The 72,089-nt window shown below is 40.1% G+C and overlaps 1 protein-coding gene across 2 annotated transcripts; it reads left to right on the top strand.

The window, feature by feature from the left end:
* Nucleotides 1-29,027: 29,027 nt before the first annotated feature.
* On the top strand, nucleotides 29,028-62,283 carry PCDH10 (protocadherin 10). 2 transcript variants are annotated; one of them, XM_035550601.1, is made up of 5 exons: nucleotides 29,028-31,631; nucleotides 32,864-32,922; nucleotides 33,497-33,603; nucleotides 42,072-42,377; nucleotides 62,033-62,283. In XM_035550601.1, exons 1-5 carry the CDS (start codon nucleotides 29,028-29,030, stop codon nucleotides 62,134-62,136), a joined length of 3,180 nt encoding a protein of 1,059 aa, XP_035406494.1. In that variant the 3' UTR covers nucleotides 62,137-62,283. The 2 variants fall into 2 exon arrangements, with proteins under 2 accessions (XP_035406494.1, XP_035406503.1); XM_035550610.2 differs by lacking the exon at nucleotides 62,033-62,283 and adding an exon at nucleotides 59,049-59,657.
* The last annotated feature ends 9,806 nt before the right edge of the window (nucleotides 62,284-72,089 follow it).

Here is a 72,089-nt window from a genome sequence, read left to right as displayed (position 1 = left end):
TTTTAGACTTAAACAAAAAATATATAACTTACAGTCTATAAGTTCTCAGAACCCCATGAAAGTGAGAGAAATAAAAGTTTGCGTGAGTAAGAGTTGTAAGATATATAGAAATCCAAGGACTACTACGGTACATGCAAGAGAGAATTTTCCTCATATAAGGAAATTTTGCTTAAGACTTCAGATCAGAACAGTTTCGCCATTACTATGGCATGCTCAAAGCTATCCAGACAGGAAAACAGAATACTCTAAGATTCCTGATACTGATAACACAGCACATCTTAAAAGGAAGGCGTGAAAAACTGGGAAAAAAAAAGTGTTGGCTTAATTCAAGAAAAAAGTCTGAACGGTCTTTCTCCAAATCACCTACAGCCCATCTTCTGAGGCAATACCAGGCCTGCTTCAAGTCTTCTCTTATAAGTAGCCAAATAAACATGGCAGGTAACTTACAATCCACTGTCGTTACTACACGACTTAATGTACAGAACAAAGCTGATGAAAATAACACATTTTCTATTGCTCATGATGTGGTTGGAACTTCAGTAGTTTTAGCATAAAGCAAACTAATAGGATTTTGTGTGTTTAGGTGATTTTTCTAATAGTATAAAAATTAACGCAAGGACCTTTAACAGAAACTATGTACGTAACCTCTGTAAAGGTTGTTTGGTTTTTTTTTTCCCCTGTGTATTAGCAGCATTGTTTGTTCTAGAACATCTCTAGACCAACCAGCTGGTTCTCTTACATAACAAACAATTAGAGTTTAAAGGCTATTTGGGACCTACAGATCCCATTTCTCTCAGGAGGAGCTACAATCAGTTCCAGCAGGAAAAAAAAAAGGAAAAATCTGTGATCTAACTTCAGATTTTTTTTACCCCACAAACACTGCTGAAATCAGCAATGTTAAAACTTATTTCTACGGAAGAGAAAACTTCATTGTTTTACTGTATAAAAAGACTTCTAAGCACAGAAAGAATACACGTAGAAAAAAGCACAGAAAGATACATGTATCTTTATGTTAAATCGGAGACCTAATCCTAGGAAATCATCATAATGTGAAATTCTACCTTAATAGTGAATATTGAAAGCATTCAGCAAGTTCCAGTGTTTGACTTGCTATTTTTAACCAGGAAAAATGTGTGATCAAGCACAGCACCACTTGCCTTTTTTGAAAATTGATTGCTCTGTCTTTTCACTAGTAAAAAATATGCCATCCTAACTCATTTACATAAAAATCTGGAACCAAGACAGCATAAAACTCAGATGCAGAACAGCAAATCTGTGTTTGAGTGACCTTTATGTCTAATGTGCCCACAAAAAACTACTAACAAATAAAAGCTTTTTCAGGGCTGTCAGGTTTCACTGACAAGTTTAGAAAGAATAAATCAAGATGCAACAGAAAGAGGTAGTATTTTGATAGGAAAATATAAAACAAAGAGCACTCCTCAGAATGCAGGTTAGAGAGAATCCAGCCTTACGCCAGCTCTGATCTGCTTGGTTTAGTATCCAAGTAGCTGAGACACTAATCATTTACATTTCAAATAAAAACTGAAGCTTGCTGATGATCTTCCACAGAGCGTGGGTGAGAGCGCCTAATTCTGTGTGACCCATACCCATGGAAGCAAGGAAGCACCTTCAGAGCCCACCCTCCTTGGCATCATTCATGCTACTTGAGCACTGCCTTTCCTCACCTGAAGTAGTCACATTTACCAAGAGAAAACCAACTCAAACAGAGTAAAAAAACTGCTTCACAAGGTCACTGGTACATCACTTCCCAGCAATATCAATACATCAAATGGAACTGAGTCTAGAAAACTTGTACAAACTACAGCAGGTTTCTCACCTGCATAAGAAGAAATGTAGAGGAAGAGTGGAGCATTTCCAGCTGGCGTGCATCTCTGCTTCACTGATTATTTCTGGAAGTGCTATCAGTGGAACCAAACCAACAAACGAATGGTCAAACTGTTGAGGTTTGTCTGTTCTTTTCAATTTGTAACTTCACCTAGCAATTCATTTCTCAAAGGAAGAACCAAGTGCCTAACTCTCAAGTTTCACTAACTTTACCTTAACACTTTTGAAAAAAAAAGCACAGTTTAAGAACAGAAAACTTGTCAAGTGGGCCCAAATTGTCAATCCATTTTTCTTAAGACAACATTTCTAAAAACAGCATTTGGTCATGCTTTTTGTTGAACTTTAAATTGGCATCCAGTTTAGCACACATCTGAGAAAGGTCTGCTTTGGTTCAGTTTCTTGGCAGGTTTCTCCGTTGCTTGATGCTTAAAAGCAGATCACATGAAATTAGATCTCAGAGGCTTTCTAGGAGAATGAAACTATGTCCGAGTTGTTCTCTTTAGAAGCAGGGTTCTTTGTCAGACAGTGCAACATCGTATCTCCATATGGGGATAAAGAAGGCCACTCATTTTCCCTATTGCTCTAAAAGTATTAATTTATTATTCAGAATTCTTAGCTGGAAAGCTTCTTTTCCTGTACACCAAGAAACTACATATAAATTGATATAAACAGATTAAAGTAGACCAACAGAAGAACACAACCTTTATTTCCTCCTTGGTTTCTTAATAGCTTCCAAAGAAAGCCTTTATTTGAGCCTATTCCTGCCACTGACAGCATAAGGCTGGACTTCTGAAACTTCAGAGTCCTATTAAAGTAAATTGGGACAACAGCTGTACCTATTTTCTCCACTGCAATTTTAAGTTCCAGTCCTAAAATAGAGTGCAAGTATGGTGCCTTATCTTCCCCAACTCAAGAAGCCCCTCAGTCAAAAATAGCCTTAGTGGACTCCATATCCACTTGAAGGATGAGTGTTAATATTTGTTTTATCCAATCTGCCTTCCTCTAACTTCACTGCATTTAAAGACTACATCTGTCTAAGTAATCATTTAAATGTATTTTTAAATAAAAGAGGCTTTTTTTTTTTTTTAAAAAGGTGAACTTCTAAACTTTGTTCTGACTCCATGGAAGCAACCAAAACAACATTCATTTTTCCTCTCCTTCACATCTCCTTTTCTTTCACAAGAGTATCCCTTTTGGTTCCCAAAGTACTGTTCATATTCTGAACATGACCTTTTATTTCAACAGGTCTATTGGCTCCACTACTTTCAGAAACTAAGGTTTTCTCCGTGGCTCAACAGTGACTATTTTAATATTCTCTTCAGACTCTCTTCATTGCAATACTAATAAATGCATTCAGGTTTACGATGAAGAGAGATTGTACCAGACAAATGGCAGCAAGGTTACAAGCTCAGGCTTGTGACCTTCTGAAAGCTTGTTTTTCAGAGCTGCCTGATGGGGTGAACATTCCAGTGATGTTATTCATTGAAACAGGAACTCCAAATATTATCCTCGTCTAAACAATGTCATTTTACCTTGACAACATATCATCATCCGCTTTCTTCTGTTCATCTCATAGGTCAGGAAAGAAGGCTGAACAATCTATCAGTCACAAATCCCCAATTTTAATGCCGATATTAATTGATATTCAATTTCTATTAATATATATTTTTAATATTATACACACATACATATGCAGTGGCATTGAGGCACAAAGGCTAAATATATCTGTCAGATGTAGACCTGAACTGGGATGTAGATATAACATTTTCAACTACAGTATGAAACACTAGTGAATTATACTTCGCTAATTCTTGATTTTTCTAAAGCCTTTAAGCCATTTAACTATTACAAAGTAAACAGCTTAATAGAATTTCCAGTTTTATAGTTCATTTGACTTCAGTTTGCAAGAGTTAAAAAAAAAAGTATTATGTCATATAGGTTCATTTACCCTGAATACTGCAGACCCATAATGATTTGCATGCTTTCTTTTCAGAAGGGCTATCTTCAATTTGGATTATACCCCACAGAGCTATACAAGGTGTCCTTCCATGTGCTAATCTCCCTCTCTGTCAGACATTTTTACCTCCAAGATATTCCCTGGATGGCAGAAAGGGCACACTGTCATTTTGTCCCCCACTGAGAAAGCTGATGCTGATACACTTTAGATGCATGCATGTTTCTTATTTGGGTATTGATGCCATCCAAACAGCAAAGCTGCCTAGTAGAACTTCAGGTATTCCACTTTTCTCTCTGAAAAGCAGACATATTCAGTCCTTACACCTTACATGTTAAAGTGCCACCTTTGACTTCCCAGAAAAGATTTTGAAATTCAGCTTGCTTCAGCAAAGAGCATTACAGGGTACGTCTCCAAACAAATTAATAACAAATCAGGACTAGGAAAATAAGGTCACAATGTCTTCAGATTTGAATAGGATGCTTACAGCTTAGATTCTTGTGTTAATATTTTCTTTGAAGGCATGCTTTTAATTAACTATGGTAGAAAGAAGCGGATGCACCAGGTATGGACAACAAGTTTCATGTTCCCCTATGCGCTGTATATTAGAGAAGTGAACAAAGTGAACAGAACAAGTGAAGAGTGTGGCTTTATGGCATCCTTTTTAGCTAATGCCTCTCCAGACCACTGAAGGAAGCTCACGCTAGGATACAGAGTGGATTACGGACGTGGTATCTCCATCCATTGAAGTGTCCCAGCTCTCTATAGCTCTCCACTAAATCCACCAGGTATCACCAAGGAAAGTTGCCAAGCTTGTCCTACAAAACAGGGGACCACAAAAAGAGCAGAACACTTATCTACTTCATCTTCCTCTAGATTAACACAAGTTTTACAATATAGCTCCACGTTAACTTAGGTATGCATTTATATCACTCCTAGTAGACAGGCATATATTTTCTAGTATGTTCAGGTAAGTGGCTGCGTGAACTGTTAAGTGATGCTCTACAATACAATCACGTTATTAGTATATTTCTTAAGGAGGACTTTTTCCCCCCTTTCAATGTTAACATAATCTTTTGTTGTAGTTTTTTAAAGTAACCAGCTGCTTCCTAACAGGATCTAGTTTATAACTCAACTGGTATGCCATAAAGGTATTTCTTTAAAACATTAAAATTCAGTGAAGCTTTACCTGTGGACACTTATCTTTTAAAACTACTTTTTATCTGTCTGCATCAACCCTACGCCTGTATGGCCTTGAACTGATGTAGTTAGGCAGTATCTCTGCTCGCAGTTATATCCCATACAAAGGAGCCTGTAACTGAGCAATGGGAATAAATGATATCTGGGACATTCCAACAATGCAGAGAGACTCTAAAGATCAGGAGGTAATAAGCATCAGCAAGTTCACTGTCTGTGTCTCAGTGTAAAACAGCAAAGAAAGCCAGTGAAAAAATCCTACAAAATAAGCAGCAGGGCATATACGCAGAGATGTCCCCCAAGTAAATGGGGTTAGGCAGCTCCGTTTGGGATCTGAGCTCTTCCCATCCAAATATCACATTCTCCAAGTCTGTCATTTAAAGACAATTGGAATGTTAAATCTGATCTGCTAATAAGGCATTTTCTTGTTCTACCAGAGGAAGATCGTTTTGTTGTCCAAAATTGCACAATTTAGAGCCTTATGGCTAAGAACAACCCTTCATAAAACAATCCTTTAAAGTGAAATTAGAAGTATTTAGTACCGTTTAAGCAAGCAACTCTTGCCAAGTGGCTGACAGATCAGAATGTTGTGCAGTACACTTGACAGAAAAGCTAGCATACCAACAAGAAACCAACCCAAGATTTAGTACTGAAGCAATTCAAACACTGCCAAAAAGGATTGCACAAAAAGTGCACATTTTAACAGGGCTTTTAGGATTTTCATTCATGCATACCTAGAATCCCACAGTTAAGGTCAAGCACCCTACTGTTTCATGAGCTCCTCAAATTTAGCCTTAAGACACATAATTACGCTATCTTTAGCTATAACAAAAAAATCCATATTTTAAAAAAGTAGGAAGATAACTAAAAATAAGGAAGAACAGACCCATCACCCCCAAATGCTTGGGAACAATAAGAGCGTAGTATGACTACCATGCTTTTAAAGAGCTACTCTAATCTGAACAATTAGAATGTTTTTCCATAACCAAGTAGTTTTTTTTCTGTTTATAATTCAAGGGCTCACTGCACTTACTCCACTTCCCGTTCCCACTCAGCCCTCTCCTTCCCCAGTTGTGAACCAAAAATACAGGCACATCATATTGTTCTGAAACCAGTTAGATTACCACGATTAGTCATTCAGATGTATATTGTTTTGCAGTGTCTGTATTAGGCAAATGCACTGATCCTGCACTGAAGTATTTATATAAATGCAAATGTCTTCGTTGGGACATGGTATAAACTGAAGAGGAAAATATAAACATTTTGATGATTACAACAACGAAACATATAAACATGAGGTACTGAATACAAGAGCAACAGAGACGGAAATCAAATTAGCTTAAGGGCTTAACTACACCCTTGGAATGAAATAGTATGCATTGTGGCAGACACAAAGCAGACTCTGACAAGTCTAATTAATGAATAGAATTCTTGCGTCTTTTACAACGGACCTTTAAACTGATCCTGCTCAGCAGGCTCAAAATGATTTCACTGGGGGGTACAGGGACTAGTGAGCTGGAATAGCAGCTGTTTTGCCTAGCTCACCTCCCAGCATACCAGAATTCCAAGGAGTTTTGTACCACCTGCTAGCATCCCTCTCACCCCTCCCCTTAAAAAAAAAAAAAAATCAATCATAATATCCAAATGCAAATCCAGAAAACAGTTCACATCTCTATGCATGCTGTCTAACAAGCTTTCAGAGATACTAACGTGGGTTTCATGGGTCTACTTTTCCCTCCCTGATCTCGCCCAGGCACACATCAGGGAAGTAAAACCTTCACATGTTCACAAATCCCCATATTGATAACTATCTAAATGCAGGTCTGTGAGGAAGAATTTCATGCTTAAGTCTCCATTCACCTATCAAACATTTCCTGAACCCCAAAAAAACTGCTAAAGTGAGACAGGTCATCTCAAGTTTATTAAAGCATCTGTGTGTTCCAGCATGGAGTTCAGGAATCTTGAATGCAACATTATTCAGCCAATTTAACAAGATTAGCCAGCCTGCTTTTTCCACTTTCTGTCATTTCTTCCATAACAAGCTAGCTTGTAGCTAAGGGAAGCCAAGCTCTTTTAAAGCTTTATTCTTTCACAGCCAGTAAAGTACAGCATTTACAATTGGGAGCTATCATGTCAGAAGCACAGTAGTTTCTCACGGGTCATTCAAAGTGTGCTACACAAACCAAAAACAAGAAAATAGAAAGGAAACCAGAAAGAAAGGAGACTAATTAACAGTTCTAAATTTTAGTTAAACTCTGTTCAACCTTCTGCTTCTCAGATCCAGCTAGACAGCTAATAAGCCTTGTGGAATTCTGCCTCTTAATTAACACACAATTATTTCTCCAGAAGGATTAGAAGTTGCACCAAATGTTCAAGAAGTCAGTTTCCACAGCTCAAATTAGATTACTGCCTACATTTGGGAGCAAAGGTTACTGCTCCATATTCTATTTGTAACAGACTTGTTTAAAAAAAAAAGTGAACACATCCTTACAGAAGAAGGGTGCCTGCATTTTCATTGCGCAAAGCCTCCCTCTGTGTAAACATGTAATATTCCCAGGCAATAATTCAGTTGTTTGACAGAATGATAACAGCAATTAATGTATATCTTGGATGCTTACATTAACTGTTTGAAAGCAGAACAATCTGTGAGCAGCCGCCTTTCTGAAGGCCAATCCAACATCTTTGCAGGCCAAGGCCCCAGACTCCCAGCTCCCTCGCAGGGGGCTGATCAGCACAAACAAAAAAATCTAAGCAAAGCCAAACCAGCTGCTCCAGCAGATTACCCCACTAACTTCCAGTGGGGACCACATATTGTAATGCAACTATGAGCTATGTAAATGGCACCTCTCCCATGGCAGTCCACCTTCTTTGTTGGCTATTAGTCATTCCTTGACTTTTGGCCAAACACAAAGGCTGTTTCTAAGTCCTGCCTCAGTTTTATGAGCCTTTTGCACAGCAGAAGGTGCAAGTTTTTCCAAAGGCAACATAGAAGCACTTGTCATTAATGCAACAGTCTAAACAGAGTCCTTTCTCTTGCTACTTTTTTCCCCCATCTACAGCTGTCCTCAAGCCAACACCAACTATTCTAGTCTTATGACCTTCCAAATTTCTTCCTCAGTAAAAGAGCAGAAGCACCTTCTTTCCTCTAAGGAGGCTTCCTTCTGCTCCTTTTGGCTGCAACTCTGCCATCCAGGGCTGATTTTTCGTGACAATTTAATCCATATTATCTCAATGCATCACTTACAGTGCACCAAACTGGGAACGCTTAACAAAACTAACAGATTAGGCCAGCTTTAAACTTAAAAAGCTTTACTAAACTCATTCAATTGGCAACAGTGTGCTAATAATTAGTCCTTTTTCTTGTTAAAGATTTTTAGTCCAATTCAGAGCTGTCTGCCTTTCACACCTCTATCCTAAATGAGCTGCAAGTTAGCTCCGTGGTATGCATGCTGATGGTGGTTCTTGGTTGCAGGGAAGGTGACCAGGTCTGACCAACAGCAAGAAGAGTGAGAAAAATAAGAATTTGTTTAGGATTGCCTTCTCTTCTCTGCTTTTTAATTTCATCTTTGATGCTTCTATCTGACTTGCTCATTACACTCAGGCCCCTCCAAAAGACCTTACGTGCCTCCAACACTGCCTAATTTTGTTTTGCCAGTCACCCTTGTGCATTTGGTCATTTTATTTTTCAACTCTTTGGTATTTGGATGTTTCCTACATGTAAGTATACTATCTTCGTCGCCCCACTGCTGGTCACGTTGCTCACATACATATATATTGTATAGCTATGCTATCAGAGCTACAAAACACTCAAACTGGTTTTGGCTATACCATTTTAGCATGTACCCATCTGTGTTCAAGGCAACCTAACATTAATCATATTCCAATTAATGCACTTATAATTCAGAGGTGTCAGGGCTTTGCTTTAGCTACACCTACACACGCAACTCCAGGACTACATGGTATTCTACATGTGGTAGAAAAGGGTTTATTCTACATCATGCACTGTACGTAGATTACCATCATATAGGCAAAGAATGTTTCACGTGATACGGATAAAAAGCCAAAAAAGAACCAGGGTAAAAAGGATTTTTTTTTTAAGACGATTCAAAGAAAAATAACCTTTAGATGACAGTTTTGAACGCAATATGTTATTTCTGATGATACATTCTAGACGGAATTGAGGACTGCTACCATATTTACATTACTAACACTCAAGAGTTCTCCCTGCGTAACCCTGATATGGTCTGCTGTTTTTCAGTATTAGCACCCTCACACCTTATTACAACCACAGACTCATTCTTGATACCCACAGAACAGTAATAATGCTTGGTATATCTTGTATATCTTGTCTATGACCAACCTGTGTGATAAGTCACGGTAATGCTAAGCAAGCAAAAAATGCTCTTTTATACTATTTCTATTTTGGCATTGGTTGCTTTATTTCTTTGTAATGTCCCACATATATATGCATTTTGCAAACAGCTGCTATTGAAGAAAAAAAGTCCTAGGCCCACATTTTGCTGGCTGTTATGTAACTAGTCAAAAATGTTTGAGATACTAAAACACTGTTTGTTCCTCCCCCTAGAACATAGGCATGGCATTCAGATAACTTTGAACGTTCAAAACAGAATAAAGCAAAAACTGGTTCTTGGCAAAGAAGTGAAACAATATACACTTATTATTTTGATTAAATTAAATGCATACTTTCCATATAATGCTACTATGGTTGATTTTTACACATCTTTGTTTCTACTTCAACAGCATTATTGTGGCCTGCCAATAAAGCTTAAGCTTAAAGTCCTGAACCTTGATTAGTTTATCTAGAAAGATACCCAGAGTTACTTTGAAGCCTCTCTGTACACGTGTTCACAGCTAGTATATGAGAATGCCCTCTGAAAGATGCTGTATACTTTGACCAACTACTTATCAGTAACATCCTGAAGGCCATAACAGGTGTTATCATCACAAACGTCTCCCTTTAAGGATTGCCAATCCTTATTTCTGACTACTTTCTGCTATCTTATTTGTTCAGATGAACTTGCTCTTCTCTCCATTTCTGTCTGTGCATGGCAAACCCACTGCTGTCACATTTGGCCTGGCCCATTAGACCACGAACATCAAATGCCCCACCTCAGAGGGAAAGAATTCATTCATATAAAGTATCAACTCCACACGTATGCATACGTAACTAGAGCTATCACTTCTCCAGATGATGAGGCAAGAAATAAAGGTGATGTTTCCATGCACTGAGAAGTCAAGTACGAAACATTTCCCCCTGCCTTACACGACAGGGGCTTTAGACAGGGAGAAGCTCCTGAAAGCAGATATAGAAATAATCATATTAAATAGCTCCAAAATTTAATGGAAACACAAAGCAGGCCCCGTAGAACAGAGAATCATCCTCTATCTGAGCCCACATCTACCTCCAGCTGTGGAGATTCAAGCAAAAAAAAAAAAGTAACTAAAATAGCTGTTTGGATGTCAACTTTCAAAATAACCAGAGATACACACTTAAAATGCCCAAGTAAAACCCAGGACTCACTCACTCACTCCAAGCAAAACCCAACACCTACTCCACTAAGCCACTAGACCAAAAGTATTGCCCATGCAATTAAAAAAGCCACACACACAACCAATAAATCACCTAAGCCTGCCATAAAAACAGAGTGTAACTTACATTCCCTAACCCTGTCCCTAGCTCCCCTTCCTGCCTCTGTCCTTGACCCTGCTAAGGCCACCAGAGCCTGCTGACTACAGGCCAGCCACTGTGAGTATACATCCATCCTGCTGTAAAGCTACAAAATTACACTTTGGGAGCCCTGGAGATGCACCCAGCAAGGTTTTCAAGGTTCAGTGCCTAGAGAGGCCTTACAGCACAACAGAGGCGTCCCTGCTGGAGCTGTCGGCAGAGTTTCCAGCCCCTAGGCTGACCTCCCCATGGCACCACACTCACCCAGGCACTCCTGGCAGCCAAGCCCCACATCCCCTTCCGCTGCCACAAGTACCTGTGTGCCAATTCTGCCACAGTTTCTGATACTTGGTCACCTGCCACAAACGCAAGAGAGGTGGATCAAGCCAAACAATTGACTAGAGAAGGGGAAAAAAAAAAGCATGGATGGAAGTCATCCCTGGGGCTCACCCCTTGAGAGGTATATTTTCTCTTCAACACACACAGCCAGCAGCAAGGACCATTTTTGGCTGAGAGAAAGCAAACTCTGAGCCAAATATACTGGGCTGAGAGAGGCTGCACATCTCCCAGGGTTTATAATCTTCCAGGTGATATAAACCCCAGGCCACACACTGGGGAGACAGGACACTTTTGAGCAGCTGGCTACTGGGGACAGGCACTGCCACCTGCACTGGGTCTTGCTGCATCTCTCCTGGTTGCTGTTATCGAACATCTCCCCAGGGTGCCCCTGCCTCTAAGCCAGTCACCTAAATAGACAACACCAACATGGAAAAATACACAATCCAAAAATAAATACATAAATCTTTTAAAATTATTTTTTAAAGGGAAAAAGAATCATAGCTGGAAATCTAGCTAGGCCAGCAAGACCTACCAGGTAGGGTTACTAGAGCTGAAAGAGATTGTAAAAGATGGCAACACCAAAAAGCAGCCTCATGGAACCAGAGAGATGAGGCCTTTCCTCCCACCTGATACCTACCTAAAAACCAAAACCTTCCTTCCCCCACCCCAGGTGCCTCATCAAGGTTAGCTCGCTAGTAGCTTATTAAATCCCATCTACATTTCATGTGTGTTGATGAATAAATAATTACTTTATACTTTCCAGCTGTGTGTATTCCACATGCAGAATGTCTTTGTATCCGGCTACGGGCACCCAAAATACCCCAGAAGTGGAGCAATAACCACCTAACCTGCTGTCTGATGGTGGGGGGGTGGGAAAGTCCCTTTCCCTGATACAGAAACTGTGCTTGGCCAGGAGCTTGTCAGCGCCTCCATTAAATGTACCTACACCCTTCACATACATGAGAAACAGCTGAAACCATGGTGGGCCATCATGGCCTCAGCCATGAGCCAGGCCCCAGCAGTGTTTGTCCTAGCGTTGCTTCCCGTGCAAAAGTGGGGTGCCAGGCTCCTCTGTGCCTTGGATGTCTGCCCAAGCACTGATTTTACTTCAGCCCCACACTGCAGCATAAATAAATGAAAAACCTGGGGGAGGGAGGCACGCATAAGTAACAGGTGTGAAGGAAATTTGGTGTAATAGGTGTGAAGGAGCATGGATATGGTGGCTTTGGTAACCATATAGAATAGAAATAACTACTGTGAACTGATGGCTGCTCTAGAGGTTTTTAGATTATGTGTATATATATGCAAATTAGGCTCAACTTCCGGTTCTTCTTTATTTTAAACATTGACCAGTACCTTCATTTAATTACATATGCTTTTAAAATACTGTTCATAAAACCTTATTAAATTTCAATGGTACCTTGTGGGTGCCTTCCCATTAACATTTCTTAGACTTTCCATATAGTTATGATTTATAGCCTTATTCTGCAACCGCCCATCTAAGGGATTTTGAATTCACTAAGACAATCTGCATGAGTAAATGTTACTCATGTACATTAGTGGTTTCTAAGTCAGGCAATTAACTTACAAAGGTTTGCAGGCTTTCTTCATTTTTTTCATACCATAGTCAGACACAGTATTAATATATCCAGTACTGAGTCTAATAAGAATTCCATTACCTTCTGGGGTTAATAATGAACGCAGCAGGGACAAAATCAGTATCACTGTATTAACTATCATTAAATAGGGTACCTAAGCATCAGCATCATAGTGAGTGAAAAGCTAAGTGTATATAAAAAAATTTGTATTTGCCTACTTACCTCATGAAAATTCTAACTTTACCGTTAAGCCTTGGATTTGAAAATTAGTAACACAAAAATGTATTGTGAATGATGAATTAAACTGAACACTAGTTCCACGCAACTGCAGAAATTTACTGTGAATTCTGAAAACCACAAGTAAACTGCATTTCATCCAGAGTTTCAAACAAGTATTTTAGAATTATATATATTTTTTCCATTAATGCAAAAAACTTGTCTGAATAAATTGATTTTAAATATGGAATTCTCTGAAAAAAAATTACTGTAAGTACAGCCATTTCAACTTAAAAACTGAGTCCATACTACATATTATAATAGCCAAATTAAATTTTACTGCACTCCTTCATTAAAAACATGCATCCATGTAATTAAAACACACTTATCAAATTGGAGGCACATACTATGGCTGGTCTTGCAAAAGTATGTTGTAGAGAGTTCAAGGCATGTTCCCCACTGGCTAACCTCAGGCACTTAATTTAAGTGTTTGGGTGGACAAGTAGGCTCTGTACAATCTGTCAAGCCAGCAAAGAGAGACAAACCCAAACCACCTAAGTCTGAAGTCATCTCCACAAATGGCAAAATGATGGCAGAATCACATTATGGAGGATGGAAGGAAAATCAGAAAATACCTCTGTTGTCAGGAGGGAGTCAAGTATATGGAAACAAAGTAGAAAGGGAAAGAGGATACACAGGTAGCTGAAGAAGACAAAAGAAGGAGAGAAAAATGTCTGCTGTAGTCTTCTCCGACTTTCATCCCCACAGCTGAAAGCATGAACCCACAGGTTGCACAAGGCAAACAACCCAAACGTAGATGATACCTATATTTCTGCATGGCTCTTCCCTGCATTCTTCCATTAAAGCTAGATGGTGGAAGGAGTGGCACCACGCAAGCTCCAGTTAACCTCAAAATGCAGAAGTCTGCACAGTTCTGGTCTGAGAAGGTTTATTTATGGCTGACACCCCCCCACACATCCCCTTGGGAAGACCCAGTATTGCTGTGACAGGCTCTGCTCCTAGTAACTGGCAGCCACTCCAGTTTTAAAAGTAGTCCTGCTGTTCTTAATGTGAACCACATACCAACGTTGCTATTAGTTATAGTTGGCATTTATTAGCAGTTTGAGATACAAGACAGTCCAAGTGCTTGGAAAGCACAGCCTCTTAAGACAGGTTTCTTTAGAAGAAATTGACGTAACACAGTGGAGAAATACAATAAGACTTTGCTTGCAGCTTTGTAATTTGATTTTTCTGAGGGTTGGATCAACAGCCAAGATACGCAGAACAATAAGATAAACTTTCTAGGACCAGACCTAGACCATCCTTGAATACTAAACATCTTTTAAAATACTCCATTAAAATGAAATAGTTTCATAAGTATCACAATTTATCTTCCCACATAAATGAGAACAAAATTATTTTTAAACAGCTTGCAAGCAAATTTTTCTCCTCCTTCAGAAGCAAGGGGGGCTGAGGACTTTTTGAACAAACAAAAGCATTGACAGTGAACACCTGCAAGCATCTGTAGCCACATGTATTACTCATTTACATCTTTATTTTTCTCCTTCAAAGTAATTAAAACCTCCCTTTTGCTGGAAGGCCTGCAGGAAAACATTGTGGGGAAGTTCTTCTGAGGGACGACCAGGTCCTGAGGTGAACCAGCACCCTCCAGGTCCTTCATCAGCACCATTCTCTGTTGTGCTGCTCGCACTGTAACCCTGCCAGTAAACCTCTCTTTGCCTGGTCCCAGCCAGCACGAATGTCACGTGGAAATGCATTTTTCACTGTTCAAGGGACTGAAACTCACTTTGTGCCCTTGAGGGGCTGGCTCACCAGACTGATGTCCAGCCTGACTGACCAGGCCCAATTTCTTCTCTAAGAGTCAAGCTGTACTTTTGGTAAGTGCAACTAAATCTGGGAGATTATAACTATATATCTGTATGTCCATTCAAATAATCTGTTCCTGGACTGTCAGCAATAATAATTATCTAAGAATTACCAATTAAATCATACACTTTAAATTGTTTTCTAAAACCTGCTATTTTCACCTGAGAACTTTGACAGTGATTCTGTCATTACAGCTCATTATCACCTTCAGCATCATCGCATCCAAAATAAGTATTATGTTTTCACTTGGTCATTCACAGGACTAAATGTAGTGGTGGGATTACAACTTCATATTCTACTTCTTAGTTGCTAAAGCCTTCTTTTATAATTTTCTCTCTGGGATTTTTGTGAATATATATTTCCTTACTCTTTTATGATATTTTCTGTAATTGCTCCGCCTCTCCATTATTACCACTGAAACTATTCACTATCTTTCCCTTTCCATTTTGTAACAATCTTAAATTCCCTCCCTGCCTCTAACTGTTTAAGGGCTCTCACTTTTGGTTTATATCAGATAGGCTAAAGCTCTAGTTTTCTGTTTTGCTTAATCCTAATTAAACTTCTGGCCAACATACAAATGATTCCTATTACCTCTGTGACAGCCCTTGCTTTTGACTAATCCAGAAATACTCATTTTCCTATATATTTTGTACTGAAGGAAGTTGTCTTTAAAGATGAGCAACTTTGCTCTTCAAACACTTAATCAATGAATACCATGCAGAGACTTAATCTGCTTTCACACAGCCTTCAGTGCATCAGCCAAGGATGATGCGTTTTGTACTACCTATGAACCAGAAAACTACTTAAGACCATTTAACCACGATAGGACATAAATAGTCAGATTACAAAATAAATAAGTAGAGAAGATGTAAAAAAAAAAGGGGGGGGAGGGGGGCAGAAAATTAATCCTGATGTAAAGCCAGCTGATTAAACTATATACTTGCTATACTGCCACCATTAGCCAAGCCCTGCAGTTTCCTGATGTTTATTACAGGATATGCCTGGACAAATCTTCTTTCATAAAAGCTCTTTGACACAAAGACATTGAACTTTAAGTACCTTAACACAAAAGCAGACCTTTTAAAGGGGATTTACTTGATCTTTTTATATACAAAAACAGCTGGAAAGGGCATAGAATGACAATGAAGTAAAACAATACTTACAGAAAATCAGTTAGTAAATCTCCATCTTGTTCTTCTTTAGACAAAAAAGTGAACTCCATACGCAGTCAGCACCACATACACAATAGTCCTATTAAGCCCAGTATTTTCTACAAGATTAAGGGTCTGATCAAAAGAACACTGAAATCGCTGGAAATCTCACTATTTGCTTGAAAAACTTTGGATCTAGTCCATATTGACTCCGTTAAGAATAACTGCTCATAGCAACTCAGTTTAAAGCTACAAGAAAACAACTCTAGTTATAACCTCCATAAAAAAAGACAATAAAACGCAACATGTGCTTTCTTTCTATTTACTTCACTTTCCATAATTTTTTAAAATGGAAACTTCCAGCACTTTGCTCCACAATCTAATCCAATTCATTTGGTCTGAGGAAGTGCAAGGAAAATAGAATGAGACACAGAAGTTTGGTTCCCTAATCCAAGATCATTATTCACAGTGAAACTAATTACTAATTATCCCTGTTTTATTTGTGCAAAAGTGTGCTTGTCAAAAATTATGGGGACAGCATGCCATAGTGTCTAGAAAAGGTTCTCCGTATTGCTGGTTCTAGGGTCCTGGTTCTGTATTTCCTGTGTGTGTCCCAACAGCCTGTGGACTTTTCCTCATAATTTCACCTGTTCATTAAATGCAAGATCAAATTTCTGTAACTGACAGTTTTATTTCCACTTTTATGTATGCGTGTGTGCATGTACACACATTATAGAGCAAAGTCAAAAAACGATGACAGCATCAAATGATGAAAACAAGGAATATGATTCCAAAACATTTTAACTAAAACATATGCTGGTTGGATACAGACCATTCCTAATTTCAGGCAAAATTTCTACTGTTTGCAGTAAGTGCCAGAGAAAATAAGTTTCTATCTTTCCTGTAAGAGAAGAAAAAGAAAGAAAGAAAGAAAGAAAGAAAGAAAGAAAGAAAGAAAGAAAAGAAAGAAAGAAAGAAAGAAAGAAAGAGAGAAAGAAAGAAAGAGAGAAAGAAAGAAAGAAAGAAAGAAAGAAAGAAAGAAAAAGAAAGAAAGAAAAAAACGAAAAACCATGATTAAAGAACTGTTATCCACTGGCTGACAAACACACACAGATTTGCAGGACAAATGAAGCCATGTCTACAAACAGGATCTCATCTTACCTCTAATAAAAATCAGTGCAAAAAAAAAAACCTCCAGCAATTTAAGTGGGAATAGAACAGATGCATAAGTTACAATGCTCTTATTGCAGAAAGGTTAAACCATTTTGTAAACCTTTTTCTACCACTCTCACAAACTGAAAGCTTTTACTGCCTAATGTCACATTTGGCGACCAGATGGTACTAACGAAACCTCTATTCTACTGTTAAGGCATTTTAATACTTCTGTTAGGCTTTTTAGATCATTAATATATGATTAGCATCTTCTGTACATGAGTAGATAGATCATATATGTGATATCTGATCATCCAGCAATCTGGATCAAGTTCAAGTTCATCATATAATCACAATTCTAGTACATTAGGCAATTCAAGCAATATGGAACATCAACTGACTTCTTCCAAGTCAAGGCAGATGTTATCAATGATCAGCATACAGTGGGCAACCAGTAAACCTTGCCACTACAAAATTAACTTATCTGCAAATTTTGAAGACATCTGAACAAGCCAAACACATCTGTATCAGGCTGTATTTTGGCCACAACCACATTTTTGATGCAGCACTGTGTATTGGGTTTATGTGGCAAGGTTTTGGTAGCGGGTGACCTCTGAGAAGGGTCCAGAAGCCGCCCCATGTTAGGTAATGGCCAGTTTCAGCTGGCTCCGAAAGAGACCCGCCACTGCCCAATGCTGAGCCAATAAGCAATGTTGTTTGCACCTCTGTGAGAGCATTTTTAAGAAAGGAAAAAAATCCGTTGTGCAACGGCAGCTGGGAGAGTGAGGAGTGAGAACCAGCCCTGCAGACCTCAAGGTCATTGCAGCAGGAGGGCAGGAGGTGCTCCAGGCACGCAGAAGTTCCCCTGCAGCCTGTGGAGAGGCCCCTGGTGGAGCAGGCTGTCCCCCTGCAGCCCATGGGTCCCACATGGAGCAGATCTCCACGCTGCAGCCTGTGGAGGAGCCCCCGGTGGAGCAGGTGGATGTGGCCTGGAGGAGGCTGCGGCCCATGGAGAGCCCCCGCAGGAGCAGGCCCCGGGCCAGAGCTGCAGCCCGTGGAGAGGAGCCCATGCAGGAGCAGGGGGCCTGGGGGGAGCTGCCACCCATGGGGGACCCGTGCTGGAGCAGTTTGCTCCTGACGGATGGACCCCGTGGTACGGAGCCATGTGGGAGCAGTTCTTGAACAGCTGCTGCCTGTGGGCAGCCCCTGCAGGCTCAGTTTGGGAAGGACGGCATCCCCTGGGAGGGACCCCACATGGAGCAGGGGCAGAGAGAGACCATGAAGGAGTGGCGGAGGTAAAGCATTAGGGACTGAATGCAGCCACCATTCCCTGTTCCTCTGTGCCACTCAGGGGGAGGACATAGAAGAGGGTGAATGGGGGAAAGATACTTTTAGCTTGGGTGGGTTTTTTTTTGTTTCTCACTGCTTTAGCTTGTTAGTAATAGGTAATAAATTACATTAATCTCCCTATGCTGAGTCTGTTTTGCCCATGACGATAACTGTTGAGCGATCTCCCTGTCCTTATCTCAACCCTTGAGCCCTTTTCATTGTATTTTCTCCCTCTTTCCAACCTTGAGGAGGGGGAGAGAGTGATTGTGGTGGAGCTCAGCTGCCCATCTGAGTAAAACCACCACACACTGGAAGCTCTAACATTGCACTCTGCAAACTGCCAAACCACACCAAGTTCCTGAGAAAAGCTCTCAGACTTCTACCTTAAGGATGCCCAAAGCAGACATTTCTACCTCTGTCTCACTTTTCAGTAGGCAGGCTTATGGACAACCCTTCTCAGATTAGGCTCACATATGGTAATGAAGTCTGATTCCTGTATAGGACTTTCTTACTCATTAATCTAGTGAATTATTTCACAGAAAAGAAATAATACGCCCATTATACATATATAAAGACTGAGGCATGGAACAGTAAAACAATTTTTCCAAATCACCACCACTAGCAAAGCAAGAGTACATGCTGCAGCCTTTGGTAATACATCAAAAGTCTGTTTGCCATTCCCTAAAAACATGTAAGCTCTGGAAACTGTTTTATTACAGCAATCACTTCCAGAAATGTTCAGAAACAAATTATTACCCAGAAAGGTCATTCTGGCAGGATATATATATATATACACATACATAGTTAAATACTTTTTTTTTCCTAGCCACATTTTTTGTGTTTTTTCAAATCAGAATACCAATCAGATATTATCCTTTCTCTTCCCACAGAGACCACAACACAAGATGGTTAAGAATATTTATTACCTGTTGAAATTTCTAAAAAGGGGCATTAATACTTGAAGTTTTATATACACAGTTCTGTAGATACAAGGCTTCTGATGATGCTAAAATTTTCTGAATTCTGGTCAAGAATTTTCAACTGATATTCTGCCTTGTAAGCCTATAGTTACATTGCAAAATCAATGTATACAACTATTATTTGGCTTTTCTCTCTTTGACTGCAATAAGAACAGCATTTCTGAAGCTATTTATTAGCACTTTGGTAATGCCATAAAGGCTATTTCTTCCTTCCTAATTGTGCTTTTGTTCCTTTCTATGCTGAGCAAAATATGGCAAACGATCAAGAGTATATATCCTTTTTTTTTTTTTTTCCAGCAAATTGAACATTATAAACTAAGTTTCTGATCACCTTCAGATTCTTTTTAGAAACTACAGTGAGACAGAAACCATGGGACACAAGCTCTCAGGATCCCTACTGCATAACATTACAGCCCCAACGGAGAGCAGCAGACAACTTTCTGGCATGTCATTCCAGATGAGGCTTTCCCAATTAAAGCCTATAGCAGATGACAACTAGTAATAGCAATAAATTGTTACAAAATATTCCCACTCTGATCTTGACCACACCAGTTACAGGAAACAATTCCCTCTCACCAAGTGTCCCCCAATTACAGGGAAATCTATCATAATCACCAAAAGCCAGTAAAGTCTTGAATGCTCTTCAAAGCCCAAGAAATCCAAGCCTTCCTACAAGATTTCCACCAGCTTCCCACTCTACCCTAAATTACATTTATATGCCTCATTCTTCCATTTTACACTTCCCACAACTTGAGCCCTTCCTGTCTTGCCTTCCTTTTCCCTCATTTTTCTGCAAATCCCTTCACTTTCATGCCTAGCTAAAGCGGAGTTATCACAGTGCCCGTGTTACATTTTTCTCCACCAAATTGGCTCCTTCTTTAAGTCAGCTCTTTGCATTCAGGGAACATACACTTCTCTCGTGACTGTATGGCAGTGCAGATTACTCTGCAACAGTGTGCTGCATTGCTACTTTCATCTGTGATAGGCACAGCTCCGTTTTGCACGGGCACGATGCTGATTTTTTGCGATCCAGCTGCTGCCTCCCACAGCTGCAGGATTTGCCGGACCATCCCTTCAAGGCAGCAGCTGCTACAGCTCACAGTTCTCCGTCAGCGCTGCCGTGTGCAGCAGAGGAACAGAAAGGCTGCTGCTGGCAAGGGATGCTCTCGCTCCCCGCAGCACCAGGGCTGTGCACTGGTGTTTGGCAGCCGGGAGGAGCAGCCACCGAGCCCAGGCAGCCACCACACTGAGCAGCACCACGGCAGGGTAGCCCTGCCCGCTGCAGGGTAACGTTTTGCCTCCTCCCCTGTGCTGAATTAAAAGACATTGCCTCTGACTCGAGGCAGGATCCGTTCTGTGTTGGCCGTTGCTCCTGCTGAACTCAATGGCAGCTGCAATCCCCTCTCCCCACGCACACACATCTCGCAGCACTGTCATTTCTTTCCAAGTGCAACATCAAGGTCCGTGTAATTACGTATAAGCATATGTATACGATTGTATATGCATGTGCTACTTCAAAAAGATTTGCATAGTAAAGCCTGCAAATTGAGAGAATACCAGAATTAAAGGAAGCAGGTGTGATTCAGCAGCTTGCTTGTGGGCATGTTAGGAGACAGTCACATGTGCCTGCAGGCTGCTTTGGTGCATACCATGCCAGCCCCCTGCTCCCTGTAAAGCTGCCACCACCTCCTGAGCTCTCCCCATCACGCCCCGGTGCTTCACTAGCCCTCCTCCATTCATGTCTAAAGACATTCGGCAGTGCCGTTACGGCCCCTCCCAAAACCGAGGAGGGGTACGCGTTGCATACAGTAATGCACAACAGCACAGGGCACCCAAGATATTTAATTATAAGATCATTCTTTTCCTTCCTGGTACCACCTGCCTCATGCAGTGTTTACTAACTGAAGAGGCTGAGGTCCTGCAGGTACCAGCCAGCCCTGATTCAATACCGCCAGCGCTGCTCATTGTGTGTACACTGATCAAACAAAAGCTTTCTTGCAACAGATCTTGTCCCAGCACACTCCTCTGGTACCGCTCGGGTCCCTCGCTCCAGTGAACAAACTGCAGGACTGCTGGGCAGCGGGGAGGGATCTTTTAACAGCTGTCATGCACAGGCATGCGAGAAGCAACAGCACGAGTAACTTTAAAACTGAGTATTTACTATGCGACTTCCATACTTTGTTAATAACCTTTCCCAGTTTTGCTGAGTAAGGTGCACACCTCTGTGCCCGTAGCGGCGAGGTGCTGCTGAGCAGGGCGGCCTTGCAGCTGCCGGCCACGCACAGCCCCCAGAGGTGCCCGGCTCAGCAGGGGCTGCTGCTGCCAGCAGCGACCTTCTGCTTGGATTTCTTAACTGAAGAGCCGGGATCGCAGCACCACCGGGCCCCAGCGTGCAGAGCAAATAGCGGGTGGGCCATTGAGATGTATAGCACAGAGTACTCCCGCTTCACCTAATTAAGTAACAGTTAGCAGTTGTGAGATTTTCCGTGAATATATAAAGCTTGCAAAAAAAAAAAATAAAGGGTACGCTAACAGCTTTTTGTTAGGCTACAGCAGTTTAGGATGATGCTGAACAGTCTGGTAGGGTATTTACTTAAGTGATTAGTCTTTTTGCTTTTAAGTCTAAACTCCTTTTTTTTTTTTCTCTTGCTGCTTATTTTGTTGCACTTATGTTTTAGTTATTTCTCTATGCTTTTGCTCTTGCGACTTTCTTTTTCTGCTATTCTGCATGTTTTCCTCTATATATGCTTTTTTTCCTCTACTTTCTCCTTTTCCCTGCCACCAGTGGGAGTAGTAAGTGTACACATGCTTTGAATCTATATCCAGCTCTGCAGTTAAGTCTGCACAATCCTGGAAGTAACCATTCTGAGTGAGAAAAATGGTGCTCATCCTCCACAGTAATTGTGTGCAACATACGAACTCACATGGCTGTTGTCACGCAGACTGACCTCTAAGCAGGAGTTGTGAGAGGGTATGTCTAGTTCTCTTACGTGCAGGTTCTTCAAGGACCAGCTTGTAAGTCTGAGTGTGTAAACTGAGGCTTTTCAAGGACTCATTGCTTTCGCGCATCATTCTGAGAATGGCAAAAAGCACTCCTGAGACCTCCATCTGCTAAACTCGCTCTTCCAAGATGTGGAGGTGGCAAAATTCCTGAATTGAATACTGTAATGTTTTTTGCATGGACAAAATAATGTATCTTCCTTGATTATTGCCTCATACCTGACTAAACAGCTTTCCAGTTGGAACTTCCTCAGTGTTCAAACTGAGGCGTGTAACAGTATGGAAAAGCTGACACTGGCCATCTGCAACTTAAGGATGAAAAGCAAGCACCTGAGTGTGGTGTCTCATGGAAAGATTCAAACAGAAAAATGCAGACTTAACTATTGGTAGTGCTTGTTGCTCCACCTAGAATAGCTACAGAAATACGGATATGCACTCTCTTCCCAAGTGACTGAATGATTATAAACATCATTTTTCCCCTCTTACCCCTTTCCCTTCCCAGTCAATGCTGTTGTTATCTGCTGTGTAGCTGGTAAGGTTACTCATGATAGAATTATGCTGACAATTTTATATACATATATATAAAACTGAGGCCCAAGAATGTAAATTCTTCTGGGCCATCTATTTTTTTCTATTTATTCTGTCAAGCACTGTGTTGCAGTATTATGAGGATAAGAATAAAAGTTTTATGTTCTTAACTACCACTTTCAAGTTGAACCTCAAAACAAGCTATGCTTTAGTTCAAGGCTTGAACTTGCTGTTGAAAAGAAAATCAACAGAACAATTTTCTTTATCATGAGTAACTACATCTACCTATGGCTTTGAGTGTATAATAAGAAGCTTAACAGCATCTCAAGCAACTGAAGTTTTTTACTATGCTTTTGTCCTCCTTTGCACCAGTAATCATTCAAGCTTAGCAGCATTTGTTAAATTCAGATACGGGTCAACTGTGTTTCTATGAAGTTCAAAGAAATGGGTGCAGCTGATTGAGCCATATCATAGAAAGAAATTTATACAGAAAATAGTGGCTTGATGTTGCCTGGCTTGATACATGGGATAATATTTTGCTTCTCAACTGATGCAATACCTGGTTTCTATCTATGCCGTAAGCTATCTTTCTGAAAATTCTAGTTAAATGGTTGGTAATTTGCCTTATTAAAGTATTTTGCAAGAAACACCTTCTATTAGGTAAGTTAGATACAAAGCTGTCATCTCTCTTCTGCAAGTAAACAGATGAATTAAAATGTACTTAGACTAGTTGCTTTGCATAATGTCATTTCCATGGGTTTAGAGTGAACCTGTAATGCTACCATACACATAAGTTAGATACAGTCAGATTTGCCACTAAATAGGGGATAGATTAAAAATAACAGGGCATAAAGCAAATTTATGGGAATTGGACCCAGTGCATCTTAATCAGCATTAAGTCACTCACGTGGAAGTGTTTTGAAGTGACCAGGACTTTGGGTGCTCTGATCCAGATGCTCTAAAAATGCCTGGTTGCTAGAAATGTTGAGAGCTTAACTATGTAAAATCCGATTTTTTGTAGTTATCTCAAGGCACACTTAAATTGGATAAACCACTAAAACAAGCTGGAATTATTTTTAATAGACCTTATTATAGACTGTCTGAAAGCTGGAGAAGGTGGGATAAGGAACGGACTGCAGCCATGTAGTATCCCATGCTGAGCAGCCTCTTGCTGCTTGAGCTGTCTCCCTGAAATCTGTACTTTCTTTGCTGGGGGGTGAGGAGGGCAAAGAAAAGAAGTCAGAAGCTGGCCTTAAATCCCTAGAAGATGCATCCAGTCTAACTCCGTTCTGGACTGTGGTGCATACACTGTAATTCTTACTCGGAAGGACTCCTGGCACCTTCTGGTGAGGCTCCATCAAATCTGGTAACTGGCACAGTGCAGAGCATGTAATGAAGTAATACTTTGTCTTCATTTATTAAAACAGCTGTCTAAGGTCGTAAATACGAGTTGTTTTTATCACCAGGAGTCCTCCCATAAGCATGAGGATGATGATTAACACTGTAGCTCCGAATCTCCTTACATCCACAGCCTCGCGGCAGATGCTTGGCTCCGGCGTTGTTTAAAAGCCATCAGAAAACATCTTGATCGCTGGTGACCTCTGTAAGAACTTTGGTGGCTGCCGTATCGATCTGACCCAAAGAGTACTCCTCAGGCTAACACGAAGGCAGGCTTTTTTATTGATTAGCCAAATGGTCTAGCCTTCCTGTTTTGTCTCCTCATTGGCAATTAAGAAAGAAATCCATTGAGGGAGTGGTGGCAGTGAACCTTTCCCTCTGACACAAATAACCTTAATCAGGCCTCTTAGTTAATTTCTGAAATTGTTCAGTATCGACCTCTGTTTGAAGCAGGATTTTCATCCTACAGCCCTATCAGTAAAACATACACATCTTCCTATTAGCAAAGCAGGCTTTTTCTAATGGTGACATCTTTTAGTTCTTATTTACAGTCCTAATCACATCATTGATTCCAGTAATCTTTCCTGCAGTAAGATCTGTTATTAATTGTCTCAAAGGAGGACATCGGTGGGGTTTATGTTTTTTTAAACTGAGATTATTAAAATTAAACCAAGTAATAGCAATCTAAGATTTGGGGGGAGAGAAGACAGGAGGGGAAAAAATCCCAATTCTCAGTGTTTTTAACATCCAGACAGGAAAGTGGTCGCAAAGTTCCCTGGCCTAAAAGTAAGGCTGATACCTAGAATGGAACCAGAAGATCATTTTGGTGACTCAACTAAACAGCTGGGAATTGCCTTCTACTCCCAAAACTGTGTTTGTCCAGGTTAGGAAAGCAATTGTTCAACCCAAAACGCAGCAGTTGGGCATTTCAGACTTAAATGACATTTTGTTTCAGAACAACCGCAATAGTTCATTTGGGTAGTGAGAAATGAAGCTTTTTCTCACCTCCCCAAAATAATCACTAATTTAACCCCCAAATGAATGCATTGATCCTCTGCCTTCAACTTCCCCAACCCTGTTCTAAACCAGTTCATGCAAGGGCAGGCCTTGCTTGTCCTTCTCAGTGTCACGAGATACTTTAGCCTAGGAAAAACTTAAATCATTGGGAATACTCACAGCTTATGTCACAATCACTTCACTGCTACTCTGCGATGAAGAACAAAGGTACTCGGTTGTGAAGGGGGGCAGCCCTGGGCTTGGGGCACTCTAATGCAGCTGAATCTGGGGCTAAGCCCCCCATTTGATAGTTCTTCCTCCCCTGTTTTTCACGCTGTTTTCATGCTGAAAAACGCACTGTTTTTCACGCTGGTTCTCCCTCCCAGTGCACATGACTTAAATGCAAAGTTTTTTCTCTTGAAGAAAATCTGTGAAATCCAGCAAGTGGAGATGCTAGGAAAGTTCTGGTTGAGCACAAGTATCGTTTGTCATACGTTCTCCTTGCCAGGAAATGCCCCTTGGGCAGTCGTTGTGGTTGGGGTGCCAAGGCGGCACGAAGAGACATCTGGCAGGGAAAAAAGGCTTTGACTTACCGAGGTGCTATCCCCGTCTGTATGGTGGATTTACAGACCTGATGTCATCTATTTACGTTTCTAAAGCGCAGCACGGAGCAAAACGCAGCGATACAAGAGATCGGTCTTCATTTGGCGAAGTCACTGCCAAATTAAATGATGACAGATGGAAATGCTAAAAGCCACAGTGTCACGGATCCAGCGAAAGCCCTCTGCTTTAGCAGCGGGTAAATATATAAACCTCAGCTGGTGCCTGCCGAAGATAGGCGTCCGGTTTAAAGATAGCCCTCGGACTTTTTATTTAATCAATACCCCCTATCGAAGAGAGCAGCGTCAAGCATTAGAACTAAACCAGTGTTATTAGAAAATGATATACTGCACATTAGGATGTATAATTCATGTCGCCTTCATTTGCTCAGACCATCGCGAAAATCCATAAATCATTTTCTCGTTCATGTATCGCCTAAGTGCAATTTGTCATTTCGCATTAGAGGGCTGCCTCAGATCATCGGGGCTTTTAATTCCGCGACGCGACTTTAACACAACACCGGCCGGGGCACCCACCTCCACAAAATGGAGGCGGCGGTCGGGGAGCCGGGGGGGGCGTCGCGGAGCCGGCGGGCGCTGCGCGGGCACGGCGCCGTGGAGGGGGCCCCGCGTGCGCGCCCCCGCCAGGGTTTCGGCCCCGCCGGCCCGGCTGTGCCGCGGGGGCGCGCCCCTCGGGCACGCGTGGGGGGCGCCCCGACGCCGCTCCCTGGGGAACGGCCCCGGCCCCGGGCCCCGCCGCTTTGCCCTCACCTCCGGCTCCTCCGCCGCCCCGCTGCTTCCCGGTGCCCGGTTTCCTCGACGGGCGAAGGGCTTTTTTAAAATTATTTTTCCCTGACGAAAGCCGTTTTACCGGCAAACGGCCCCGCCGGCTCTGCTTTAGACGTGCTGTAACGCCGAGAGGTGGGCAGGGGCGGGCAGGACGGCGGCGCCGGGGGCGCCTCTCCCCGGCGGCGGCTGACAGACAAGGACGGGCACGGCGGGGAGACGGGACCCCGGTGAGGGCGGTGGGGAAGGGGTCGCGGCCAGTCCCATCTCCCCCTCGCCGCCGCCTCCTTCCCCGCGGGGCCGCTCGGCGCCGCCCGTGCCGTGCCGGGGCGGGTGGGCGCAGTGCGGCGCTGCCACCGCTGGGGGGCGCCCGGCGCTCGCCGTTGGTGCCGGTGGGCGGCCGGTGGCGGCCGCGGCGTCGCAGCCCCCGCGCCTGTGGCGGGGCCGCCCGGGGGACACCGCTGGCGGCTGGTGCGTGATCTTCGGCAGCAATAAAATTGAGTTTTTGGGGAAAAAAATGAATATTTACTCATTTTTAATTTTTATTTATTTATTTATTTGCGGTCTGTGAAGTTGCGGGATCCCGCTTCGCCCCGGCTCGGCGAGGGCGCCCGGCGGGGAAGCCGGCACCGGGTTCACCTCGCTCGGCAATGAGCGGCTCCGCGCGCCTGCCCGTGCCTCCCCCAAATGCAGCACCCCCGGGAGCCGGTGGGCGGACGAAGCACTGGCTTCCCCCCCTGCTCGCCCCCCCGAGCATCCCGTGCTGCCGGGCGACACTGGAAGGCGTAACGCGGGGGGGAACTGGAAACACCGCGCAGATGGAGAGCGCTACTTTCCTCTGCCGCCAAGCAAACTAATTAGCTAAGGCAGCCCCCGAGGGAGGAAAATTTTTTCTCAAGTTTCCCATTGTTTACGCTTTTTCTAAAAACGGCGTCATGCCGGGGCGTAGGATAGGAAAGTTGGTAGCTGGTGGAAACTCCCTCTCCAAGGAGGTGGCTGTTTACGGCTCTGTGGTGACGAGCGGTGGTTTCCCGACCCTGCTCCTGCGGCAGGGGAATAGCCGGCTCTCGGGGGCTAGCAGGCAGGCAAGTATGCATATATTGCATTGCGTTCATTGCATGTATTGCACTGCATGCATTGCTTTGGGTGTACTGCATGCACTGCATGTACTGCACTCGTTGCATTGCGCTGCCTGCGCTGCACGCATTGCCCGCCCGGCCGTGCTGCAGCCTACTTGACGTGCGCCGCTGCCAATGGGCGCCGCCCCCGGGGGCGGTGCTGGCAGCCGATTGGTTGGCAGGAGCCGGGCGCTGCGCAAAAACGGCGGAGCGGAGCGCTGCCGGCTCAGAAACTGCCGGCAGAGATCAGAGGAGCAGGGGACGGAGCCGGAGCTGGAGCCGGGACGGGAGGAGAGCGGCGGCGGCGGCAGCAGCAGCAGCAAGCAGAGACAGACAGACAGAGAGGGGTTAGACGCAAAAGCAGCGAGAGAGGAGGAGAAAAACTGATCGGCACATCCGTAAAAAGCAGGGTGTTGGTGATGATGATGATGAGCGTAATGATAGCAATAAAAGAAGAAAATGAAAGACTGTTGATAGAAGAGAGAAAAATCTAAGACCTTTAAATAAAAAGAGGAGACCCCGAGAAATCAGGGAATGAAAGTTTTGGGTAGCGAAGCTGTTCTCTGTCTTTTTTGATATGAAATCTTTTTGCGGGTCTTAAATTTTTTTTTTTTTTCGCGGTTTCCTGCCTTTTTCTTGCATCTCGAGAGGGCATGTCCACCGGCTCTTCCAGCAGCATCTACCCCTCCAGCTCCCACCAGGAAGACAAACCGAGGACAATCTTGAAATATAAAAATTTCCTCCTTGGGATTTGCTGCTGCTGCCTCCGCCGCCGCTGCTGCTGCTGCCGCGGTGCAGTGTCAAGACTCTCGGAATAAATAAAAACGGACTACTGTTTATCTATAGATACAGCCAGCTAATAGCTATTATTAGTTGGCCGTTTATTCCGAAGATCACAGATGAAGTGGGGACGCCTGCCTTCTTCATTTGGTCAGCGTGTGAAACAATAATACTCGTAACAAATAGGAGGGAGATGGGGGAGAAAAAGATCTTAACATGAATCAGAAGAAATAATACCTAGCGTATCCCCCCCTAAACCAAACCCCCCTTTCCTTTCTCCCTCCCCCGATCCCTCTCTCTCTCTCCCCGCACGCTCGGAGGCGCGGACACGCACAGACACACTCACACACACACACACACACACATAGACACACAGGCAAAGGCGCACACACTGCGCTGTGTGCTTTCGGAGGAGGAGGTGGTGGTTTTCGGAAGAGGAGGAAGAGGTGGTGTCGGGGAGGGGGGCTCTCTTTCCCCGCTTGGAGATGGTCGTGCTATTCCTCCTCGCCTTGCTCTGGATGGTGGAGGGGGCCCTTTGCCAGCTCCATTACACGGTGCAGGAGGAGCAGGAGCATGGCACGTTCGTGGGGAATATCGCCGAGGACCTGGGCTTGGACATTACAAAACTTTCGGCTCGCCGCTTCCAGACGGCGCCCAACTCCCGCAGCCCTTACCTGGAGCTCAACCTGGAGACCGGGGTGCTCTACGTGAACGAGAAGATCGACCGGGAGCAGATCTGCAAGCAGAGCCCCTCCTGCCTGCTGCACCTGGAGGTCTTCCTGGAGAACCCCCTGGAGCTGTTCCGGGTGGAGATTGAGGTGCTGGACATCAACGACAACCCGCCCTCCTTCCCGGAGCCCGACCTCACGGTGGAGATCTCGGAGAGCGCCACGCCGGGCACCCGCTTCCCTCTGGAGAGCGCCTTCGACCCCGACGTGGGCACCAACTCGCTGCGCACCTACGAGATCACCCCCAACAGCTACTTCTCCCTCGACGTGCAGACGCAGGGCGACGGCAATCGCTTCGCCGAGCTGGTGCTGGACCAGCCGCTGGACCGCGAGCAGCAAGCCGTGCACCGCTACGTGCTGACGGCGGTGGACGGCGGGCAGCCCCAGCAGCGCACCGGCACCGCCCTGCTCACCGTGCGGGTGCTGGACTCCAACGACAACGTCCCCGCCTTCGAGCAGCCCGTCTACACCGTGTCGCTGCCCGAGAACTCGCCGCCCGGCACCCTGGTGCTGCAGCTCAACGCCAGCGACCCCGACGAGGGGCAGAACGGCGAGGTCATCTACTCCTTCAGCAGCCACATCTCGGCCCGCGCCCGGGAGCTCTTCGGCATCGCGCCGCGCACCGGGCGGCTGGAGGTGAGCGGCGAGCTGGACTACGAGGAGAGCAGCGTGTACCAGGTGTACGTGCAAGCCAAGGACCTGGGGCCCAACGCCGTGCCGGCGCACTGCAAGGTGCTGGTGCGGGTGCTGGACGCCAACGACAACGCGCCCGAGATCAGCTTCTCCACCGTCAAGGAGGCGGTGAGCGAGGCGGCGGCGCCGGGCACCGTGGTGGCCCTCTTCAGCGTGTCGGACCGCGACTCGGAGGAGAACGGGCAGGTGCAGTGCGAGCTGCTGCAGGGCGACGCGCCCTTCCGCCTCAAGAGCTCCTTCAAGAACTACTACACCATCGTCACCGAGGGGCCGCTCGACCGCGAGCAGCCGGGCGGCGACGCCTACACGCTGACGGTGGTGGCTCGGGACGGCGGCCGGCCGCCGCTCAGCACCAGCAAGTCCATCCAGGTGCGGGTGAGCGACGTGAACGACAACGCGCCGCGCTTCTCGCAGCCCGTCTACCAGGTCTTCGTCAGCGAGAACAACGTGCCCGGCGCCTACATCTACGCCGTCAGCGCCACCGACCGCGACCAGGGCGCCAACGCGCGGCTCGCCTACTCCATCCTGGAGAGCCAGATCCAGGGCATGTCCGTCTTCACCTACGTCTCCATCAACGCCGAGAACGGCTTCCTCTACGCGCTGCGCTCCTTCGACTACGAGCAGCTCAAGGAGTTCAGCTTCCAGGTGGAGGCCCGCGACGCCGGCGAGGAGCCGCGCCCGCTGGCCGCCAACGCCACCGTCAACATCGTGGTGGTGGACCAGAACGACAACGCGCCCGCCATCGTCAGCCCCGTGCCGGGCCGCAACGGCACCCCGGCGAGGGAGCTGCTGCCCCGCGGCGCCGAGCCGGGCTACCTGGTGAGCCGGGTGGCCGCCGTGGACGCCGACGACGGCGACAACGCGCGCCTCACCTACAGCATCGCGCGGGGCAACGAGGCCAGCCTCTTCCGCATGGACTGGCGCAGCGGCGAGCTCCGCACGGCGCGCAGGGTGCCGGCCAAGCGCGATCCGCAGCGCCCCTACGAGCTGCTCGTCGAGGTGCGCGACCACGGGCAGCCGCCGCTCTCCTCCACCGCCGCCATCCAGGTGGTGCTGGTGGACGGCGCGGCCGAGCGGCCCGGCGGCGCCGGCGGCGGCGGCGGGCAGGGAGCCGGGGCGGGCGCGGGGGGCGGCGGGGCAGGCGGCGAGCACCGTCCCAGCCGCTCCGGGGGGGACGCGTCGCTCGACCTCACCCTCATTCTCATCATCGCGCTGGGCTCCGTCTCCTTCGTCTTCCTGCTGGCCATGATCGTGCTGGCCGTGCGCTGCCAGAAGGAGAAGAAGCTCAACATCTACACGTGCCTGGCCAGCGACTGCTGCCTGGGCTGCTGCTGCTGTTGCCCCTGCTGCAGCCGCCAGGCGCGGGCCCGCAAGAAGAAGCTCAGCAAGTCGGACATCATGCTGGTGCAGAGCTCCAACGTGCCCAGCAACCCGGCGCAGGTGCCGGCCGAGGAGGCGGGCAGCTTCGGCTCCCACCACCACAACCAGAACTACTGCTACCAGGTCTGCCTCACCCCCGAGTCCGCCAAGACCGACCTGATGTTCCTCAAGCCTTGCAGCCCCTCCCGCAGCACCGACGCCGAGCACAACCCCTGCGGGGCCATCGTCACCGGCTACGCCGACCAGCAGCCCGACATCATCTCCAACGGCAGCATCCTCTCCAGCGAGGTAAGGGGGGAGAAGGCCCGTCCCTGTACCGCTCCCCCCGCCGCAGTTCCCCCTCCCCGGGCCCCTCCTCTGCCCCCGCTTTTTTTGGGGGGGGATGTTTTTGCACCTCATCTGTCCGCCCCCTGCTCTCACGTTCAGGGGTCCTCTCCTGGCCTAGGGCTCGCTGGTGCTTTGCAGGGGGCCGTGCCTCTCTGATAACACGGGGAATAACCACAGGGAGAAATATGGGGACTGCACTTTTTGTCTTTCCAAACCCCTTCTGCCCAAGGGAACCCCCTCCTCTGGGACTGTTACAATCTCTGCAGTTAGCAGGAACTTTAAGTGATTTGTGAGCTAGTTTACTCCTTGACTTTTCTTCCCTCTGCCTGAACAGCCCTTTATAACCTAAAGCTGAGCTCGCAAAGAAAGGCAGCAAGAAGGAGCTTCTGTCAAATTACATGCAGAGATTTAAAGTTCCCTCTTGTTAAGCTTGTTCTCTGTATCCTGTTGCCTAGCATGTAGAGAATCTCCATCAAAGCGTATGCCATATCATAATGCTCCCCTGGTAATCATTTACTCAGCTAGCTCATACACACCCTTGGTACCCCTCTGCTTGTGTCCCAATGAAAACACACTCTCTTAACATGAATACTGGAACCTCAACGCTGTCCAGTCTGGCAGAGGTAGTTTGAATGATGTTTTCTAAGGTTGGATACGTTTTGAAGTAAAATGTCTGGTGTTGGCTTTTAATGTTGACTTTTCCTTGAAATGTGTGTAAAACTCTGTCTCTTCTTGCCTTTTTAAGTACCCGAGGGCATCTTGATTTATTTTCTCCCCTAGTGTGCAATAACTATACCATCTCCACCTATTTTTATATGCTGGAATTAAAAACAGACCAAAAACTATATTCCAATAAGTTTTGCTCAGAGCAAGCAGTACACAAGTCTAGAAATAGTTGTGCTGATTTTGTGGGAGTCCTTGTGATGCTTGACAGCATGCACTGTGAGAAAACGTCAGAATCTCGTCCCAAAGAACTTGGGGAAAAAATCCCTCGTGCTTTCCCTAACGTGTGAAGAAGAATCGAGGGCTGGTGGGTTTCTCTCCTTGCGTCCTAGAAGCAGATTGTGTAGGCCTACTTGCAGCTAAACATTACCATTTATAGTGAATATGGTGAGCTGATCTTGTATATTTTCTGATGCTGGCTACAGAAATATCAAGAGATCAAGTGTTTCCTAATATTTTTTTTTTCCTAGACGAAACATCAGCGTGCTGAGCTCAGTTATCTAGTTGATAGACCACGACGGGTAAACAGGTATGAGCTTAGTCGCCTTTTCATAATGCATGCTTTAGCAAGTGTGAATGGGATGCAGAGATGTGTTTACTGCAGATGTAAAATAGTAGCAAAGCAGTGGGGAAATGGATGTATGTAGACACATTAAATAAAATGCTGTCAACTAAATGAGTCTGAATTACGGCTTTTCTGAACTCTTTTCAAAATCATCTGAAAAGAGAACAAAATCTCATTTCGTGTATTAGCCTAAAACGTGCTTTAAATACTTATGAATCCTTCTGCAGGGTGTACCAGATAACACTGGCTTCTCTGAGTGACAATTTAGCTATCCAGCTTATGTAAATGATACCAAATTAATTATACCGATTACACGAAAAACATGCAGAGTGCTAATGCCTGCTGTCCGTTTCAGCTAGACTAGCAATGTCTGAAAGCACAAGTTTTGTTTGTGGTGGACAGAGTGCCTCTGCAGAAGCAGTGCAGCAAGGCAGGAGTGGGTGAATGCAGCACCGTGTTTGGCCATGTGATGGCAGAAGAATGTTTTATGACTTCCTCTTTCATGTTTATTCTAATGTAAGGATGTTTCTGTGTCTAGTTCTGCATTCCAGGAAGCAGACATAGTAAGCTCTAAGGACAGTGGTCATGGAGACAGTGAGCAAGGAGACAGTGATCATGATGCCACTAATCGAGGTCAATCCTCTGGTAAGTCTGATAAGACAGTGGAAATAGTCGATCTTTAAGTAGGGAGACTAGAAAGAGCAGTTACCTGTAGGAATATAATACAAGACCAGCATAAAATAATGTAAGCATATTGCATGGAAGGCTGGGTTTAAGCCAGCTTGCCACTATGGTAACCTACACAAGGAGACAATTTTGAATGCCATGCATTCAGGGGGCAAAACTTATTTTCTTCTTTTGGTTTGGGGGCAGGGGGAGGTTGGCATGTTACTCTGCATTAGTGGCTGTAGCAAAACTTCCTCCACATTAAAGCAAAGTTATTGGTATGTTTTCTAGTGCATTTTTTTCCCAACAATAGATTTGCAGGATTTCAAAGCATTAGGCAACTTTGTTTAGTAGACACTTCAGCTGGCACAGCAGCGTGAAGTGCGGGGGGAGTTCCCAAGGCAAAGAATGAGCCCAGTGACTGAATGACAGCCAGACTGTGAGGATTTTTGCTGGGGATCAGTGGAGACGCATTGGGTGTTCTGAATGGGTAATACCTTAGCATTTTTAGAGGACTGTTTTTCAATTCAAATTAACAGACCATATAGTGTAAGTGACCTCCATGTTAATAAGGCTAAGGTATTTTTAAGCATATTTCTTTCAGCCCTAGCAAAGCAAATAAATGCTTTGAAAGGCTACGATATAGCCATGATTCGAATCACCTAGAAAACGTATACATTGCAGTGTTATTCCTAGGCGTATGGCTTGCTGTCTTTGCTCTCATACTGTCAGTTTTCCTTTGAAAGGGACATTGTTTAGAGTCTGTGCATTAGAATTCATTCTCACCCCCACACTGCATTTTAGCCAGAAATGCTTTTGCTTTCCTCCCTACCGCAGTTTCCAAAGGTCTGGTATGCCTTGAATCAATGAAGTGATTTCTTTCCCCTTGTTTCGTCTATGCCCTGTCATGTATTAGGATTTGCTACAAGTATGTCATACAAAAGACTGCATGAGTTTCTCCACTCTTCCATTTTTATTTTTGTATTTTTATTTATTTTACTTTTATATTTTATTTTATTTTTCTCAAACTCCACTTAAAAAGATTTCAGGGCAAGGGACTCTGCTGTCATAGTAGTGCAGCATCTCTTGTGTGCTGTTAATATCCTCTATGTTCCTGCTGCTATAGTCGCTGTCCCCTTAACGATGGGAAACCCAGGAACCAGGGGAAGAGGAGGCTGCTACAGGGCCCCTTTATATTGCTGCAAGTCATTAATATGCAGACTTAATGAGACTCGAGAAGAGCCAAGAGTCTCCGGAGCTCCCTGCTTCTTGCAGGGCTTCATGCTAAGTGAACAGAGTGTCTATTTTGTGTCTGGGAACCTGACAACAAACCAGGTCTTGCCAGAAGTTTACATCTGAACACAGAGCCTCTTTCATTTTTGGCCTATATATGGCGTATGATTTATTGTTGTCTTAAAAAGCCATGTATTTAGCCTCCCCCCACCCATTCTTTTGCACTGTTTCTGATGCAGCAATCAGTGCTACTGAGTTATAAAAAGCTCCCTCTCCTCCTTCCCTCCCCGCATTCCTTTTTTTTTTCTTTTACGGATTTTACTGCAGCAGTCATCTCAATGAACATTTCGATCAGTTTAGTCCCTCAACATAATGAACCATAATAACCAAACAGGAGAGAAAAGAATAAACATCTGCAGAAGGGGCTGGGTTTGACTGATGGTGGGAATATAATCATATAGTTGCACATAAACTGAAAGCTATTTTCTTTTAGATGCATCCAGTGCTGTTATTGTTGTGCCTCTGCTCTCTATTCTTTCTCCCAGTTTTACAAGTAGTCTATTTCAGATAAGAATACTGGGACTGTTGTCAAACTTGACGTTAGTTCTTAACTGGGTAAATTCCTTATTTTTCTTACTTCTATTTTACTGCATTAGAGGCAAAAACTACAGTTTCAAAATATTTTCAAGTCACTCAGTGGTCTGATGTGATTTGTGAACTTCTGTAACGTAAATGATGATTGCAGATGAGGTAATGAGTGCTGACAGTTAGGTTTGGTCAGCTCACAAGTAACAATTTTGAGCTGAAACCTCAAACACGCAGAACTTCCAATTTAATATATTGGTGCTGTGCTTTCAGGGTAATTTGCATGAGCAATTTTTAAAATGCTGGTTCCCAATAAATATTTAAATACAATTCTCTGAAGAAATTGCTATCATTTCCTACTAATGTATAATAGAGATTTCCTCTAAGCTTTGGGCTCAGTTATGCTGTCACAGTGCAAAGAAAGTTCTCTTTGACCAAAGTGATGACAAGATATTTTGATATAAAGGCATCATTCTTGCTATTAGCTTTTTGTGATTAATTTTATGAAAAAAATGAGCATAAATCCTGTTTGATCTTGAATGACTAGAGGAAATGTCTGAGGGAACGCCTTCTCAGTTTTTCAGTTACTTTAGTGCTTTATAATCAATTCTATCTAAATTATTAAAGGAAAACACAGTTGTTGATAATGCTTTTTTTCCCTAAGATATTACCTGATACCATGCAGAATCATATTTGTTTTCAAAAGCATTGTATTTGTATCTGAAAATGTTTAGTCAAACATTCTCATTGAAAAATAATACTTCCTCCCTACCAGTTTTAGTCAGCAACATGTTTTGCTTGTAAAACATCTTTTTTTCCTCTTCTGTGCATGACTTCTGTTACTGTCACTGGTGAAGAATCCTTTGGCACACACATAGCTATTCCGTAGGAGTCCATTGCTAGGCTAGCTGGCTGTCAAAGTTGTAGTGAGTTATTAGTTGGGAAAGTAATCATGCAGGATGAAAATCTAGCAGAGTGTCATAGAGTTCTCCTCTACAATTATGTTGCAAAAATTCTGAACTAAGCTGTTCTGTGTGTCATAAAATGTCCCATTGTGTTTTGAAATAAGATTCTGGTTCACCTTTTAAAGATGTATATTTTCTTGGTAGTGATTTAATCATGGTTTCTGGAAAGTATGTGAGGGATTCATATTGTTCCCATTAAGGTAGCACCTGAATGCATTATTATCTGCTTTCTTATCTACCTCAATATCAACGAACTAGGAAAGGACTGTCATCTGCATTTAGCAGAGAATGGCAAGTAGTGGGATACTCAAAAGCATTCAAGAGCCTAATTTTTACTGATTGAGTGATTATTTCATTTAGGGGGGCAAGGATCTGAGTCTTTCGGAAAGTGGCCTTCCTAAGGTCACGCAGGAAGTTTTTGGTAGATGGAGGGAGGGGTTTCTCAAATCCAGAATGGGTGTTATTCATGCTCTTCTTCTCTGGCTGAAAATTGTTGAGACAAAAGCTGTTATTTTGCTGTAGAACAAATGCAACACTACTACCTATTATTAACACACTGTATTTCAGTCATGTTCTGTAGGAGTCATTTCTAAGCATGAAGTTAGTTTATTTCCCATGGTTGATTAAATTCTTGGCCTCCCTTGTGAAACTGCCGACTTGGGTGCCAATTAGTACTCTGTGTGTGTGTGTGTATGTTTAAATTGTGTGATTAGACACCTGTCCTGTAAGATTTGGACTCACGCCATCAACTTATTTTGTATGGTTGGTCACTAGCTACTCAGTTTTCTCACGCCGAACATGCGGAGTTCTTTACAATATTACCTTTGTTTCACTGTCTTCACTGAATTGGCATGATCTCTCAGACGTACTTCAGGAAGGAGTATCTGAGATGTGAAGCAAAATACACATACTGTAAATTACATATTATAAAATACATCAACTTTTTCACAATCTACTTGGTGCAGTACTGCACTGGACAGTATGTATTGGTGACTGCCTGAGAGCTAAGATCAGATTTCCACTATTTAAATTTATGAAGGAAATTGATAGTGGTCTAACATGAAGGCACAGGGTGAAACATTACCTTACACCAATTCAGATTTAGTAAACCCCAAGAGGCATTATTGCTGAGATGTAGAATAGCTATGATATTTCACTGTTCATAGGGACAAGAATTTGAGAAGTCACAAGGAGAATTTCGGTGATAAAGGGACAGAGGGGGAAAAAAACAGTGTTCCTTCTGAGCTTATGCAGAGTGACAGCTAAATCCTGTTTTGAAGATCACTTGGGCTAACAGTCCATCTTGGATAAAGTAAGAGTGAGCATTAAAATGGCTTATAAAAGTGCTTTGACTTGAACTGAGGGTTTGGTGGTTTTTTTTGCCTTTTTCCTCTTCTTTCCTTGGGTTGCATGCTTAATAATGTTCACATCTCAATAGTCCAGATAGAGCTTTGAAGCTGAGATTTGGAAGAGCTGAATATTGAAGATTTTTAAGTCTTTTTTCACGTTCTCATGCAGATGAAGTCAGTTTTATCCAAGGCAGCACACCAATTACTTAGCAAGAAAGAATGATAACTCTGTTTCATGAAGTCCATTTCTTCAGTAGATAAAGTCTTCCAAAAAGGAGGTTAAAATCATTATCCTTATTTACAGACAGAAAACATGAATCACAGGGAAATGACTAACTTGCTCAAGGATAATCTAACCAAATGGGTAGCCGAGCTGGTAAGGGAGCTCCAAAAAGGAGTTCTGGTTCCCTATGTCACATCTATTTGCCGTCCAATCCTTAGAAAGTTACTACAGAAGAAGCAACAAATGCCATTTAGTTCTAAGGAAAAGTCAAACTCATGAGGAAAAACAAAAGAAAGGTACACAATGGGGAAAAAAAAACCTCTTGATAACAATACCACAAAAATATTAAAATATTTTGCAATTTTTTTTCTTTTTATGACATCATTTACACAGTAATATATATATGAACATGTTCAATCATTACTCTAAAGGCTTGGTATATAGCTCTTCTCTCTTAATTACATTAAGAAATGATAAATTATTTAAAAATGGTTTTAGGCTTAATTTTCCCTTTGATCTTAAATTGTCTTTCAAATCAAGTAGAATCCATGCACAAAACAAAAAAAAATTTGATTTTTTCCTTTTGAAATACAAAAAGGAAGCGAACTTGGACTGTGCTTTAGAAAGGGAATACTACCAAGTAGTATTCAAAGCACCTGAGGTCAGGAAATTCAGATGCAGATATGCAACTTACTATTTTAACTATTTTCTTAGTTTTTTGTTTCCTTTGAGGAAGGGCCAGGGGCTCTTTTTCCTTCAAAATCTGCAAAGTTAGGTTGTGCAAAAGCTCATATTGCCCACTGGCCTATCCAGATAAGACTTGACCTTTGCTATGAGCTTTTATATGTATGCTGTATTTGGAATAGCTCAATGCTATTTTTTGGCTCTTTGGTGCTCTATACTATCTATTTGTATCTGCAAAGGACATTTGAAATTCATAATTCAGAGCCACCTTTAAAATCTCAGTTTATCTACATGCAAGGTCTAATATGATAACTAAGTGGGAAATATAAAGCATTTTTCATTAATGCGGGTTTGCAATTATGTTGGATAGTTTACTTCAGGCCATATACATAAGCAGATTTATGAGGGAGATGAGATGGAAGTGTCATACTGCTGAACATTTATTTTTGTTATAAATCAAGAATATGATTCTTGGTGAATAAAGGAGTTCTGTGCTGAATTTCTTACGTCATGTAGTGTGATATACTCTTCCTTCCTGGAATCTAGCAAACAGCCTTTCCTGCCCTGCCACCCACCCCATTTTTAATGCTTTTCAATTAAAAACAGAGAAATCTATAGTACGACCCACAGGAAAAAAGTGGAGGAAGAATAGCTCATATCATAGTCAATGTAAATATACATAGGTACCCAGGGATTCCAAAACTAGACAGATAATCTGAATTTATTTTCTGTTGAAATATTAAAGCCAAAGGCTTAGTCCTGCACCCATTAACCTCTTAGGGAACTCTGTGACTGATTCAAGTAGGAGCAATACCCAGACCAGTCCTCTCTGAACAGCTGTTTGCATGGTAATCAAACTTTCTAGCTACTTGTTAGCAGTGGGTGTTGAAATTTGGATCTATATTTTTTTATACTTATATTTTCTTTTAGAAGTTCTCAGCTTCTTGGGGGGGTGGATTTGTCGTACAAGCTTACAGCTGATATCTCCTACATTCATTACTTTATTTATTCAAAATCCTGATTTAAGGAGGCTGTAACATTTCCTTTATAAGCTGTTACATAATACTATTTGTCACACTGTCATAGAGAAGCAATATTCAAAAAGGAACTAAAAATTAATTTTTGGATAGAGACATTTTGCAGTTTAGCAGCTGATGTGGAAACAAAATAGTAAAATGGAGGTTAATTTTCCAGAGGAAATAAAAATCCACAAGCAGATAAAAGAATCTATCTTTGAATATATGTCTTAAATACAACATTACTATAATATCTTTCTCCCCACTGACAAAAGAATGCAGTTTAATATTTATCCATAAATTTTTCTGTCTGTCTCATGCTCTCTTTGATAAAGCGTTGAATGAATATGGTGATTGTTACACTGTTACCAAAATGCAACTGTAATCAGTTCCCTGTTAGAAGCAAGGTTATTTCTTGTTTACCTGTAACTTTGCTAGGAAATCTGAAAAAAAGAACAAAAATGTTCTAAACAGAAAAGAAGTTTGAATTCTAGAGTATGTCTTTTCTTGCATAAGAGATATTTTTATTCAAACGCTTCTGTATATAAGATACACATGTGCGCATATGCACATGGTTTTAGAGACATGGCTATGTGTTCATTTCTTTCCAGGAAGCCTCTACCTAACATTTCTTTTCAGTCGTTGTTAGCTACTACCATTACAGAATTTAGAACCATACAATTTGTACATGTTGCATGATGATCTTCATCTGATTCCTTAGTCGTATCTGCAGTTCACGTTTGCATTCTTCAACAGCTCACTGATCAGTAATTTATTTTCAGACTTGTGCATGCCAATTTTTGATGCGAGGTTCTAATCGAAGCTGGACCTAGCATTGTATATGACTTAATTTAAAATTAAAAAGTCATTATAAAGGGAGATTAATCTGAGGTAAAAAGCTTTTTTTCTTCATTTTTTCCCCTTTTATTTCTGTCTGCTTAAATGACTGCCTTTAGATCTCAAGCACTTGTTGATAGCTCAGAAAGAGTCTTGCTTGCTGAAGAGATTGTTTTGTGTAGTGTGAAATTACACAGAAATATTACTAATATATATCAAATTATAGTTCAAAACAGTGGTAGCATTCTTAATACTAAAGCTCACATTGGAGGTTGAGCTAATCAAGTCTTTCACAACGTTGGCTGGTGAATGAGCTACAATGCATGAATCTTATTACAGCTTTTCAATATATTTTTTTTCTATTTCTCTTGCAAGTTGTCCTTTTTTTTTGTTTTCAAATTCTAATGGAATGCCTGTAAATGCAGTGTTTGTAACATCTAGTTAAGTTTTGACATACATCTATTCTAAGACACTCAGCAATCTTTATAAGTACAAGAAAAGGATATTTCTTTACTGTACTGCTTTTTTTTTTATGGTGTTGAATAACAACTTGGAGACCTTTGTATTTATTTTCCTCTATGCCTGTGATTTCATACACCATTCCTCTCAAAACAAGTGTAATCCAACAACTCAGTGAATCACTGTCAGGAAATATTCTTTTAGGCTGCTGCTCTTAAGATAGTCAGTGGAAGCATAGCTTGTCATTGAAATCTTAATAGCATTAAAGGATTTGTAAGCAAACAGTTTTGTGTTGGCAGGGCCAGGTGTTTGCTGATATAGCGGAAACATTAACAATTTTGTCGATAGTTTCCACAGCCATGTCACGTTGGACTACAGCTACCTTTGTACTGCTAATTAGAGTTATTTACTATAGGATTCCATCCCATTACTTGGATGACTAGATAGTAAGGACTGCTGCGGTAGCAGTGAACACTGCTTCTGAAATAATGATGTAATGATTGATTTAGTAAGCCATCTTGATCACTTAAAAGCTGGATTCCTACTCTGTAAGATCTGCTTTTCATATCAATAGGTTCTGTCTGTGTGCACGCAAGCGTGGCTAGTTCCTTTATAAGACTTAAAAATATTTCATTTTCATAAATGAAATCTGTGATTCCTCAATCGTATCATTTCATTTCTTTGGTCAGAGATAAGTTTATGCAAAAACAATTCCTTCACTTCTTAAATGTGTATTTTTGACTGGGAACAATGTCTGGAAACACAGACATTGCCAACCGATCCTTACTGAAACGGGTTCTAAAAAGTGAGATCGGCAAGCTGCTTTATGAGCTAGAACCATCAGTACCCTTCTTCTTGTCATACCTTCTGTCTGTGTGTGTGTGCATGTGTGTGACGTTCTAGCATTTATTTACACTTATTCAGTGGTGTCATTGACTTCTGAAGACTGGACAATCCAATTTTTTGTTGACATGGAGGTAGTGGAAGAAGTTCTTAGGAGATTTCTATTTTTTCTCAGCAGTCTTTCTTATCTGTCAGCAGCCGTTCATGATGCTGAAGCTTATATCTGTAGTTTCTTTTTCTCTCATGCTTGCAGGCATGGATCTCTTCTCCAATTGCACAGAGGAATGTAAAGCACTGGGCCACTCAGATCGGTGCTGGATGCCTTCCTTTGTCCCATCTGATGGACGCCAAGCTGCAGATTACCGCAGCAATCTGCACGTACCTGGCATGGACTCCGTTCCAGACACTGAAGTGTTTGAAACACCAGAAGCTCAGCCGGGGGCAGAAAGGTCCTTCTCCACCTTCGGCAAAGAGAAGGCCCTTCACAACACTCTGGAGAGGAAGGAGTTGGATGGACTGCTGTCTAATACACGAGCGCCTTACAAACCACCATATTTGAGTAAGTACTATTCACAAGGCTGTATGAAAGTGTTCCCTTTGCGGGAATAAAAGTTAGCTCTTTCCACTATTCATAATAGGAATAATACAAACAAAATTTTAGAAGCAGTGGGGAAAAATGGCTTCCCTTGCAGTCAGGCACCACTGAGGAAGGCATCATTCAATGCTTTTTAAAAAAGACAAGACCTTGATTCTTGTTAGTATGGCATGATTGTCAACAACAAAAGCATCAGATGATAGCATTAGTGGGGGAGTTACTCAAATTTGTTTTCTGATGCTGGATTATTTCCAAATTTTTCATGGTTAGGTTGGTTTAAAAATAGACAGGGTAACATTTTTTTTAAAAAAAAGAAAAAGAAAAAAAAAGTCAAATACTTCCGTTTGTTTGGTTTGGTTTGGTTTGTTGTTTTTTTTCCTTTCAACTGTCCTAGGAGCTTCTCATTATTTTTTCCTCTTATCTTTTATATTGAGCAGTACCTTGATGATTATTATTTTAAAGTAACTATTTACATAGTTAACATTAGGGGTTTGGAAGGAAGAAGATAAAACTTTTTGCCTTCCATCTGATCATCTTTCAGCCTATGTAATATCAACTTCTGTCAGTGTTCCTCAGTGCCTCCTGTCTTGTTCCAAAATCTTACCTCTTCGGTCAACTTTTGACTGTGGTTTGGTGACATAAGTGTCATAGATCTCAAAAAGACTTGTAATTTTGTAGAGTCTGAGACAGATGTAGAGCTCTTGAGTACTATATTGATCTAATAGGTCTTTCTATTTAGTAGCCTTCTGTATTTTATTAGAGACTGTAATCTTCTTGACTTCAAGAATTTATCTTGATGCTTATCTCATCCAAATAAGCCAAAGACATTGACATTGCAATACTAACTCTTTTCAAGGCATCAGAAGTCTTTAAGGACAGCAGATCAGGAAAAAAAAACACTCAATGAATGGTATTCATTTATTTATTTTTATAAAGTATTTATCAGTTCTGAAAGGTGCTTCACTGGCAGTTTTGGAGTATGAAGATCTTTGCTACAGATCATTCTCAGCACAGGCAACACAGTTCTTTCATCCTAGTTAGCTCTGTCCGGGAATTTCAGTCTTTCAGAGAGGTCTGCTTACCATTTCAGTCTTCAGATTTGCTTTACCGAAAGCTTTTTCATTAGGATACCAATTATGAGGTGTGGAAGCCATTCCTAAAACAAAACAAAACAAAAAAAAACAACAACAGCAACTAAAAAAACTGTCCTGAGGCAGTCAGCTAAAATGCCAGGTGTCGATCATCTGGTCATACTGTGAAGACCCATATGAAGTTTCACATAGCTACGATGTAATGACTCATGTCTCTATCTTTACCTAACTGGTCTAAGCTGTAATTTAGCAATACTGATGTCATATCTATCACTTCAGTTAAAAAATTGAGGTTTTACAGCAGTCATGGTCCAACAACAACAGAGTTCTGATGCAGTATGTACATTATAATAGTGATTATATCTGGTGACATAATGTAATAATGATCTTCTTATTCCTACTGTAGGGATTTGAAATTTTGCTCAGCTAACATAAGTAGTTTTGTTGAATGTGTTTACATGCGGACATTGGTCCACATTTCATTGGTCCACATTTTACACTTTCCTGGTATAAGGGCATGAAGAATAGGAGGTAAAATGTTTAAAATAAACAATATAGATGAGTGGTATTATATAATCCACACTTGAGAATCCAGATTTAATTTTGCCTTTTATCTTTGGACCTTGAAGCAGAAACTGCCAGAAAACAGAGTAATATTTCTTTATTTTCCCTTACTGAATAGTTTCTTTAGTAAAATTTTAGATTAAAATTATATAGTAAATAACAGGAGGAAAGAAAATAAAATGAGCCTAACAGTTGTAGCAGTGAGTAAATAATTCGTTATTAATAATGTGTTCAATGAATTAGGCAAGAGGAATGTGTAAGGGGAAGTTGATTCAGGAAGGAACTTTAGTTGAGCCACTGAGTGACTACAACTTTAATAACATTTAAATTCAATTTCTTAACAAAAAATATTGTATCAGAACAGTTTGTCAGTAGAACAATTTTTTCAAAGAAGTGATTAAAATGTATGAAACGAAACCCTCATGTTCAGCAAAAATGCTGTATAAAAAGTTTTAGCATGTATGAAAACAGCTGTATGTAAAAGAAAGCGGCAGCAAAGAGGGAAAAATATATTGAATGGTTCAAAAGCTATTTGAACTGGAAAAGGTATTAATTAAAATGATCTGTAAAGACCAGATGTTCTAGCCGGTAAATTTTAGGATGGAAAATAAGAAAGCTGAGGAACTTCTTAGAGCAAATAGTGAAAGTCAGGAAATTATATACGGACAAGTTTTAGCATGTCAAATATAAGAAGTCTAGGAGAGAATTGGTGGGTCTCTAAAGCCACAGTTAGGACAGGAATGTTGCAGAGAGGCTAAACTGTTTCTTTGAATTTGTCTTCACAGGAGGAGGGAGAGATAGAGGGAGGGAGTAAGAAAGAAAAAGAAAGGCATTTTTAGGAAGCTGCCCATCCCAGGTAACCTTTTCAACTTTCAAGACTGCATCATGAAAGAGGATGTTGATGAAAAAAAAAATAGGAAGAAGCCAAGGGTTTATATGTTTCTTTAATAATCAGTTTTTAACAAAAGCTAGTGACCAAAGAAAATCAGAAGTTGTATTTATCATTTTTTTTAAAGTACTAGAAAAAGTTGTAAATTTGAGACTGGTAAGAAACGTTAGCACAAGACATAAAATTGTGACTGGGGTTTTAAGAACAAGGTAACTGGCATCTGTCCAGGAAAACAGCACAGAAAGATCGTCAATCTATTAGAATTTTGACAGAGTGGGTGAGAATTAATCAATACAGCGTATCTGAACTGTCAAAAAAAGCCTTTAGCCTAGCTTCTGTGTAGTAGAAGAAGCTACTAAAGTAAGCAAGTGTTGTTGCAGGGAAAGCATTACCAAATTCTGTGTGTCTGAGAGACGGAAAAAATTCATAAGGATAAATGGGACACTTTAGCAGAAGCAGAGTTCTCCTAGCATCTGTATGGAGATCCATGGACTTTAAAGCATTAATTTTCTCGAAAAGGAAATTAACATAAAAGGGACAGTATTTGCAGATGACATAAAATGATTTAGGTCAATCAGGTCTAATAGACTGTGTATGTCCACATAATTCAGTGAAGCATGAGCTTCTGAATTAGCTCGTTCTGTAAATGGAAGCTGCACAACAATGTCGGCACAGAGGAACAGCTGAGAGTACTTACTAGTTTGAGCTGTGCCATGAGTGCAGTGGGTACGGATGTGAACTGATAGCTCAACGTGGAGCTCTCACCGCCCCATTACGAGCCTGTTTGTTCAACGATGCATCTGCCTGGAGATCCCTGCACTGCGTTCCGATGGGCACCTTCAATGCTCAGCTTTAGAAAAGACAAACAAGGATGGCAATGCATGTTATGAGAAATTTGACCTTTTCTTGAGAAAAAAGACCGTGGAATGAGTCCCTGAAAAATGTCCACCGATGTGCAGAGCCAGCAAGTAGGAATGAATTGTCAACTTGTAAAAAGGAATTGAACTGAAAATACACTAAGATAAACTATTATAAAAACATTACACAAACCATACCACTATGTTTCTCTAGCCAGTCTATTCATTCCATAGAAATACATAGCATAATGGTGAAAATACTGAAAATATTTCTGTGCAAAGCCATATCAAAAGCTTAGCACTAATTAATTTAGACAAGCTATGATAGGGACATGAATTAAACAGGAGAGTGAATGAACACAGAGAAGTTAAGCTGGGCATCTCCATTTGCCATTTTCAGTTAAAAAAGAGCAGCAAAACAATTGATGAGCAAACATGTCATGAAATGGGAAGATAATACACATTTGATAAGTTGATATACATTTGACAGAAATGCTAGAGTAATCTGTCAAACTCATGGTTATGGGGGACAAATGAAGGGCTTCGTAGTGGAAAAGAGGCAAGCAAGAGGTCTGCCTGTTTGTTTTTTTGAGGCTTAGGTCATTGAATATTTAGGTCATCTATTACTTTGGGCAATGCCCTCAGGTGGGAACAGTATGATTAGCACCATTTCATTCATCTCACTAGTGTGTTGGTCTACAACTGATGATAAGTAGCTTTTAAATTATTTTCCTGTGTTCTTTTTTTCCCCCCTGTAATTGTGGATTGTTCTAGATGTGCATTTTTTAAATATTTTAGAGCTTTCCTAAAAGCTATGCACTGACATTTTTTAATGTATTTTTCTTCCTACTAAGAGGTTAGGATTTTTTAATATATGAAAATATTCAGATATTGCCATAATACTTTAACTGTATATGTAGAAATGTTTATTTTGCTCTAGAAATTACTTTGGCATAGATTAATTTACTTTGTAAGCAAGTTAAAATAAGCTACATAAAGGCACAATTTACTGCACAGGATAATAGCATCCATGCCAGGAGATACTGTGGAATAACAGTTGTGTTCCAAAGTAGCCCCCTAATCAACTCTGCAATATTTCCTACGTACATGCAAGCATCTTTGCATTCACTGCTGAAACTAGAAAATTATCATGGTAATAACTACACCATCAGTGATGCCAACACCATCAATGTATTTTATGTATGAATCGGGATACTATCATGTTAGGTATGATGGGGAGAGAGAGGGAATTAAAAACTGATCCCTTTCCCAAAGAGCTAGCAGCCTAAGTAAGGTGAAGTAGAAGAAACAAAATCACCTTCTTCGGCTAACCGTTTTGTATTGTGTCGCAGGGAAACTCTATGCTACCTTTGATAGATGTGCGGAGGTCTAGGTTTACGGAGACAAATAACTTGCATTAGTCTTGTTTGTATCATCCAAAAAATTTAACGCAAGCTTGTGTTCATCCTGTGTCTCTGTTTCTTAGCCTGGATAGCCATTTTTTCACTCTGCAGTAGAGGTGCGATGAAGGTCTGTGTACAATCAGGGAGACTGGGCTTGGGTCTGAGCAGAAGTGTAGAAAGTGTAGATGTAATCCGAGATTCTGGTTCTACAAAATCTTTGGTATCTGCTCGACTCATCGTATTTAAGTCAGCTAGGTTTACAAATAAAATTAAAAAGCTTTCAAAAAGTCTTTGCCCAGTTGAATTTAGGAATGGGACCATCAATTTATTTCAAATAATCTACCACAGAGATACCACAAAGAAAGGTTTATCTTACAGTCATTATCCATCCCCCTGAATTAGACTAGAGCAAATGACATAGAGGACTAGAGGAGAAAAATGTTCTTGTCTTTCCACTAGGACAAGAAGTGTCTCACAATCCTCTGATTGTTTTTCAAAGGAATAAAAAAAAAGCACATGTAAAGATTTTTGGGGGGCATTTGACATCTTTAGGATCACAAAGGCTATTTCTGTGTGGCAGGACATGTAACACAATTTTCTGCTATTATTTAACATAAATATATGAAAGATGTATTAAGCAAGTCTTTGCTGTTTTGGAAAAGTTTCCCAAAAAAATAAGCAAATTACCATTTTGTACATTTAATATAATGGAAGAATTTTCTTCTTATTTATTTGCATCTTATTGCTGGAAATCACAGCTGTGATAGACATTATAGCATTGCATTTGCATAAATGTAAATAACAGTTATTTTGAATGGAACACAAGTTTTTAAAATTATCAATCCTTTCTACATTTTTGTTTTTAAAAATTAGTCTATTTAATTTCTAATACAAATCAGATAATCTTGTGAGCCTGCTAGTCCCTTCACGAATACTTTTTTCAGTTTCCACGTATTTGAAGTAAATATGCACATTAGTAAAAGCAAACAAATTATTAAAAAAATAATTAAATTTTATTGTTATGAATGAACAAATAATGATATGTACACAGTGACAGAGTTGTTTGTTTGTGAATAGTAGTTTCATGCTCAAAACTAATGTTAAAATTTTATCTTTCAACTTTAAATCTGACCTGCAAAGCTGAATATCCTGCATATCCCATTACAGACAGTGGAACTCTTATCGTATATTGAGGAATTTATCTGCATGACAGGGTACAACTCTCATTTCTGCACAAATGAGAAAGATTTTCTCCATGCCGAGCTGCTCAGCAAAAATGGAGGCTGAGTTGAAAAGCCAGCATGTAATGCTAATAAACCTAATTGTATACTTTTTATGCAGATAACTCTATCTGCAATGTTAAGAGATTTATTCACTTATACCTAAAGTTTGCCAGTTCTGATACATCTCTATCAGGTAAATAAAGTTTACAAAAAAAACAAAACACCAACCTTTAAAAGGTAATATTAATTAAAATATAAACAGAGGAGTGCAAGACCGATGTGTTTTTAGTCATTATTGTAGGTACTGTGTGGTCTTGAATAAACCACTTAAGATGATTCACTGTTCAATGATTATTGCATAACTTCTGAAAGGCATTTTTATCTTACGTTCATGACTGGTTTGCATTCTTCATCTGAATGTATTCCTCTTGCAGCTATCACTCAAAAGGAAGAACTCTTACAGGGTATTATAGCAATAATAGAAAGGTAATAGATAATTCAGAAAGTAAAATTAGAAATGAATATATAAATATGCAAAGATAACTTGGCTGTAGCCCAGTAAAACCTACAAATTACTTTTTTTTAAAAAAAAGATGAATGTAAGAATAAGAAATAAGCATTCTTTTTAATTTTAAAGCACAGGTGTTAGCTGTTACATTTAAATGCTATTTGCTTAAGTCCTTTTATTTAACTGTGGTCTTAGAGCTCCCTGTGTTACTCAAAACACTGATGGAAAAAAAGCACCAGTTATTTGGTTTACATAGCATCTTCTATCTAGGAGGACTGTAGAGCTCTTTGCATCTGTAGTGCAGGAAAATGACTGAAGAAAGTTAAAGGAATTTAAATAACTTACTTGAAAGAAAATTCTACATTTGCTTTGTCCTAAAATATCCAACTTTTTTTCTTCTAATAGCTGTAGAAGTCTATATTTGCTAGTTCTGACTGGATCACATAGAAGTCTTGTATATTTAACTGTCTCAGACTTGTGCTATATTTATTCATTTATGTCAATTTTGAGAGTGCTTTTGTCTGCTGTGAGTTATGCCATCTCTGGAAAGTTTGTTTTGTGTGGGTGTTTTGGTTTGTCTTTGTTTTGTTTTGTTTGTTTGTTTTTTAAATAATTAAATTCTGTTTTCTGGATTCCTACTAGTTGAATATGGGAGAAACCAGCAGAAAAATTGTTTGAAACTTCAGGAGTTATTTTTGAGATTCTCATCTTTCAAATTTAAATCCTATCTCAAAAGTAATTTAGCCAGTTATGGATGTGAGTTTCTGTAGAAAGCAATGAGATGTTTGCAGTTACATTTTTCCGAGGCATTGAAGTTACTTATTTTTGATAGGCAAGTTCTTTTCAGTATGAATAAATGTTGTTCTTACATGCACAGACCTTAATGTGATGGTCAGGAGCTGGAGTATTGAATGTACTCCTAATCTTGTATCTGTCTGCAGAAAAGTCTTTTCCTCTCTGCTGTCCTCTCTTACAAACTCCTTGGGCTGTACAGCAGAGGAAATTATTCTTGTTTCACGCTCTTTTCCTGCACAAAATAAATTTTCTGCTTTCATTTCCACTGCCTGAATTTTAGAGGGCATCCCTTCCTAATTTTTTCTTGACAAAAGGACAAAAAATAGGGAAAGCCATTTAAAGAATGAAACAAATAGGAAAAGAAGGGACAGCATCTATCGTGTTTGAACAAGCGCACTATAGGGATCAGTGTTGCCATTTTTCTGGCAAGCCTGTAAACAGCTCTATTTGTACGCTAGGCACTGAGAATCCACAGTTGCAGGCGAGCAGTAAGATGACTGCTGCTGGGAAGTACCTGTCAATGTATTTAATTTGTTTTAGAAACGTAGTATGGCAAAGTCAGAAGAGTGAAAAATTACATATTTGGTACCTTCTTGTAAGACAGGAAGTAGGAGATGGACAATCAGAATATAATTTTTAACTTCTATACCTAGTAAATTGCTGGAAGAACTAAATATGAATAATAAGCAATGTGGTTTCACTAAAAATTCAAACTGCTAAAATAATTTAATCTCTTTCTTTGATAGGATAATAGTCCTTATTGGTTGAAGAAAATATTGTGGACATGGTGAACTTGATTCCTAAGTTCTGCCTGAAAATTATGTGCATATATGAGTTGCAAGAGTATATCAATCATTTCTTGCATACACATGAATCTTTTACATGTGTAAATGGTATTATACTACATGATATTTTCACAGGAGTGATTTGGTTAGAAAAAATGGTTGCAGACTAGATTCACTAAGAAAGCTATAGGGATGATGGACTCCTGTTTTAGCAAATGACCTGAGTTCCCTGACTTTATTTTTTCACCTTCGGCATCATGGTTACATTCAGAACTGGAAAAGGACTTATTATGAAACTGCTTAAATACAACTTTTCTTTATTCATAAGGAATATGCTGATATTGTGGATTCATCTTACGTCAGAGTAACGTTCTGTCACTTTGTCACTTTCTTAGTCACCTATTTGTGCTTTAATTTGACATCCATCTATTCTCAAATTGGCATTTAAGTGACAATTGAATGTAGCTGCATATAGCAGTGGTATTGATGGGGAGTGAGATCTGAAAAAATTTGCTCACAAACAAATGCAGGAATAACGTTTTTCTGCTACTTGAGATAAAGTGTTGTGGTCTTGTATTTGCAGTATATTTGATGTCCAGTATGGTTTATTGCTTCTAATTAATTAAAACAGGATCCTTCCCAACTGGGATGTTATGGTTGATACCCTTGCACTCTCTGCAGTGCCTTTGGCCTGTGTCAACTAGCTCTCTTCCCTAACAAGTCCTGGGCATGGTGTGTGTGAGAATGAGGGCCAGGGACCATTCCTGAAAGCAGATTGAATGTGATCACAGTATATAGCCCCCATATATGACTGAGAAGTTTTAATAATGTGGACATAAATCATTCTGTTCTAGTGGTACTGTAACAAAGAATAGTCAAGGGCACATTGCATTAAAGGCTAGAAACTGTGCCAATATGTCTTTTTGAATAAGAGAAGTTTTGAAAGGATTGCAAGAAGTTTATATGATGTAGTTAAATATATTATCTTGGCAAACTGGGAAGAACTCTCTGAAATCTAAGTGCTACTCATGAAAGACAGCGTAAAGTACTGTGCTTAGTTCAATGGGAAATAAAACATTCACAAAAAGAGAGGGGATGTACCTGCCAAATCCTACTACTACCAGGCGAGAGAGGTGGTAGAAAAAACATAATGGCAAAGATAAATTAGATAGGAATACAGTGTGTGATGCTGATGTAATACTGTAATGCATGTTACCTAATGTCAGAACAAGTAAATTTAATTATTTCAGGCACAATTCAATGTGATTAATTTAGGCACCTCTGAAGGCCACCAAACTGCAACTTATATATACATATATATACATATATGTCTGCTTTTCACTTGAATCTATAGGGAACTTAGGCACTTAAGAGCAATTCAGAAGGACTGGGTCATATCCCTCTTCTTCTTCCCAGGGCACTGAAAATTTTAAGTCTCGTTGTAGTCAACATTCAGTGTATTTTGCATTGCTTAACTCTCAAACTGACATGCTCATTTTCAGGCTTGTCAGCTTAAAGACGTTTTAGTGTAGATTTCAGGAGAGTACAATAAAATGTTGAGTTCTGAAAAAAAATGGAGGAAGGAGAAAAGATTTGAGGAGAAGTGATAGTTGCATACAAATACATAAGCAAACCTTTTTTTTTTTTTAAAAAAAAGGGAATCAAATACTGGTATTACTAAGGATTGTACCAAAATTATTAGCTTAAAGTGAATTGGGAAGAAAGTTAATTTGCTATGAGAACACACATGCAATTAGAATGAGTTGATGGAGAATCTTCTTAGGGAATTTGTATGACATACATCATAAATAATTTAGGAGTTACTTAATCCGTCCTAATATAATACATAATTATAATAACTCTTAAAAATGAAATGTTCCATGATTCTCTGACTGCAAGGTGATGTCATGTATCATCTTTAGTGTTTTCAGGTAGATAATACAGTTGTAATAATGTAGAAAGATGAAGAGGCTTTCTTGTTCTTACTCTGTCTTGTGCACAAACTGACTTTGGTGTCTCTATGGTACATTATAGAATATACCTTAGCACTTTCTATACTGCATTGTAGTAACTAAAAAGCATTGTTTTGGCAGTAAATAACAGCGAACAGAGATAAATCAAATCTGACGTGTACTATGTCACTGGGCTGTTCCTAGCAGTGAAAAAAAAATTGTCAGCATTTAGCACAGAAAATAAAGTAAAAATATCTTATGTGCCACAGAACATTGATGACAAAAAACATTACTTGATTCAAAAGAAAATCCCTAATCACATACTTAATGTAATGTGTATGTCGATTAAGGTCAATGCTTAAACTTAAGCCTATTTCTGAGGATAGTGCTAAACATTCCTTTATGTGAATAGGGACTTGAATACCTATTCTGAAGAATTGTAGTGCTTTTTTTTTTTTTTTTTTTTTTAATTCCAGAGACTCAGCTGAGTCCAGGTAGAATATAAATCTCAGGGCACTCAATAGCACCAAAGAAACATGTTAATGACTGTCATGAAGTGTCAAAAATTGTATCAAGAAGCCTGTTTGTCATACCAAAATATTCACAAAGACATGTTCAAAGAACTCCTGGTGGTGTCAGCATACTTCCAGAAGTACGTGGGCACCAAAGATCAGAAACATCTTAAAAATAGGGAAATAATTTTACTAAGCATGTATTTTCAGATCTTGAAATGAAGCTAATGGAAGTGGCAATGTGCATCAGTCAGAAATTTGGTCAATAAACTTTTTCCAAAAAAAAAAAAAGGAATGGTAATTTGTTTAAGTTGTTGATAGAGAATTCAACACTATGTTCAAATTTGAAAAGTAACACTTGTATTTAAGTGCAAAGGACAAAACCCTTTCTCCCTTTTCATGGAAAAGATAACATTATTTGTCATATTCACTAGATTATGGTCAATGCAGTATCCACCACTGTCAAATTTGACTTGGCTGGGAATCAGCGTCTGTTGAAGTGATTTAAATGAATATGGGCAGGGAAATGTATAATGCATTTAATGCAAGACAAAAGGAAGGACAATCTGCGTGGTCACATTGCTTACTAAATGTGAAAGATAGCTCTTTGGCATAATCATCTTTGTTCCAGAAGTAAAGACAAATTCTCGAAGGATAGATTTCAATGGGCTGTGGAGTGTGCTTACTTAAATAAAGGCAAGTCTCTTTCTAGCAAAGATTCACTGCAACAATTGCTAAACTCTTGCATTTTGGCCTACTTCATTTATTCACAGCCTGAAGACCTAATACTCACAATTTATTTTGATTTGAGGTGAAATCTGGGTAATTGTGCATGTCAGTCCAAATGCTGCAAGTTTATTTTAGAAACTATTTATATTTTGTGTTTTGCAGATCCCATAAAGAGTATTTCAGTCATGAGTCTTTATTAGAGACAAATTCTGCTTACATGTTTGCATGCGGGAGCTTCTTCTGCCTTGCCTATCTATCAGATGTCAGTAATGGCCAGACAGAAAGTGGCCTCATTCTTGGCTAACTCCCTTGTAGGTCTTTAAGAGTCTTCAGACCTATCACGTATTTTACATATGCATGTATACATAAGCACATAAACAATGGCCACTAGAACCAACTGACTCACTGACAAGGCAGAGTTGGCCTTTTTTTCTTTTAAGGTACAAAAGTAAGTATGTTCCATCTTCCTTTTTTCAACTATTTGATATAATGCAGAGTTAATAAAAACACAAAATGGGTGAAATGTAACATGGGCATCTAGAACACCAGTTTTGTGCAAGTGTGCTCTACAGAGTGCATAGGTATGAAGCACATAATCTCTTAACTAAGGATTCGATAGTGAAAAAAAAGACTAATTCATGAGGAAAAGATATCTGATAAAATTATTATTTTCATATTTGTGTACCAAAGTACAATTGGACTGGTTAAGTTAATCTCTTATAATGCCATTAATGGAGTTTTCATAAATTTTATTAGCAATGCTTTAAAATACTTCTTTGAGTAATAGTTGATTTAAAAAAAAAACAACTTTATGGATTGCAAAAGATACTGAATTGAGACCTGCAATGACTGGAATACTTTTTTATCCACAGAACGTGGGTGGCAGCAGAGTAATCTTCCCCATCCTACATCCCCCAGCCCCAGCCGTGTGTCTCACCCTTTACCTGGATACACCACTACAAAGGGTGAGGGAGCTATAGTAGTTACTCTGCATTCCCGTTCACTTGTTGACCTCTTTCCAAAAATGTGGTTGCTGATAACTAAATTAGAGCTCCACTGAAACAGCCAGGTTGTTTTGTATAGGATGCCTTCTACCACTACTTAAATTGTGTTCTCTATTCAGTTGGGCTGAGTCAGAACAGGAATGTTGAATTTGCAGCCTGTTGCTTGTCACTAGTATTTTCCACTCCTGGCTCTGTCAATGCCAGTGGGACTTAGTGAAGGGCAATATTTCATCCGATATAATTAACATATAGACAGTAAGGCAAACCATAAAAATATGAAGAAAGTCAAAGTTAATGCAAATTTAAAACTGACATTGCCATAATGTATCTGAGGTAATTAATTGCTTTAAAAATTATTGTTCAAGCGCAAGGTACTCGCTGTACAGCCTCAGTAGCTGGGCTGTTTCTAAGTGGAATACAAGGAGATTACAGCCTTCTGTAATCTCTGTATCAGTTGCATGGGGGCCTCCTGATCTGCATAAACATGACATTGTGAGGCACACATTTTATGCAGAGGACCCAAAAGAGAAAAAATGCATTGAGCGCTTGCATGGAAGCCTATCTGAACGCCCACGGGAAGTTAAATAGCACTTGGTTATTGTGCTAGCTTAGAAAATTTGGATCTGCAATAGCAAGATGACAGTTTACGTACTGTTTTTCCCCCTACTCTCCAGTTGCATAGCTTTATTTGTTTTAAAGAGGACTCTTCTAGGTTGAAGTGTATTCTTTCTCCTGTGTGGAGGGGGATCAGTAATGTTTCCATAACAGCAGCAGCATATATGGCATTCCATACCCTTTGGAGATTTTATTAGCTAGGGATTCATTGGGATCTTTAGACTGCTGGCACTTGGGGGAACTCTGCAGTCGTTCTGTTACTGCAGATATAATACTGTAGGACATTATGGAGCTGCTAAATATAGCACAGAGAAAGTGACAATAGTTATAAAAGGTACAGCATGTGTCTTCTTTTGCTGCTTGGGTTGCCAGTAGTGGAGGGAAGCAGTGGGCCTTCTCTCTGTTCTAGTTAGATTAGCTAGCAATGCTAAGCAGGAAAACTCTTTTATTCAGAGAGTTTGAAGGTCTTCCAAGTACAAACAATCCCTTTTAGGGATTGCCAGAAGAGGAAATGTATATAACTGTATTCATGGCTGTATGGCTGTAAGTAGTCTGACATCAAGTTTGGATGCAATAGGATGATTCACAACAGAGTGGAAGGAAGATATCTTTATAAGGGCTTTACAGTATTTTCTGTTTGTTTCTGATCCATAAGCTAGGAATAATCATTGCATATTTTATTTTCTATTTTCTGTTTCTTACGTTAGTGTTTTTCATTTCTTTTTCTGTTCATCTACCACTGATCTCTTTACATGTCTTCTCTCATCAGCCTGCACAGAACTAGCTCACCGCTGAGACTTACTAATGCGTATGGAGGGACAATTGAATCTTAATGTATTTTTGCTGTGTTCTATTTCCTGTTTTTATTGAAATTCCATACAAATTTTATGCATTAAGCATTCTTACTGTAACTCTCAAAACCTTTGTTAAGGTCTTTGGAGAAGAATCAATAGTCAGTACAGCATAAATCGCGTACCCTAAGAATTTTAATTGGAATGCTTGTGATTATTTAATCATCTTGTTCGCCTCAAACACTGTTAGAATATATTAAAAAAAAAAAGTGTAATTACATTAATGGAATTAGGAAACAGCTCATCATTAAAACCCTTTTTCTAACATCTATACTCGCACAGACTTGAAGCTTCCCTATGCACTTGGTTTGAGAGTTTGCAACAGGAGAGAAAATAGGGATGACAGAGAGAGCTGGGATCTCAGAGGAGAATTAGGCACCAGAAATTATGGTGTTCTTGTTCCAGCTCTTACACTGACTCTGATACTTCCATTTCTATAGCGTTTGCCATCTCTGGATCTCAAAGTGGATTATAAAGAATAGTGATTTAAACCTTCCTGCACCTCTAGGAGATAGGTAAGCAATATTATTCCCATTTTACAGATGGAGAAATTGTGATGCAGAGAGGCTTAGCGTTTCTTCTTCAAGTTTTCTTATGAGCACACATGCATGCACACACACAGAACCAGAAATAGACCAGAACTTTTATTGCCCTCTGTTTTAAGTGAAGTCCATCCTCCTTTCCATTTAACCTCTCTGACTTATATTCCCCATCTGTAAAAGGACGGAAACTGGTATAGGCATGGAGAGATTTTCTTGCACATAAATTTCTGAGCAAACACAGAAAAAAAAACAAAACACAGAGGACAAAACTCACTCGAAATCCAATGCATTTTGTGTGTTGGCAGAAGATATGTTAGGTTTTGGGTCAAGTGCTTTTGTAGGTGGGGACAGTGCAGGTGTTCTGCACCCTGACAAGTAAAATTTAATTATTTTTATAAAATGGCTTGATTATTTTGTAATATAAGCACATTAATAAAAGTTTAAAGTTTTAAAAATGTACTGGCAAAATATTAAACCCATCAAGTAACTCAGTCTCTGTGTTATCCGAAAGAAAATCCTAGACAAACTGATTTTGCTGTGTACCTCAGGTGCCAGGTCAGTAACCCCAATGCGCTGCGGCAGGCAGGAAGAGAAGGAGAGTAGTGCTGCATGAGAGCAGCAGTGGCTGTGCTGCATGTCTGTGTACGCAGATCCCGTGAGAGTCGTACTGTGCCTCTGTACTGCAGTATGAGGTCCTCAGTGGCAGACAGCAATCTAGATACTCTGCTTACCTATTTACAAGAGAAGTGAGATTACTAATGAGCTTTTGGAGAAAGTGTTGAAGATCAAATATAGATCTTGTTACTGCTGTTACTATTACTGGAGTTATTGTTTCTTGTTATATTTTAAAAATATACTTATAAAATTGTCTATAAACTTGATTGGTCTGATCATATACAGCAGCAAAAGGTCATGAAGGTTCTGTCTCATTAATCTTAACCAGTGTTAACAAAATCTTGCAGGAGCTTTGAAAAATCCTTTCGCATTCTGCTACTAATTTGCTACAGAATTGAAACATCAAGACCAGAATATATTAGTTGTTTTAATTTTACTGTTAATAACACATCTGGCAGGTGTCTGTATATTGAACAAATAGCTTACAAATAAATGTTCGTCACATTTTTCTGCATGCATCCTATGGGATAGGCAGGCTAGATCAAACAACCACACAACACCCATGTTAACATTTTCCTGTAAGTAATCCAACTTCATTGTGATACAGTAGATAAATTGCATATTTTTATTGGTGAATGTGTGTATATATAGTGAATAATATGGCTAATGTATATTTTTGTTAAATGGAATGGAGACTGGATATATTTGTGTAGTTTGCATGCAAGCATCAACGTGTATATATGGATGATTTAGTTCAAGGATTCATTATGAAGTTAAGATTCCTTTTATTTTAGTTGTAACGCTTCATGGCCAGAAATATACTGAATTTTAGGTAGAGAATTTGGTTGATTTGGAGCTTAGGTAAAAGCTGATTTTATCATTGCAGCTTTCCTAAATAAGAATAATGATGATGATGAAGACGGTGGTGATAGCAGTGATAACAATACTTCAGCAAGCAAGCCAGTTCCTTGTCTCGACTTCATGTGTAACTGAGATCAGAATTTAACCCAGGGTCTTTCTGAATGCTAGTACAAATCATTTGTTACCTTTGCTCCCAATTACAGTTAAAATAGCCAGTGTCTTGAGGTAATATAGCTTGCACAGCTGGTGGATTAGCTGATGGGTTTGCTAATGCATTGACCTTCTTCATCTGTGTAACATGAGTTAATTTCCAGGCTGACAGTAAATGCTGAAATTTGAATTGTAGCACTAATGCACCATTTTTTCATCTCTCTGTCAAACCAGACTAAAGGGTCATTTGGTGATGAGGATAATGGTTCACTTTGAAAGGGAAGGAAAACCGGCTTCTGAATCTGGGGGATTCTAGATCTTGCTTCAAATAACAAGATGAACTAGGAAAAAATAGGCTTGGAAATTCCAGTAGTATTGAACCTGCGAGTCTGACTATTTGCCGTGTTCTCGTACTGGTGCTGCATAGGCACACTGGAATGCCCTGACATGTTAGACAGAATAATAAAACAGCATGTGAAGTTTGGTTTTCAGACTATCAAGCCTCAAAAAGACTTTTCTCTGAAAAGTGAATCAACGTTAAACTGTTTGCTACAATGGGAACATTAAGCGGCAGTTTGTGACAAGTTTTGATTGTTTCTCTACACTCTAAGAAATACTAAACCTAAGAACTGTTGGAGACTGATTTTTTTCCTTTTTCTCTCAGAAGTGTCTTTTTTTCTTTTCTGCAGCACGGAAAAGGATATGCTAGTCACTTCTACAGGACTTACCTGAAGCAGCATGATTTGCACAAAAGTCGACCAACAAAAAGCATCAACTTTCAACTTCATTATCTTGGCCATCCAGTTCTGTCTAACTGAAGGATTTGTGTGCTGTTGGAGACATCATGGCCAACAATAGGACCTAATTGCTCTCAGCAGGCCTGAGAAATGAGTTGAAATGTGTAGAACTGTAGAAACTTTAGAGGCAACTGATCTTGCCTCTCTGATCAGTGTGTGCCTGTTTACAGCACTATATATCTTTCTCTCTCCAAAATGTCACTGAGCCCTTTAGATGTTTATATTCACCACAAGAAGCCAATCGTACAGATAAAAGAAATGTGCATTATAAATGCAATATCACTGTTTTAAACTTGACTGTTTTATATTATTTTTGTGTGATCAAGTGTTCCCCAAACTATTCCAACTTTACAAGAGAGATTGTGATCATGTTCTTTTCACCCGTGGGTCTCAAAAATGTTGTTAATCTGAGGACCCACAAAATTATCAAAGACATTCTGTAGTTTATACACCGTGTTGCAAAGTGTTTACTGTACTATTTCAAAGCTTCTAAATAAATATAAAATATATATATATTATATTATATATAATTTTCCGAAAAATGTGGTACAACTTAGTTGATTTTTAAATGGATTCATACAGTCTACACCATACACTAAAGTGAGAAGGTAATTCAGGGTTCCTAAGCTATCCTTGCTAAAAACAAAAATAAAATAAACCTTTAATAGTACTTCCCCAATATTCGTATTTTGGTCAATCCTGTTTTTCTTGTTTAAAAAAAAAAAAAAGCTGTAAGCAACAACATTTTGTCTAAAAGTTGTAATGATTTTTCAATGCCAAAGATGCAGCTGTCAATATTACCAGAATGAGCGCTATGTACTATCAGAGGTATAAATCACTCTCCATTATTTTGATTATATTTCTGTGGTTTTTAATTTGGAATCACAAAATCTTTTATAAGGCTCTATAAACTCACCTGTATATGTTGTTAAAAAGAACACTGGGTGTCTGTACATTTTGCAATGTAAAATATAATGTAAGTGAAGTTAAGTATTTTAAGAAAATCATCCCAAACTCATAAATATGCATACATACATACACACACACACAAAAGCGCACATCTCTCTGACATAGTTTTGTGAAACTATAGAAATATATTGCATAAAAATATTTCTCTTGTGGCTAGGAATAGTTATTGATAGAATTCAAATTACAAAGGCAACGTACATGCCAAACTATTGACTCTTTTATCACAAGGGAGGTTTGAAATTAGGAACATGGCACATTCTCAGCTGACCCTTCTCCCACGGGAGTTTAAAAGGGGTTGGCTACCATCTCTGTTGGGAAAAGGATTAAGCCCTTGCATATAATCTTTATGTTCTGTAACAATTATATGGTTTGAAATGGTATCTTAGAGCATTTCTTTTCTATGAAGTATTGAAAATGGTAAACTTTCAAAGGTAAAGTTACAAATTACATTCATGTCCATGGAGCTTAAGTACCGTTTACTAAATGTAAAAATCTAGTAAAATGTTTTTTCTTTTTTTTTTTCCTTTTTTTTTGTATTGTGTTTTTTTCCCTGCTGTGTCTTAGTATCTGTCAAATATTGAAAACAAATGATACAACACTGTATTGTCAAACAACGTCTAGCCAAATTTGAACAAATGCCTAGGGACAATCCAGTATTAAGACAACAAAAAAAGCTCTCATTGATTGCAGTTGAATTTGGATCATGCTGTTATGTACGAATTCTGATATCCCCACCAGTGCTACCACAGGATGAATGTGTGAGAAGCAGATTTTAGCCACTACTATGTGGTTATTGAGTCTGGTTTTCTTCCTTTTGTCATTATTTTTGTTTGTTTGTTTATAATGCCAGTTTCTAGAAGCTAGATAAATCATTCGTATGGAAACCATCCAGCTAAGGATCCAAACAAGACTCCTGATCAATTTGTGGGAGCTCTCTGTTCAAACAGCTGGACTGAGCTCTGGAGTTAATTTTACTACTCTTAGCAAAATATGCTTATTAAACACTTTTAATGCATATTTCTAGCACATTTGTATAACTATAAACTATTTTGGGGATCCTTTTAAAAATGTATATGTCATAGAAAACACACATACAAACAAGTGCCAAGAATGGCTATTGATTTGAGCAAACAATAACAATGGAATGTTTCCCTAGCTGTAGGTAGTGGGGCTTTTAGTCACCTACATGCCTTGTTAGTTTTATGAAGAACAGCAATGATTTTTTTGACATATCTTTCACTTAAAGCCTGTTAAATTGTTGCTTCTGCTTTAAAAGCAAGTCTTTGTCCTCCATGGAACTGTTTTTTCCTTATTTCCAAGTATCTCTTCAATTGTAGACGTATACTGTAATGTTTATTTTCAGTCTTTGGGAAGGAAAAAAATATTTTATTTTCTTTTTCATAGTCAGTGAAGTATTTTTGTTTGATAAAACTGCCTTCACATTTGCATACATTTTTTTCTGAAAGACTTAACCATGTAAAACCATGTCATTCATTTCCATAACTGAACTCCTTCAGTGAACTATGTATGTAATATACACAACTTTACACGTCTCTTTTTTTTTTTATTTTATTTTATTTTTTAATTTATGTTAGATAATAGAGACTTTGGTCCATGTATACACGGACATCCTTCTGAGTTCATTGGGAGAGTCTCAGAGGGAATAATGATAGGATACAGAACTGCTGAGGAACAGAAAGTTTTGAAGTACTACATCCTGGGCTCCTGAAATATTTAGACTTTTGCTGATTTCCCTAGATCACTGTGAATTTCAGTATGGTAATATTTGATGACATGAGGTTTAGGCCATATTAGAAAACAGTACTTAGCTGTCGTGTCCCAAGAGAAGTTCTGAGAAGTGTGTATGTCAGGAGAGGTTCAATCTCTTCCCCAATTATATGTTTTAGTGGGGAAGATACCTGATGCATCTAGCCACTTCCCACTGAAATTGAATCATTCAGCATCTCCATGTATTTCATCTGTCATGCTACTAGGTGCCTATCTGCAATGATAGGTATGTAAATGCCTTTAAACATTAGCCTTTTGTATTTGCCTCTTCCTTGAAGCGTATGTGATACAAATGTCTAAGGACTCTGATTTGCATATCGGACAAAAAGCAAACTGAACTAGTGGGAAAATATTTAGATTGAATATTACAGAGGAATATCTATATCCATAAGCTGAAATAGGGAAGGTTCTGAAACTGCTTTCATTAAAGGATTTCATGAATATTTCAAAAAATACCTGTCAGGGATGATGTAAGTGTACTTAAACTTGCCTCAAAGAAAAGGCATGGACTAGCTTCTCAGTCCTGTCATTCCATAATTTTCCTAGTAGGGCATACTGAGCTTCAGATGATGTTATCTGTACACAGCTGTAGGAATAAGGACGGTCTATCTTTCAATTAGGTATCAGAAGCAATATTTAATGTCTAAATTTGCATAAAATTTATGAACATAATAGAACAAGCTGTCTGTGTGATGAACTTCCTTTGTCGTAAATTAGAGTTTCAGCACAGGACAGTGTTTTATAAAGGAAAACAAAATTAAATCAGATATGCTTTGTTTTGTTTTATTTTGAATTCCTGGTTTAGATATGTAGCAATGGATATCTAAGCAACTTGCCTGTTCAATTTCTTCCAAACCAGTCTTTAGTTTCTTCCAGACTGATTATTCCAAAACTGAGAAATACTAAAATATTTCACTACTTGAAATAAAATTTGGGCTATTTAGTGTAGGTTTTTACTAAGCTGCCTACTAAGAGAAAAATAAACATAAAAAAAGTATTTCCAATAATATATTCTCAGCTGATTTGAACAAGGTGTAGTGATTTTTCAACAGTATTGTTGCAAAACTAAGTGGAATGACAGTGCACAGATATATATAATTTGTAAAGATTATGCTTCCTGCATTATAGTCACTATATATGTGTGTGTTGGGGGAGTATGTGTGTGTATATATAATGATAGTTCAAAATCTGGTAAATTGCCACTGGATTTTTTTCTTACAGGAGTACACTCTTATCAGTAAATGCAAAGAGAAGGGTAGAAACACATTTATGATATTAGAAAATTAGACTTGTCCCTTAGTGTAGAATGGAGTTTTGTATTCAGTATTTGAATTTAGCCCCCTCTTCATGCATTATACCCACAATCAAACATACAATTCAGCATTTGACTTTAAAAATTTTACCTGCTCATAGTAGACTTTTTTTTTTTTTTTCCTTTAAAGTACTATCATTCCTCAGGGTAAAAGGTGGATAAATAGATAGTCTTCCTAGGCTGATAAATTGTCATTGCAATTTTGCAAGGCTGTTAAATATTTATATGTCTTGTATGGAGAAAGCTGATCATATCCTGCCATTGTTCCTTGTTCAAGTCTTGAGTTCTATGGCATTGGGACTTTTTAATTAAAATCTGTACAAAGGTGTAGGGGCCAAAATGAGCATCTTTGATATGCATTTAGTCATAGCAATTTGATTGCAAAGCATTAGCATCAGATCTCTACGAAGAACAGAAGGTTGTTCATTCTATTTGAAGTAAAGTAAAAGGCAGCCAGTAAGACTTTATTATTATGTTATGCTATGGGAAATTCTGAAACAATTAAGTCCATTGCACTGATCCCTACAATCAGAGCTCAAATTTGTCTTAAAGAACTCCTTCACTTTTTTTGTCTCTAATCTGCTAATCTGTCTTGATATGAAATGGATACATATATACAAACAAATACACACATCCATTAAAATCCATTGCTGAGCATATGTGTTTTTGTAGATATCTTCATATGTAAGAAATGAGCAAGAACTAACTTGGACAGCTTTCTTGAATTGAAACTGTTTTTGAAGTTGAATTTGTTAATAAAGTTCATGATATTGTATGTTGGCTGAGACATCAGGAAAAATGAAGTCTATGTGGGTGTAGTTCTCCAGAAGGCAAATGCTTCATTTAGGAAGCATCCTGTCAAAAATGTGTAAATGTGAGTGCTGGAAATCTTGCTGAGTCAAGATGAAACATACTGTGCTAAAACTTTCTCGTTCTCTGTGTCAGCACTGATTAAAATGTCCTCTGGATGTTAACCACTGTAGTCATTCTGAAGATACCAAAAATGGCAAACAGGGTTCAGATAATGTTTACCAATCTTACTGAAGAGAGACGAAGACAAAAAGGTGAATATGTATTAGAATATTTATTTATATTTTATATTATATTATACAGTAGGGAAAATTCAGTTAAGCCAAGCAATTAATGAAACAGTATGCTTCCAAATATGTGCATTTCAAAGATTAAAGTTCGCCTCATGATCAGCTTAAAAGCATATTTTGGATAACTCATCTTTGAGTTGCACTAAGAACGAAGAGTAATGTATTGTATAACAATGCCTTATGAGAACATGATAAAGTGAATGTAACCATAACAACCTTAAGTTTTAGAAGTCTTGGATTCAAACATTCAGGTTGCAAAACTGAACTGTATTTTATATGCATCAGAGCCTAATTCCATTAAAGGCAATGGTCCAAGCCGCAGTGATTTGAAGGAGAGCAAAAGGAAGTTCTCATTTCTTTCATTATGCACATGCATTTTTAAGCAAGAACAGCTTGCAATAAAATTATTTGACACCAAAAAAAATGGGAAACTTCACTAGCTCTGCTTTTAAGAAGCTGTGCAATCAAGTTCTGAAATTTGGATGTTGCTATATGTCAGTTTAAAACAGACATCGTTCTAGTGATTTTATCTTAAAGGAAAATAATGAAATATATTAAATGACATCTCTGGTCAAATTTCCTGAGAAGACCGAAACAAAAATGCAGTCCTGAAAAGATATATTCATGTTTTTAAAATGCAAATGGACAAAGAATTAAAAATTCATTGAACCAGAGTATTCTCACACCGCCAAACCTGGTGGTTGAAAATGTGAACAAAGCAAGCAAAGAAAATACCAACCCCAACAAGCAATGTTTCCAAAAGTTTTGCTTTGGAAGGTAACAAATTTCCTAATCACATCATCTCCTTTCAGGCCTAGACTGAAAGATGTTTCCTATCAACTTTTCTGGTCTCACTTTTACTTGGGGTATAGACATAGCCTACTGGAGGGTCTCTGTGTGTGGACAGGTGGGGGTATTCCTGTTCAATGAGAATTAAACAGAAAAAAAAAAAAAAAAAGAGCTAAATGAACCCTGATGTCAAAACTAAATATTAATTCCACCTCCATCACTACAGCTATTTTACATATGTATCAGATTAATTTAGAGCAGGAACTTTATGGGATGCTGACAGAAGACCAGTGGTGTGGGACTGTTCCACCATGAAGAAGACAGAGAGTGCTCAGCTTTTCCTAGTCTCACAGATGACATTAATTGGTACTTAAATAGTGCTTTGTTCAGGAACATAACTATCACGAAAGAGAAAGATTTCACCATGAGAGCAATATATTTGTTGTGGCTTATGCTATCTGCAAAAAAAATGATGAATGCAAGCAAACATTATCCTGCTCAAACCCCTGAAGATGAGGCTAAATGATGCCCTTGGAGCTCACAGCCATTCAGTTTTTGTTAGAGGCTTGGTTTGATTTATATTCTGACTGGCAACAAAGAAAGAAGCCAGAGAGTGAGTGCTGGAACTAGAAGATAGTTAATTAATACAGTCTAGGGAGAAAATGCAGTATACCTTGTATTGATATAATTAAACCTCACTGAGCTTCTGGAAAAAAAAATCTGTTAAAAAATAAAATTAAAAAAATAAGCAACAAAAAACAGCTCCTTGATACTCCGTGTACACATCTAAATTAAAACAGTCACGGCTGAGTTTAAAAATAGCTGCAGGTGATATATCATAGTCTTTCTTACACTATCGCCAGGGGGCAGCGGGGGGCCAGCCCCCAGCACCGTGCACCTCCTGGGGGACAGGGATGAGCTGGGGCTTGGGGGCAGGGGTTGGGATCAGGTCCAATGAGGGGGATAGAGGTCAGAGAAGCATATAGAAACTTACATTAAGCTTGCTGTGTTTAAATTTGCTTTTTGAATTGCTGTTGTCAGGTCTTGTGTTTCAGTCTCAGGTTTATTTCATTTTATGTAGTAAATCTGATCCAAGAAGTAGCATTTACACTAGGAAATAGCAGGAAATTTACCATTTTCCTTTTTACCTAACTCATTTCCAGACCTCCACTGTTCAGCAATAAGGGTATGAAAAGTCATAACAGAAAGTATTGGAAATCTGTACGGTGTTTTACTGGGCTGAGGAAATTTCTTTCCTGTTTCCATTCTATCTGGAGTAAGCTGGAAAGCACCATTCGCACGCAGACTCATCAGGTTTTTAATTCTTCGTTTGCAGAGTGAAATCTACAAACTCACTGAACACGCTGCTAATGTGCACAGATCCAAAACTTTAGGAAATATAAAAACAAAAATCTGTCTTACTTTTCTCATCCAAAAAATAACCTTTAGCAGTGGAAAATGTATGCATAGCTGGAAGTTGAAAAAACATTAATTTCAAAGTTAGATTTCTATTGACTGCTGTTCTGTGTGCTTTATATCCTTTATTAGTAAGCAAAATATACTCCAGTGTTACAACAGATGCCTGTATCACTATCCTTATTTTACTGAAGCATAACTGAGAAATTTCATAATGCAGTTTATTGCAGAGGCGGGAATAGAACCTAGTTCCTAAATCAAAATAATAAGAAAACCCACCACCAACAGTGATTATAATATAAAATAATGTAAGCCCGCATGGGTGCTACAATACTGAGATCTCCCCACATGCAGGTTAATGAGCTAACTAGCAGTCTAGAGAGCAATATGCAATTTGGTGCCCTTGGTCTCTCTGTCAAAAGAATATGTAATTATTCTTTGCAAATGGGACAGCTTCAAAGAGAGCAATGAAGAGCTCTTCATCTTTCCACTCAGAACCTAAATCCTTCTGGATTTGACGATTAGGGAGGGCTGGGAAAAGAAAATTGGGTCTAGATCCCATCATGTAAAAGAAGCATTTGTCCTTGGGGGCCAACATCATGGGTGAATACTATCATCAGTATGGTATAAAAAGGGCCTCCATCAGCACTTCTTCCTCTGGCAGTTTTCTGTTCAATATATGTCTTCCCAGAATACCTAAAAATAGGATCCTTCAGAAAACCCATGATGTTAAAGACTAGGTACCTAAGATTTCCAGAGCAGGTGACATGACTTCAGTATTTTTTCAGGATGTGAGAAATCTGTATTGTTCCCTCTGTCTCAGATAATCCAACTTAGAAGAGTTTCTAATGTATTATCTCCCATTTTGCTTTTCCATTTTACAAAAGCAACTTTTCTTGGTGCAAGAACTAGGCATATGTGGCACCTTCTACAGATTATCACTCATTAAATATAGACTCATTTGCTTGCTCTCCAATGAGTACTTAATATTTTATACAATTTTTTATTCTGCTCAATATGTATTTGTAGCTGGCATGCCGAGTGATGCTAGGCACATTACAGAACCATTAGAAAGCTTGACCTCTTGCCTAAGGGAGAGGGCAAGAGAGCAAACCACATCTGACGTGTTAGTCATGTAGATGAATGTTTTATTGGAAAATACACAAGGCATAATGGTGGTAAGGGCAGTCTAAAAATCTGATACTAACAGAAGACATTACTGGGAAGAACTTAGCTGGTATTTACCTGGCGGATGTTGAAAAGTTCAGAGATTCTGGACAGTTGGATACATTCCCAGAAGGTAAATCTTTCCTAAGTCATCCTATAGAGGTCAACAGAATTACTGTATCAGTTAAGCTGGGAAACAACACTTCTTCTTCATGTTTTCCTGGCCTAAGTATCTGGACATTATAAGCTGGATATATATATATATATATATATATATATATATAAACATAAACATAAACTTAAGAATAAAATAAAATAAAATAAAATAAAATAAAATAAATGAGGTTTATGGAACTGCTGGTATAAAAAGAGGATTTTTTCACCCCTCCAACTCTCTGGAACTACTCTGATGGCCTCAGACGTCCCAGGGCTGTGTCTGATCCCAGTTCCCCTCACTTCAGGCCTGATGCTGACCTGCACCAGGGGCCAATGTCCCAGCCCTCAGCCCCTCTGTGCACAGACAGTGAGAGGCCGTTGCTCCCAATTCTCCTGCAATCCCATTACCAATACATGCTTATCCAACCTGTTCTTACAGACTGTTCTGCTGCCAGGCACAACATGCCTCTGTTGTAAAAGAGATACTCCAAAGAGGGTGGGAAAAGGAATTTTGAGATGGGGTTTTATTTTGGTAGTTTTATTTCCTTGCTGCTGTGTTATTGTAAAATGCTAGAGTATTTAGGCTGCAGAATTATAGCTGTTTCAAATAAATCAAACATCTCCTGTGCATTTGTTGTCAGTAATGTTCCTCAAGGTCCTTTTTCTTTCTTCTTGGTCTCGATCTGCTCTTGCAAAGAAAAAACTGGTACCTATAACGGTTCTGTCTCTCCCTTTTCCCAGTTTTCTCTTCCTCCCAAGACACTTAATTTGGCTTGTCAGTAGCTTGAACAAGTAACATAATTTCTTAGCTGTAGGAGACAAATGAAAATAAATTTATTTGAAGAATTATTTTTTTTTTTCGGTATGCAGGTAAAATCCTCCTTCAACTCCAGTTTATTCTAAATAATTGGAGAATAAAAGTAGGTTCTCAGTCCAGTGTGTATTTGTGTGATTCTAGTCTACTACAGGTGGACATCTTGCTGTGCTGGGTCCATTGTAAAAAAGGTAAACCGACCCATTAATCAAAATACCAAACATCTAGTTAGAGATACAGTTTTATAGTTGAGTGAATATAAATAAAAAAATCAATGAATGCGAACTGAATTAAAAAGTGAGATGCTGGGTTGTCCCTCCAGAAGTTACAGTACAGAATTCAAACTGGTTGAAAAGAAATGGCATAATATTAAGACTATATTGCCTCTAGGCAGTATTGCTAGAAGTGAAGATCTCTCCCTGTTCCCATCCTGCTCCCAGGACTGGTGTTCCCCTAGAGTCTTTGAAGAAGAAGGAAGGGGACAACAGTGACTGTTCTGCCTTGCTGCTGGGGAGATTCCCTCTCTGGATCGATTCTGTATTTTAACACCCTGTTCTATTCCCCCTGCACTTTCACTCACATAGAGAAGCTCAAATAGGAGAAAATAGCTTACCTAAAGGATCAACATCTCAGAAAGCATTGAACCCTTAAATAATATGGAAGATCACAAGAAGCCCATTCAAGTTAGAAGAATCTGCTTGTCACCTTGAATTATGTCAGCACCATCCTTCTCTTTATTCCCCTTAGAGTGTCTGGAGTCAAAGACAAAATGGCATAACAAATGACACTCTGTGGCCTGCTGCTTTCTGGCTGCCATTTGTATGTTAAATCACTAGCAGCTGTCATGATCAAAAAGAGTAGGAAAGTCGGTGTTAGAGGGGAACCACACACACACACACACAAATGAGAGCTTGATTCCTTAGGGGAGGAAAGCAATATGAAATACAGATGGAGTGTTGTAGACAATACAGGTGATGAATGAGTAACTCACAATGTTGTGAAAGGAGCGCGGGGTAAGTGCTTTATAAGCATTATTTACATATCTCCGTACTTCTGTACAAATTTGTATTGTGCATTGCCTCTCAGAAAGCAAACGGAAAATGCCTTTAAATGTCAGGCGTTTTTATTACGCTTGTTTATATGTTCTTATGCTGTACAATAGTTACTACAATTAGCAGAAGTTTGCAGTCTGAGAAGGTTACAGCTAGCTGTCATATCCGTGGCCCTGTGCCACCTGCACCTTAGCACAGTGAGCTCACTTCACTTGGGCTTCACAATGAAGGCACTTTGTGGTTCCCTTTCTTTGGATGAGCAGGGGAGGCAGAGCCCCAGAGAGCAGACAGATCCTACAGGACTGTCAGCTGGTCCTTACCTAGGCTGAGGAGAGGTTCCTTCATAACTTGCAACCAAAAATAAATTAGTTGTTGAATGTATTTTTAATCTGAAAATACTTTCAGATTTACTTTTTAATACTGCATCTCCAAAGCCTGATTTTAAGAATTTCTGAGCAGGTACAGTGAATTTTTCTTCCTCCCTTAGCTGCATATTTATGCAATCCATGCTGAGCACTGTTTTGCAGGTAGGAATTTATGCATGAAATAGCATTGAATTCCTCTTGTTTGCAGATTGGATACCTTTCAGCCGATTGAGTCTCACCTGCTACAGCTGTTAGCACTTGACTAGAAAGTGTCTTTCCTTGATGGCCTGTCACTCTTCAAGAGAGATCCTTCCCTTTTGTTCATAATCTCTGCACAGCATTGCTTTCTCTTTGTTAGATGGATCACTTCTCCAGAATTCACAATCTTTAATAAACACATCATCAACAAAATGCTTTCATCTTTCCTTTAGATTTTGTAACAGCTCTAGAAATTATCTTTCTCCTTCTGCATGCTTTGCATAAACTTGTCAGCAAATCTGTTTACATCATTCTCAAGGAGCTAAAGTTTTTACTTTTTTTTTTTTTTTTTGAATCTTTGTTCTTCTCCCAGCTCAGTAACTATTCATCAGATGACTTGCACTCTTTGGCACTGTTTTTTTAACCACTCACCATGACAATTGAATTGATCATACATATGCTCAGGGCTCAGACATCCCACTGCTATCATCAGCATAAAAGAAAAATCTAAGATATGGGGTTTTATTATATGCAAAGTACCTATAGCAGAGTTTTAAATTCAGTCTTTAGCTTTACCATTGTGTTATACATTGACATAATCCAATATCCCCATGCAAAATACCTGTCATTTGTATTATATGTTAAAATGTATATGTTAAAAGATTATATGTTTCATAAGAATTCTGCTTCGTATTGCAAGTATGTCATCTGTTGATGAACAAAAATATATCAATACAGTGTATCAATACATGGATAAAATACCCTTTCTCGCTCATACTTGGTTTGGGATATCAGATTTTTATTTATCTATCAGCATCTGTAAAACAAGATCCCATAGGAGACCCATTCATAGCCACTTGTGGTTACTCAAAATAAGTAATTGTGTCTGACATATCATTTGGGTGCCGGAGCCCTTACCTGGGACCTTACTTAGTCCTGCCCCAAGGAAACCTGGTGGGTTTCCTTCACATCACCACCACGTGCTTGTATTAGGGAATGCACAAACACACTAATATAAGATGGCCTCACCATACTCATCTTACAATTTAATTATGAGAGTCAAGAGCAGATCTTAAGAGTTTCAAACAGAGGACCAAAAAGGAAAATACCCAACACTGAGAAGCAGGAACCTAATCTACACAGTAGTGAAATTTGTTAGTACCCATCCAACGTGTGTCGGAAAGATGGCCTGCTGGCAGAGTATGAGCAGGGATGTTGAAGAAAAGTTGAATATTACAGCTTTTCTCAAAAGAAATATCAGGCCAGAATTTCGGTACTTGTGTAAGATCCAGAGATCTGCCTGGGGACTCAGAGCCTTCAGAAGTAATGAAGACGAAACCCTGATTTTAAGGTGTAGCAGGCCTTTTGGAAGCTCACAAGTTTGAACTGCGGTTTTCATGTTATAGCCCAAATCCATCCCATCCAAGATTAGATGCTGATATCAGGTGAGCAAATTAGGATATAGCGGTAAGGTGGTAAGTAGCTCAGGCAAAGAGAGGAGACTGTCGGGGGGGAGCTGAAATTGAGGAGCAGCTGAGGTCACTTGGCCTGTTCAGCCTGGAGAAGAGGAGGCTGAGGGGGGACCTCATCGCGGTCTACAACTTCCTCGTGAAGGGGAGTGGAGAGGCAGGTGACCTGTTCTCTGTTATCACCAGTGATAGGACCTGCGGGAACAGTGTTAAGCTGAGGCAGGGGAAGTTTAGGCTGGACATCAGGAAGAGGTTCTTCACCTAGAGGGTGGTTGCACACTGGAACAGGCTCCCCACTGAAGTAGTCACTGCACCAAGCCTGTCTGAATTTAAGAAGA

The sequence above is a fragment of the Cygnus atratus genome, chromosome 4, assembly GCF_013377495.2.
Source record: "Cygnus atratus isolate AKBS03 ecotype Queensland, Australia chromosome 4, CAtr_DNAZoo_HiC_assembly, whole genome shotgun sequence".
NCBI lineage: Eukaryota > Metazoa > Chordata > Aves > Anseriformes > Anatidae > Cygnus > Cygnus atratus.
Note: the sequence above shows the minus strand (reverse complement) of the source record. Positions and strands in the feature narration are given on the sequence as shown.

Bases quoted from the DNA above. Each gene is read 5' to 3' on its own strand.
- PCDH10 (XM_035550601.1), top strand. From the start codon at position 29,028: ATGGTCGTGCTATTCCTCCTCGCCTTGCTCTGGATGGTGGAGGGGGCC. The intron at 33,604-42,071 runs GTAAGTCTGATA...TCATGCTTGCAG, and splicing joins TAATCGAGGTCAATCCTCTG to GCATGGATCTCTTCTCCAAT. The intron at 42,378-62,032 runs GTAAGTACTATT...TATATGTTTTAG, and splicing joins TTACAAACCACCATATTTGA to TGGGGAAGATACCTGATGCA.